The sequence below is a fragment of the Microtus pennsylvanicus genome, chromosome 3, assembly GCF_037038515.1.
Source record: "Microtus pennsylvanicus isolate mMicPen1 chromosome 3, mMicPen1.hap1, whole genome shotgun sequence".
NCBI lineage: Eukaryota > Metazoa > Chordata > Mammalia > Rodentia > Cricetidae > Microtus > Microtus pennsylvanicus.
The window spans coordinates 124,606,652-124,678,740 of record NC_134581.1 but is presented as its reverse complement, the minus strand read 5'-3'; the positions used below and the strand labels follow the sequence as shown (position 1 = coordinate 124,678,740).

Genomic DNA, 72,089 nt, shown 5'->3' with positions numbered 1-72,089 from the left:
TTTGTTAATGGGCCGTCTTAAATATCACTGCCAGAAGAGAGCATTAGTGCAGATGTGGTCTCCTGAGGGTTGAGGGGGCTGGAGCAGCAGAGTCTGAATCCTAATCCAGATTCTGCTGTTTAATAGCTGAGTTCCTTGATATCCGACCCTCCCTTCCTTTATCTGTTCAAAAAAAAAAACTAACTGGGAACTATTACTTTAAAGATAAAATAATTTATGGATGCAACAAATGCATGCCCAGATTTTTAAAAATATAATGCCACATTATGTCGCATCTATGTTATTTTTGACAATGCTAATGATTGAACCCTGGATCTTGGCCATGCTAAGCAAGAGATCTGCCCCAGAACTAAATCTCTAGCCATCACATCCCCATCTATATTTTTATATTTAGGTTAATAACATCTACTTCATAGGGCACAGCCAAGTGCAATGCTACTTGACACATTTGTTCAGATTAACACTGAATATGCACTCAGTATTTGAATATAGCTTTTAAACTAGCGATAGTTCAAGATGCTTTGCTCCACTGAGACATGATGCGTAAGTAAATAGAATTAAACCTCCAAGACAGAGACATCGGGTTCAGATCTCAACTCTATCACTCACCAGCTATTGGGATATTGGACAAGGGGCTAACATAGCTATATCTAAAGGTTTGACAAGAACAATACAGATGAGTTCACAGTCCTGCTCTAAGACCTAATGTTCAATGTATATCAGATACAATACCTTTCAATCTTAAAATGTCATTCACTTACACTCTGCTGTAGATCTACATCTAATCTGTCATAAATGACTTCCTAGTGTTCATGTTCTTCTCATTGTAACAATGAGCTCAATGCCTGTGTGGGCCTCTTTGTCTCTGCTTGTGTTCACATAGCTAACATTACCTAATGTAACTACAAAATATTTGGATCGCCTTTCCTCAGCATCTTTCTATTCTACCCCTAATGCAACTAGCTTGTAGTATTTTGTGACCCTTCATTAGCCAATTTTGTCAGCACATTTCCTGTATCTGCAGGGCTTCAGTGCCTGACACGACACCCGCACATTCTCCATCACGTACCTTGGCATGTGTTGTGCTTATCTTTATAATTGGCTGCTCACACTCTAACTCAGAGTAACTAACTCAGTACGACAAGCGCTTCAAACTAGAAACTGTCATTTGATGGATACCTTTGTCCTGTTTGCCCACCATGTGGTGCTGTACATCTTTATTCAACAGCTGAGAAAGTTGATGTCTGGTCTAGAACTTAATGGGGTTATCTAAAGTAAACTTATGTAGTTCTGATAGCATTCTCAGCATCTCTTAATGTCTCAACACATTCTGGAGTTCCCCCCTCGGGTCCATTTGTTTGCTCTGTAACTTATCTTGTGACTTTCTTTTAAGATGCACCCTACTGTGTTTCCCAGGCTAGTTTCAAACTCATCATCTTCCTAGAGACTGTGACTATTAGCATGCCCTTAACCATGTTTTGCTCCTGAGTCTGTTTTTAATTTTATTTTTATTTTATGTGTATGAATGTTTGCCTGCATATATGAATGTTCACCATAGGTGCCCAGTGCAGCACAGAGGATGGAAGAGGGCATCAGATCCTCTAGACTTGGAGGTTCAGGGCATTGGGAGCTACCACATGAGTGCTAGGATCTGAACCTGGGTCCTCAGCAAGTACAGCAAGTGATCCTAAGTGCTGAGCCCTCTCTCCTCCCGTGAATCTGTATTTAAAGATGATTTTGTTTTTAATTATGTGTATCTATGTGTATGTGTGTGCATACATGAGTGCTGCTACTCGTGGTGTTCAGAAGACGGCATAATAGTCCCCCAAACAAGACTGATTGACAGCTGGGAGCTGTCAAACTCGGGTGGTAGGAACCAAACTTAGGTCCTCTGTAAGAGCAGTGTGTGCTCTGAACTACTGAGCCATCTCTGCATCACTACTGCCCCACAAAGAGTCTGTTTAAAGTTTTTATGTTATATTTTATTCATTTTCTCTTCACTTTTCTGCATAAACACACATGTGCATGCACACATTTGTGTGTGTGTGTGTGCAATCGAAAGTCATCCATGAGCTTCATACTCTGCAAAACATGACTTGATTTTCTGCCCAGGTCTTTTCCTCCTGGTGGTGGTCATTTGTGGTGGTCAGAGTTTCATCATTAGCTCCTCTACTCCTTCATGGAATACTGTCAACGTTCTGGGAAGACAGTGGCTGTGTTCTCTGTAGACTTCAGCTTTGTGTACTGAGGTCCATGCTACTAGATGAGACTCCCTTAGGCAGAAAAGTTCTGGAGGAAGAAACCCTGGCCCTAACAAGAGCTTGAGAGTCAGAGGCAATCTGGAAGGATGTGTGGAACTTTTGGTGGTTCCTTAGCATTCTGCCTAAGAGAGAAACCGATGCCGTGATTACAGTACCCTCCTTCCCAAACATTACAATTGGCCTAAACTCATGAGCACCTTCACTGGTAACGCTCACCTTCCTCAGAGTGATTGACATCCCCATTGTTACTGTCCTCTCTGCATACACATGAGGCCTCATGACTGTTTCTCTCCCCCATGTCCATCCTAGACTGTCCCCTCTCCGTCTCTAGCTTTAACCTTTTCTCCTAACTCTTAAATACCCATATGTTTATTTCTATATTCTATTACTATAGCTTTTCTCCTTGTATTTCCACTGTAAGTCTCTATTGTGATACCATGGCAGGTTTTTAGTATATTTTAAAGTAATTTGTTTTCCTAAAGTGTAGCACAGTAACGCGTACAAGGTGACTTAATCTCTCCCATTTCTGGTAACAATTCATCTTTAGTGAACAATTCTAATTGTTTAGTATTAAATTCATTGAGCAATTTCCTTGCCATGTTTTTCATCCTGTAGGAGATGAAGTCAAGACCTTTCTTCTTACGTGATGACCAGTCAGTCCTTCCGTGGTGTCTTGATGTGGCCCCTTACCTGCTCCTCTTTCAGTGATCCACACTATGGCAGTACACACAGCAGCCCTCTGAAACGCTTCGGAAACAGAAGTGCTTGTGAGAATGTTGTGCAGCTTTTCTGTAATTGCACAGCATCCTTCAGAAAACGGTGAGTTTCCCAGAGACACAAAAAGACACCCCCTTCTCCAGAGCTTGTCAGGTTCCTGTGGCAGCAAGGGGGAGGGACAAAACCTCCTTCAGATTCAAATATCGAAATATGCCAGCCTGAGAGTTTGAAGAGATCAGTCCTTGGAGGCTGTATTTAGGGATCTGTCGTGTCTGTGTCTGGGCAGTTGTCTGTGTCTGTGTCTGGGCAGAGTTGTCTGTGCTGTGTCTGTGTCTGTGCCTATTCCTGTTTCTGTGCCTGTGTCTCTGTCTCTGTCTGTACTTGAGTCTGTATTTGTGTATACCGGTTTCACCTGTTTTTGTGCCTTGTTCTGTGCTATTCCCAAACCTTTTCAAACAAGAAATAATTTTCTAGTCTGTGGGTTGCTGAAGTTACGGGATTGTGTAGAGATAGTGGAGATTTATTCTTATACACAGTCTCTAACCCCTAATTTTTCTCTTTTACATATAGTATATGCATTGTCAAAACTCAGAACACACAGATGTAGCCTTTGTTTCTCCTCACTGTTGTCAGTTTTAGCTCACACAGTGATGAGGCAAGAAATGTCTCACTGCAGATTTAGGGAAAAAAAAAACAAGGGGGAAACGAAAAACCTTGGGATGAGGATGAGGAAAATGAATTCATATTAGCTCAGGTTTCCCAAATTTTCTCTCTCTTCTCATGCCACTGGGCCTACTCTGGGAAGGATGGGTTGTGGTACCAGCAGTCACTGCTGTAGAACTAACTAGCCATTTCTGGAATTTCCCAAAAGGAAGAAATGATGGGAGCCATGTTTGCTTGATAGGCCTCTATCATGAGCTGTCATGACCAAATGGCTCTGAATTCGGCCATAAGAGAGAAGGGCAGCTCTGTGTGGCACACACACCTGGAGTCCCAGGGTCTTGGGAGTCCAGAGGTTCAGAGCCTATATGGGTGAATAGCAAGACTCGACTTCTGTGCTTCCCTTTTCCAACAATAAAAGAGAGAAAAAGTAAGAACGGGAGAGCTTTATTCCACACCTGGCTCACACTGGGCCTGGGACAGCAGCTTCTTCTCTGAGGCTGTCATCTTTGATTGTCATGGAGTAGGTGTTGAGAGATTCACTTTGTCTTTCTTCCTGTCTCCAAAGTGCTGAAGATCTGAAGTCCTAGTTTAAAAACTACTTATTTCTAAATGTCAAATACATCATTTCAATCGCTTTTATTCAACTGATGCTCATTGCGTGCCTATCACATATTAGATGTCATGTGTACTCAGCTCTTGGATGGAAATGAGACAAAGAAGGCAAAGGCTGATTTCACGCCCTCACAGGTGGGTGGGAGGCCAGGAACCAGACCAGGGTAGTCATAGGCACAGAGAGAAGAGGTTCGGGGAAGTCGTGACTCAAGTGATGGCATCTCAGACATACAGACAGACAGAAAGCCCTTTACAGGATGACAAAAGCCAGCCTCTGAGAGCTTTTACACCGGGAGCAGTACATAACACCTCAGATTTCTAAAGCCTTACTGTGGCTTTATGCAAACAAGAGACTAGAACAAAGAGGAAGGTCATTCAGGGAGTCTGGCAGCCACTTCAGCAAGACCACAAGAGAAGGTGGCACTAGAACTGTATTACTATTGTAAAATCACCTCTATGCTGCTGTGGAGAAACACCATGACCAAGCGACTCGTTGAAGGAAGTTTATACTGGCTTAAGATTCCAGGGGGTTAGAGTCCACAATGGCCACAGGCAGGCAAGGTAGCTGGTTCAGGAAGCTGAGACATCACGTCGTCTTGAAACACAGTCATAAAGCAGAGAGAAAGCAAACAAAGTGGCCAGAGCAGAGGTTCTCAACCTTCCCAATGCTGCAATCTTTTAATTCAGTTCCTCATGATGTAGTGACCTCCAACCAGCAAATTATTTTCATTGCTACTTCATAAATGAAATTTAGCCTCTGTAAATATCTGGTATTTAGAATATCTGGTAGGGGACCCCTGAGGGGTCACAACCTACAGACTGAAACCCACTGCTGCTAGAGGATTTAAACACCCCAAGTCCCCCAGTGATGTAGTTCCTCCAGTAATGCCACACCACCCAAGTCCCCCAGTGATGTAGTTCCCCCAGTAATGCCACACCACCCAAGTCCCCCAGTGATGTAGTTCCTCCAGTAATGCCACACCACCCAAGTCCCTCAGTGATGTAGTTCCTCCAGTAATGCCACACCACCCAAGTCCCCCAGTGATGTAGTTCCCCCAGTAATTCCACACCACCCAAGTCCCCCAGTGATGTAGTTCCTCCAGTAATGCCACACCACCCAAGTCCCTCAGTGATGTAGTTCCCCCAGTAATGCCACACCACCCAAGTCCCCCAGTGATGTAGTTCCCCCAGTAATGCCACACCACCCAAGTCCCCCAGTGATGTAGTTCCTCCAGTAATGCCACACACCCCAAACCTCCACAATGCCACCAAGTAGGAGTCTAGTATTTAAATGCCTCAGATGATGGGGAACAATTTTGATCAAATCACCACGGGTATTTAAGATACAACATATGCAGGATTCGATACATCTGATGAGACGAGTGAGGAACAGATAATGTTTTCTTTGAGAAGCCTTCTTCTATTGTGTATTTTTTCTATAAAGCATGCTCCGGGGCTGTAATAATAACACAAACACAGAGAACTGAGAACTGACAGTCTGGAAAGGAAAAATCGTGTGTATTTCTAAAATCACCAATATTGATTGAATATTCAGTAAGAATTGAGAACTTGGTACATATTAATCCATTTTGTTCTTAATATGGTCTCAAAACATAGCTTATATATGAGGAAACTGAGGCAGAAAATAATGTAGGGTTCCTTCCAGGATCCAAACTAACCATAGTGACTGAAATGATAAGAAACCATTTGTTTTGGCTAGAACGAGGAGAAACTGTCCTCTGGGACTGTTTCTGGGAAAACAGACCCTTAGATCCACTTTTGAAAGATGAGCCCATAGATCATACAGGCATCCACAATAAAGAGATCACGTTTTTACTACACAAATCTATTGATCTAAGCAGCAGTTTTGGAGCTATACAACTGGAACAAATGAAAGAGAAGGTGAGGCGAGACAGAAATCCCCTGTTCACTTTGCCTGTGACGGCTGGATAAGTATGGAGGCGTCATGGCTCTGAGACAATGGGAGTTTAAATGGTGGAAACTGGAATCACCTAAGCCAGGAGCTGGATGTCTAAAACTCCCTTTTCTCCATCGAACCCCTACTAAATAATACCCAAGGAAAGACGAGAAGAGGGTATTCATTTAGGTAAAAATGAAATATCAGAAACGTCACCTACAAGCTGTCACTTTAGGTCCCATTCTCAGGACTGAAATAGTACAAAACAGTAATGAACAGCTTCCATATCCATTTATGAGAAGATATTACTTTGTGAGCGATCTCCTGAGCATTAGTAGACATTATCTTTGGCTCTGGTGCCATTTGGACAGGAGTCAACTATTTATTACAATCCATAAATCTGTCCCTAGATGACAATATTACAGCAGGGGAGTGGAATCAAGGTACACAGAAGACAGATTTGGAAGAAAACTGGCATGAAAGGCGATTAAACTGGCTGCTCTGTCCAGTCACCATGTCTTCCCTTTGCTGTAGCTTTCATGGAATTCTGCCTCTTTCATTTCACTTGGCCTTGCTCTTAACTATGTACAGTTCTCTTGTTGAAGAATACCAAGATTCTGCAAACAGCCCATTGTGTAACATCCCCACAGTGCTCATTTCCTGAGTCCCTTCTGGGTGACACTCAGCCAGCTTCAGCTTCTGCAAATCCACCCATCTCAATAGCTATCCACTGAGTGAGCTTCAGGGATCCTAGCACTTTAGCTTTTGCTGGATCCTTCCTTCACAAAAAAAATTTAAATTATATCCTACGAAAGCATTGGTATGTGATAAATATTGCTTATCAAAACATGTCCTTCAACTTAAAAATAAATCAAACCATCTTCATGAGTTCCAGTGTAGCAAGCCTTAGGCAGTACGTCCTTGAGGCTAGAGGGCAGGCCCTGAGGCATGCTGAAAGTGCTACTGTCTCTAGCCTATGACGTCAGGAAAGCCACTGTCCTCTTTACTCTGCTTTCTCTGCCACCTTGCATGATCTTAATAAATGCTTGTGGATCACTTAATAGGGAATGCTATACTTTCCTTTTTTTTTTTTTAGCGTCTTTCCTTAACCTTCCTAATCATTTCTTTCCACTTTCAGTTCCCCCTTTGCTGCTCCTTCTTCCATTTCCCCTACTTCAAGGTACAGCTTGGGTCCTGTTGCAGGATGTTTGCACACACTGTGTGAAGATGTGTTTCCCTTTTACCTCATCTGCCTAAGGCATCTTCCGATTGGTTTAACAAAGAGTTGGATGGCCAATAGCTAGGCAGGAGATGATGAGCAGGACTTTAAGGCAGAAATGGGAACTCTGGGAAATATTGTGAGTCAAGTGATTCACCAGCTGAAGGCGGCCAGAAGTCTGATGTACATACTGAGGAGAGGTAATGAGCCATGTGGCAGAATGTGGATTAATATAAACGGGTTAATTTATGTTTTAAGAGCCAGTTGGGAACAAGGCAAGATAGTTGGGGAAAAAGGCCAAGTTTTCAAAATTAATAAGAAGTCTCTTTGTCATTATTTGGGAGCTGGTGATCCAAAGAAAATCTGGCTATGGGATCCAGATTTCCAAGTTCACACACACTCACTATTTCTTAGGGTTTTCTGAGTGTTCTCACCATCTCCACACACTCAAAGCATCCCCACCGGCCTGTTCTTGTGTTAATTCCCTTGGTTAAAACATGCGGGTGGTTCCGTGCTCCCCTATCCAACCTTCCTTTATCCCGATCCTCCTGTTTCCCCAAGTCCACCCTCCTTCCCTTCTACCTTTTCTCTCCCCATCTCCCCTAACCCCCATCCCACCCCACCCCCAAGATCCCACTTTTCCCCCCGGCAATTTTGTCTACTTCCCTTATCCAAGAGGATAACTATATGTTTTTCCTTGGATTCACCGTCTTACTTAGCTTCTTTAGATTCGCCTATTGTAGACTCCGTGAACCCTATTTATGGCTAGAAACCAATTATGAGTGAGTACATCCCATGTTCGTCTTTTTGGGCCTGGGATACCTCACTCAGGATAGTGTTTTCTATTTCCATCCATTTGCATGCAAAATTCAAGAAGTCATTGTTTTTTACCGCAGCGTAGTACTCTAGTGTGTATATATTCCATACTTTCTTCATCCATTCTTCCATTGAAGGGCATCTAGGTTGTTTCCAGGTTCTGGCTATTACAAATAATACTGCTATGAACATAGTTGAACAAATGCTTTTGACATGTGATAGAGCATCTCTTGGGTAAATTCCCAAGAGTGGTATTGCTAGGTCCAGGGGTAGGTTGATCCCGAATTTCCTGAGAAACCGAAACACTGACTTCCACAGTGGTTGCACAAGATTGCATTCCCACCAGCAATGGATGAGGGTACCCCTTCCTCCACAGCCTCTCCAGCAAAGGCTATCCTTGGTGTTTTTGACTTTAGCCAATCTTACAGGTGTAAGATGATATCTCAAAGTTGTTTTGATTTGCATTTCCCTGATCGCTAAGGAGGTTGAGCATGACCTTAAGTGTCTTTTGGCCATTTGAACTTCTTCTGTTGAGAATTCTCTGTTCAGTTCAGCGCCCCATTTTTTAATTGGGTTAATTAGCATTTTAAAGTCTAGTTTCTTGAGTTCTCTATATATTTTGGAGATCAGACTTTTGTCTGTTGCGGGGTTGGTGAAGATCTTCTCCCAGTCAGTAGGTTGCCTTTGTGTCTTAGTGACAGTGTCCTTTGCTTTACAGAAGCTTCTCAGTTTTAGTAGGTCCCATTTATTCAATGTTGCCCTTAATGTCTGTGCTTCTGGGGTTATACCTAAGAAGCGATCGCCTGTGCCCATCTGTTGTAGGGTATCGCCCACTTTCTCTTCTATCAGATTCAGTGTTTTCGGGCTGATATTGAGGTCTTTAATCCATTTGGACTTGAGTTTTGTGCACGGTGATAGATATGGGTCTATTTTCATTCTTCTGCAGGTTGACATCCAGTTGTGCCAGCACCATTTGTTGAAGATGCTTTCTTTCTTCCAATGTAAACTTTTAGCTCCTTTATCGAAAATGAGGTGTTCATAGGTTTGTGGGATAAAGTCCGGGTCTTCTATACGATTCCATTGGTCGACTTCTCTGTTTTTATGCCAGTACCACCCTGTTTTCATTACTGTAGCTCGGTAATAGAGTTTGAAGTCAGGGATGGTAATGCCTCCAGAAGATCCTTTATTGTATAGGATTGTTTTGGCTATCCTGGGTTTTTTGTTTTTCCATATAAAGTTGATTATTGTCCTCTCCAGATCTGTGAAGAATTTTGATGGGATCTTGATGGGGATTGCATTGAATCTATAAATTGCCTTTGGTAGAATTGCCATTTTTACTATGTTGATCCTCCCAATCCAAGAGCAAGGGATGTCCATCCATTTTTTGGTATCCTCTTCAATTTCTTTCTTCAATGCCTTAAAGTTCTTGTCAAATAGATCTTTCACTTCCTTGGTTAGATTTACCCCAAGATATTTTATGCTGTTTGTGGCTATCGTGAATGGAGAAGCTTCTCTGATTTCCCTTTCTGCTTCCATATCCTTTGAGTATAGGAGGGCGACTGATTTTTTGGAGTTGATCTTGTATCCTGCCACATTACTAAAGCTGTTTATCAGCTGTAAAAGTTCTTTGGTGGAATTTTGGGGGTCGCTTATGTACACTATAGGGTGGGCAGGAGACTTGACCCTAGAGGGGCTCCCAGGTGCCCAAGCTGAGGTCCCCAGTTAGTTCCCTGGGCAGCTGAGGATAGGGAACCTGAAATGACCCTACCCTAGAGCAATACTGACGAATATATTGCATATCATCCTAGAACTTGCATCTGGCGATGGATGGAGATAGAGACAGAGACCCACACTGGAGCACTGGACTGAGCTCCCAAGGTCCCAATGAGGAGCAGAAGGAGTGAGAACATGAGCAAAGATGTCGGGACCACGAGGAGTGCACCCACCCACTGAGACAGTGGAGATGATCTACTGGGAGCTCACCAAGGCCAGCTGGACTGTTACCAGAAAAAGCATGGGATAAAACTGGACTCTCGGAACATGGCGAACAATGAGGGCTGATGAGACGCCAAGGACAATGGCACGCGGTTTTGATCCTATGCAATGTGCTGGCTTGGTGGGAGCCTAGCCAGTCTGGATGTTCACCTTCCTAGATATGGATGGAGGGGGGAGGACCTAGGTCGTACCACAGGGCAGGGAACCCTGACAGCTCTTTGGACTGGAAAGGGAGGGGGAGAGGAGTGGGGAGAAGGGGAGAGGGGTGGGAGGAGGGGGAGAAGAGTGGGAGGAGGGGGAGGGAAATGGGAGGCTGGTGGGAGGAGGTGGAAATTTGTTTTTTTTTTCTTTTCTTTATCCTCCTTTTATCAAAAAAAAAAGAGTAAAATAACTGAGTGGAGAATATTAAAAAAAAAAAAAAAAAAAAAAACATGCGGGTGCACTTTGAGTGAAAGGCAAATTCCAAACTTGTTAAGTTGTTCCTTAGCATCTCAACTTCAGCTCTCGATTCTAGGTCTGTTCTCATTCTTCCAGTAGATTTTCAGTTGCATAGTTCTTTCTGAACACATACTGTCTTTCTCCTGTCTGTGTTCAAACTGCTCCTTCTGCCCGGAGGTCCCTACCTGTGTCCTCATACATGTGCTTCTCGGTGTCTGGGTGGGACCCCAAACCCTAACAAGGTGACAGAGACACCATAACTGTCCCCTCTTAAGCATGAGCATGGTGTGCTAATTGGAGGGAAAAAGTATTAAAGTCACACTTGAAGATAACAACAACAAAAACCAGAGTGACACAGAGATCATTCGGCTTCTATCATGGTGGACTCTTTCAGGACAAAACATAGCAACATCAACAACTTATCTCTCTCTCTTTTCATTTTTTTAAGAATAAAAGCAAACACCAAACAGGAAAAGTCAATTCAGAGAAATCTACTTCACCACTAGAGTTTGGGGCTTTGCTAGTTATTAGCATGACAAACACAGACCACACTGATTTCAACTCAGATAAATATTTTCATTTCAGAGTTTTGATCTAATCAAATAAAATAAATTAATCAGAAACATCTGCCTTGGATCAAGAAATGCCTTGATCACTAAAGTAGCCTTAATGAGACAAGTGACTAATTGTATTAACCTCCTGATAGGAAAAGATTAGCTACAAAAGGGATAATGTGAGGAAGCACAGGTCACGTGACCCAACTCAACTGTCTAAGAGCTAAGAAGTGACCGCCATAGGTAGGAACAAGTAGGGCATACTCCTCCTGATGCTCAGAATGAAATGTCCTTAGATTGTAAAAAGAACCCACTTTTGTGATAACTCGAGGACAACATGGATATAAATAACTAGCTCAATACCCAGAGATATTAACTATGTTACATTTTATTATAGAAATTTTTGTGAATTTTGTCTTCTGGATATATTGCTCTCTGATATGTATGCCTAAGGTGATAGGTTATGAATATGATAGACATTAAAAGATTCTGTCTGTGATGTGCTGTTTGTATATTGTATAACATATCACATGCATCATCACATATTACGAATATTCCTCAATAATATCATAGAAGTTTATTTCATTATGCTGTGTCAAGAATGTTTCAGTATTTTACAGTTATATATGGTACATGGAAAAGAAGCCTCAGACTTATTTTTAAAGATGCAATATTTTATTTTTTAAGATAAATTTGTAAATAAAATTATATATATGTACAGTATATATGATATATGCTATGAATAAATATAAATAAATGTACTAAAATTTTAGATGTAGTAGGACTACAGGGTCAGATGATATATTAAATATAAAGTCTTTCATTAAATATGCCCAAATTCCTCAAAAATCGCTTTGAATTGCACAGACTTTGACTCTCCCCTGAAATGGCCAGTACTAGACAGTGGGGTCCTGCACAGGTAAACGGAGTGATCTCATGTGTGCTCATCCCGTGCATGTCTTCACTGGGAGCTTATCTTGCATATCCCTTGACATGTTCCTAATGGGGTTAGGTTTCTTTTGCTTTGTGATTAAAAATTTATTTTATTCTTTTTTATTGTAAAACGTGTGAAGTAGAGAATAAAACTTATTAAAGGAAAATATAGAATACATTCAACTCTACCACCCAGGTTTATTAAATTTTAATAAGGTTTGTGCTCCTCCTTTTGGTCTCACCCATAAAGTGTGAGCCTTGTTTGCTATCACGTTTGCCCCCACCCTGACAAATCCACCTTCCTCCAAACCAAGCATCCTGTCTTACCTTTTCCTCATCTGCTTCTCATATTTCATGCTATGCTGTATATGTTTATACATTCTCAAGGTATACATTTTAGATATTTCATACCTATTCTGTATTTATGTATGCTTAGACTGTGAGATAAGAGTCCACTTCTATCTTATCAAACATTTACACATACTATATGCAATATTATAAGAACTGAATTTCTTACAATTTATAAGATATAAAATCAATGGTAGATTTGAATTATTAGTATATGATTTAAATTTTGTTTCTATGTGATAAAAGAAATTGGAATATATATGCATTTATATAGGCACATATACACATGTGCACATACACACACATACACAGATACATATTACTTTAGTTTACATAGTGATTCTTGGAAATGTTAGCAAAAAGTCACCTATAAAATCCTTTGTTATATCTAGAGATGTGTACTTTCGTAATTCAAAGTATTATCTGTCTATTTTATCTTCCTCTTCTAAAGTCCCCTATTATAACTTCTTCCAGTTTCTTTGAGATAGCACTTAAAATCTGTCCTGTGGTTGATACCTTCCTAATCTGTCAGTCAACATAAGTTTTTATGGAATTATTTTGTAGAGAAAAACTTTCAGAGTTATTATTTTTTCCATTTATTATTTTTGTAAATTCTCTAGTACTATTTGTTTTTATTTCTAAGTTGAATATTCTGTGTATTTTGAATTATTTTTATTTTAGCTTATATAGGAGACGAGAAACCTTGATTTATTTTTTCACAGATATCCTCATAGATTTTTTTCACCTAAATTTTGAGCTTTTATTTCATTAATTTGAAAACCCAATGATCTACTACTTCAAAAATTATATTTATGTTTTATCATATATATATATATAAATATAATATATATATATTTTCAAGTCCTTTTTTGGATTCCTCAGAATATTTAATATAATAAGCTACTGACAAGCTTAAAAATGAGATAGCACAGAGTGTTCACTACTTACTTGAGCCAAACTGCTTTTTTCCAGAGTCAGCTGAGGTATCAAGTATGAGAAGTAGGTCTTTAGTCAGTTTCATGAACTTTTTTTCATGCAAAATAATTTTTAGTTTTCATTGAGCTATGTATTTTTCTCAGTTCCCCTTTCGTCCTCCCCGCTCCACTTCTTCCCTCTCCCATGATTCCCATGCTTGCAATTTACTCAGGAGACTTTGTCTTTTTCTACTTTCCCTGTAGATTAGATTCATGTATGTCTCTCTTAAGGCCCTCTTTGTTGTCTAGGTTCTCTGAGGTTGTGAATTGTAGGCTGGTTTTTCTTTGCTTTATGTCAAAAATCGACTTATGAGTGAGTACATGTTAAATGTGTCTTTCTGGGTCTGGTTACCTCACTCAATATGTTTTCTAGATCCATCCATTTGCTCACAAATTTCAAGATGGCAATTTTTTTCTGCTGTGTAGTACTTCATTGTATAAATGTATCACATTTTCCTTATCCATCCCTCGGTCGAGGGGCATTTAGGTTGTTTCCAGATTCTGGCTATTACAAATAATGCTGCTATGAACATAGTGGAACACATGTCCTTGTGGTATGATTGAGCGTCCTTTGGGAATATACCCAAGAGTGGTATTGCTGGGTCTTGAGGTAGGTTGTTTCTTAATTTTCTGAGAAATCACAATACTGATTTCCAAAGCAGCTGTACCAGTTTGCACTCCCACCAGCAATGGAGGAGTGATCCTTTTACCCCACATCCTCTCCAGCATACGCTGTCATCAGTGTTATTGGTCTGCAGAAAACCACACTTGTCAAAAGGCAGAGAACAATTGACAATGAGGTGTCTAGCCCCAATGGGAACACACATCTGTAACACAATTTCTGCAATTAAGTCTCAGGTAACATTGGGCAACATGGGGCATAAAGACTGTAAGAGCCAGACCAGGGAGTCTTCTGTGAAACTGTGTCACCTGGAAATAACAGGGAAGCTACACCCCAACAACATGGCTGCCTAAATAAGACCAGAACAAGGACAGCACCACTAGACAAGCTAACGTGGAAGGGGGCAATCTCATAGGGCCCTGTCCTTAGACACTGTCACCAGCAGTTTAGGAATGAGGAGCATTGGATAATTAACCCTATTCCAGATGAGTTCCCTAACTGGTTATCCAATAACTTGTGGCCATCCCTGAAATCATCTGCATGTGTATTTTAAATTTTATCTATTTTTAAAAGGCCACGAATTGGGAAGAGAGTGGGATGGGGAACAGGAAGAATTTGAAGGAAGAAAGAAAAGGAGAAACGATGTAATTATATTTTAATTAAAATAATAATAAAAAGAATACTGCTTTTGTGTGTCATATTTTAATGAGAATCACTGGGACCTTGAATCTCGGGGCTTAAAGACCTAATTCTTATTTTAGAAACAGAAAAGATGCAGTGATGTGAATCGATGACCATTTGACAAAAAAACTGAGTCAACCAAGGATGTTTTCAAAGAATCTTTTAATGAAACTTTGAAATTCTCTAAAGAACTGAATAGCATCTATTTAATATATTTTAGTGGGTTGAAGACAGCCTGCCTTTAACATTTTTTTATCTATAGAACTATTATCATGCACCACTTGTCACTAAGAAGAAACAAATCAGTACGCTTAAGTACCTCTGTTATAGATTATGGAGAGTCCTCAGTTTTCAGGACTAAATCTTATCCAATATCACTGTTTGTTTCAGTAACAGCTTACAGACTGGAACAATTTACCCTGAAATGATCATTTAGTTTGAGACACAATTCATCTCTCATTAATAAAGAGCAGGAGAGTCCATGACTGACACAGCCTGGATGGTCAGGAACCAGAGGCTGGGCAGCCCAGAGACCTAGGATCAAACCAAATATGACTGGAAATGATGATGATAGATAGATAGATAGATAGATAGATAGATAGATAGATAGATAGATGATGATAGATAGATGATAGATGATGATAGATAGATGATGATAGATAGATGATAGATAGACAGAAAAATAGATCAATGAAATGACTCCTAATGATACTATATTATGTTTTATAGATCAGAGTCCAATCATCATCAAAGAGGCTTCCTCCAGCAACTTATGGGAACAGCAAACATTATCTGGTGCTCAGGGAAACTGCAGAAGAGGAAGGCAGATCTCTGTGAGTTCAAGACCAGCCTGGTCTTGTGGGACTTTTAAGAGCAGGAGTGAAATTGTCTGATCTTTGCCTGCTCTTGGGACCCTTTGCCTCCTACTGGATTGCCTCATTCAGCCTTGCTTGAGGGTATGTGCCTAGTCTTTTTGTTATTCATTATCCTGTGTTCAGTTGATATCCCTGAGAAGACTGCTCTCTTCTGAAGGGAAATGGAAGTGGAGATAGGAAAGGAGCAGGGATCAGGAAGAGGGGTACTGGGGAGATTGCAGGGTAGAGGAACTAGAATAAGGAATGTAATGTATGAAAGAATAAATTTTTGAGGAAAAGGAAAAAGAAAAGAGCAGGCATTTCATCTCCAATACTAGAATATATAACAGTCATAGCACAGCAAAAAAATTTAAATGAGTAACTCTACTCTTGAAAAAGAGAAGGGGAAATGAATAAGCCATTTTACTGTCCTGGACATCAATCTAAATGGAAACTGGGCACTTACAGGAAACCAAGGAATGCCGAGAATCACGCTCCCTTCCAGGCCCTTGTGGAGCAGTTATAGCTCTTTGTTCAAACCTAGACGAACTGGAAACCGATGCAGAGAAACTATGCGTAGAGGTAAACCTGAGCTCAAGCCAGTGTGCAGGCTCACCCAGGGAGCCCGAGAACTTGCCTAACAGGCACTAGTGTACACACGACATGTAAGGCCAGAAACTCCGGGATCTAGTAAGGTCGGCCATCTGCAGTTTCTCCCTGAGGAGAAGGGGAGCTGAGGTAAAGGGGAAGGATGATGAAAGCGAAGCCAAAATTCTTCACACCACCTGGGGGCTGCTGTCTTTTCTGGGATGCAGAAAGATTCTACTGCTGGAGAATTAACCTGAGATATTACCCTGACATCCCAAAGCCATGGCCTCAGAGCGAGCAGAGCTGAGTAAACCAGCATGCCCTGCAAGGAGAGAGGAAGCCTAACCTGAAGACATCCACAAGACTGCGCCTGCGCAGATAGAAACACCACGTTCCACTCTGCAGAGCCCAGGCTTCCTTACAGAATGTGGTTCATATAGCACAGGTAGGCAGAAGAGGCAGAGAAGAAACTGCTAATCTAATTCAGCGTTACCTCGAAAAGACTGGTTTGAATCAACGTGACACTATAATTGTAGAGGGGTAAAAATCAAAGAGTCTCTGAGCTTAGTTTAGGTCTGCTACAAATAAAAGAAATCGCGGTGTTTTCCATGATGAGTATTTTGATCGTGAAAGCACTGGGGTTGTGATAAGAACTGTTTGCTACAAGGAACACAGCTGTGTTTGTCAAACCCACGTCGCCACCTACCCTTAGAAGTCTCCTCCACTCTCTTACAGCAATGTTTGTGGAGAAACCACTGGATTTAAGTTTACAATCTAGAGAATTGGTAAAAAACAAAAAAGATTATCAAAATGAATAGTAGGTGGTGCTAAGTCCTACAGAAGCAGGTACGGCAGAGCACAGGCAAGAGAGTATTGTTAGGTGAGGGTGCCATTCAGAGAAGGTCCCTCCTGACATCTGAGCAAGGCTTGAATTTATCTTGTGCCGGGCTTACCTCGGTTTGGGCTACCAAATATCTTTAGGTTACTAGGGGGAACAGACTCAGCAGGGCCTTTGGAACACCCAGTCTCTGGCTTTCCTGTTCGGTAATGTGAATTCTCCATATCTTACAAGTTTCTGGTGTCCTCCCTGAGACTTTCACGAGACAGAGCTGCTACTGGCTGATGCTCGGATCTCCAGAGTGATGAGTTACATACAACTCTTTTTGCGTGTGTGTTGCTTTGTTTTTAAGAAAGCTAGCCTGACTCAGTTATTTTGTTACAACAAACAAAATGTAATGATAGAGCATCCAACAAGATGTGTTGTTGAGGGACAAGAAAGAAAGTAATATTAATTGAGTAAGCAGGAAGTGCGAATCAAGCAACTTCCAAAATGTGCAATAAATGACAGTGACAGCCAGCTACCTAGGCAATCACCCAAAGTCTTATTTGCAACACTGAAGCAACTAACTTTGGCTAAGTCTTAGAGTAACTGACACTTAGTAGGTGAACTCAAACCAATCAAGTGAGGCGGGTGGAGGTGGGAGACCTTCTGGACCGCAGACCTTCTGGGTCTATCCTGGTAGGCATTGAGTTGGATTCACGTGAGTGCCAGATGAAGATGAATGCTATAAAGTAATCCCACACTAGCTCAGAATTAAATATAATAAAGGTTTTTTTAAAGGGTAAGAAATTGTAAAAGAGATAAATATGGAATAGAAAATATTAAAATACTATACACTGTTCTCGCACAGTAAAAAATAAATAAATAAATAAATAAATAAATATAATAAAGGGTTCTTTATTCAGGGGTAGGCTCACAGTTAACAGGGGTAGGCTCAGAGTCCTCTGCATGAATGGGGAACAGGAACCAAATCCATCAGCAGAGAGAGAGAGAGAGAGAGAGAGAGAGCGCACAAGCTTTATGGCTACATTTATGAGACCACGCCCAAGTGGGCTGGTATCTTTTTGTTTGGTTGGTTGGTTGGTGTTTTTTTTTTTTTCGAGACAGGGTTTCTCTGTAGCTTTAGAGACTATCTGTCCTGGAACTAGCTCTTGTAGCCCAGGCTGGCCTCAAACTCACAGAGATCCGCCTGCCTCTGCCTCCCAAGTGCTGCGATTAAAGGCGTGTGCCACCACCACCCGGTGTGGGCTGGTATCTTAAAGGCTATTGGCTGAAGAAGTTTCCACAGCAGATATACGCCACTAAAGTGGCAGCTCAGTGGAAACTGAGAGAGCAGGAATCTTGTTGAAGGAATTCCAGGGGAAAAGATACCACCTGGAAGATGGTCTCAGTAAGGAATTGGATCAGGTATGATGAGTCATCAGATACTAAGGTAGAAGATTCTGGTTAAGCTGACTGAGCATGTTTATTGCTAGAACAGAACCCTGTGAAGACAGATACAGGAACCCAAGGTCAGGTTTAAGTGATGTCAGCTCCCCAAAGCTTACAGGGAGTTTGGTAGAGGAAACTGTTGTTCTGCGAACTTATGCTCAATGGTGTCTTCTTGCTGTGGAGAAAGAAAGAACCTTAGAGACCAGCGCTGAGACCTCATCATGCTTCCTCAGTTTGCTTATTTGTAGATAGACCTGGTTGTTTTCCTCTAAAAGTGGTGACTTTAAAGAATGCTTAGTCATTTTCCATTTATATTGACAACATTTTTCAAGGTTCGTGCTTTATTTTGTTTTGAGTTTTAGTGCCCAATTTTATTAGGAGATACAGCCTAGTTCTTAGCCTTGGGAGACTTTTCTAGTTCTTAACTTTGGACTTCCTGTTTCCCACAGGGAAGAGATCCCAAATGTTGGGAACACAGTGATCAAAAACGTCTAGTTTCTATAGAAGAGAGCAGGAGGGAGATTGCCGGCAACACTGGTGGAGAGTCTGTGCTGTTCCCACATGTCATAAACAAACCCTGATTAACTATGGTGAGCCTCAAGGTGCCTTCAGATGCTGCAGCTGGCTCTTTTGTCTTCTGTATCTCTTGTCTTTGACAAACATCTGTTATCTCAGTCAAGAGGAAAGCAGCTGAGGGCAGAAAAGGAAAGTGCTTTCCCCACACACCCAAAGGAGAGATGTGGTAGATGGAGGAGGAAGAGGTATTTTCCTGGCTTGCTGGACACAAATTCAAATGCGACTTCTTTATTTCTCTTCATTATGACAGAGCCCTCATTAGTTTTTAAGGCTTTTCTACATCAGAATTTGAAATAACAGAGCAGCAGGGTCAAAGTGGACCTTTGCACTTTCTGTCAAAGGAACAGCTCAGAAAACAATCTCAAAACAGCACAAGCAAGGGGAAAAGCCTAAGGCTCCATCCATTATAGAGCAATTTAGAAAACCACTTTATATGCAAATTTTGTTCCTAAACACCAAATATGCTCATAAATTAGCCATTTATTAAAGCATTTACTTGACATAGGAGTTCCCTTTCCTCTCTGTCAACAGCTGTCGGAGTGTACTTAATGTGCCTTAAAATAATTAAATCAAATATCTCAGTATCTGCAACCAAAGCTTTTTTCTCTTATCATGGTGATGTCCAAATTTTGCTTCCTAGAGGAACTGCCATAATCGCAAAACGGACTATAGGAAAATCATAAAAGCCCTCTGAGTAAATGAGAGCATGGGCTTTGCTACCCGAGCCCACTGTGATACACAGCCTGTGCCGGATGGAGTATGTGGGCTGCGGTGCAGTATAGATCAGCAGAGAAACTAAACGGAACACAAATACAAGCTTCTGTTGTGACTGAAACAAATACTCATCTGTGATGTTCATGATCATAAAAATGTGCTGGATAATTGAGGATCTCATCTTATTGATCTTTTGGTGCATCACAAACTGCCAGGCTGAACTGGACTATGGATGAAGATCATCTGCTCTGAGTCCCCACCAACCATTGGAAGCAGGAAGAGAGGAAGATTGCAAGAAAAAATTTCAACAGTCTTTGTTCTAAAAATCTGTGAATATTTGCGACCTATGATGAATTTATGATGTCATATAGGGACAAAATATTATTGAATTAAAGATTTTGGGAAGATTTTTAAACTGGATTATCAGAGTGGGTCATAAATCCAAGCATGGGGATCCCCATGGGAAAGAGACATGGGAAGATTGCCAGAGGAGAGGGCAGCAGGCATGGTGACCAGACAGGCTGAACAGAGAGGCTCTTAAAGAATATACCAGCTGCAGGGCTAGAAGCAACAGCAGACACTGGAGCACCACAGAGAGCCTTCAGGGGCGCACTCCTGCAAACACCTTCACCCCGTTCTAGACTTCAGAACTGTCCAAAAGTAAGTTTGTGTTGATTTAAACTACCCAGTTTCTGATGATCTGTTATAGCAGCTGTGGAAAACATATGCCTTCAGGGAAAGGCCAGTCTATCAAGCCACACATAGCTGCCGATTATGGAAAAGGGCAGGAGAGAGTTCTTCTTCCCTAGAGTCCCAGCTCAACTCCATGAGCTGCCCTAGAGCCTTCTACTAACACTGTGACAAGGGCTTGTGCTGAAAGAGAACACTGTGACGTGGGCTGTAGTGAGAGAGAACACTGTGGCATGGGCTGTAGTGAGAGAGAACACCATGACACGGGCCTGTGCTGAGAGAAAACACCATGACAGGGGCTATGGTGAGAGAAAACACCAGGTGATGGGCTCCTGCTGTTCTACGTGGTTGTTTACCTTATGAGGCCACGAGCAGAGAGACAGGAAGGGACAAAGATGGCCCTGGTGACTTCATTCTCCCACAGGGTTTCATTCCCTGAAATTTCAGTTACCTCCTGAATTGATACCATCCGCTGAGGCCTGATCTTTCAATGCAGGAGTCTGGAGTGTGGAGGGTGTTTCACATTCAGACAATTGACTGGCCTCATCTTATCTTGCCTTTCTGGCACATTCTATACTATTAGTCTTTCTGCCTCTCCTAGATCCTATGACAGGGAGCTCCTCAGATTTTCCTTCATCTCTGACCTCTTTTTGACTCTCTTTATTTCTGTTTGGTTCTCTTTTTGTTTCCATGGCGATCTAATATTGTTTGCCCCCAAGCCTGCACTCAGCTTCATTTTCCTGTTCTTAGCATTTCCCTGAGGAGCCTCATTCCTCATCTGATATCAAAAGTCTCAAAGACTGTAACTCTCAGTTGTGTTGCTACAGAAACCGATCTGCCTTTCTTCCATCTTTCCCTCCCTGTTTCAGTGACCTGCACCCAGTCCAGGGACTCCAAAGTCCTTGCAGTTTGCATCTTCCCATAAGTCACTACTCCGACATAAAATCTCATTAATTCTGACTCAGAAAAACTACAATAGCTCATACCTGCTCATTCTCTCTCTTTCTCACTGCACGTTAATTTTTGTTACTGCTATAACACACCACCACAGGTTTGTGCACTTCAAACATGCACGTTTGAGAATGAAGAGCTGAATTGGTGGTTTAAAGTCCTTGCAGAGGACTGGAGTTTTGTCCCCATACCCTGCATTGAACAGCTCACTTCCTGTAACTTCAGTTCCAGGGATCTGACACCATCATCTGATCTCTATGGGCACTTAATATTCATAGCACTCACACACACACACACACACATACACACACTTTCAAAATGGATCTTTTCAAATACCCACTGCATGTTTCTTATATTTCTATGGGTTATATTATATTTCTATATTATATTTCTATGGGTTAGACATGTGAAAGCCACTCGGTTCTGGCAAGTCCCACTGGGCTAGACTCGATAGCCCATAGAAGCTTTGTCCATTTCCAAAGTTCAAGGGCATAGTTCATTTCCTGGACGTTCCTGGCTTCCAGAGGTGGCTGGCAGTCCTTCACTCATGGTCCCTTCTCCATCTCAAAGCCAGCAAGAACCAGCCATATCCTCATACTGCCCTCCCGCAGGATTCCTCTTTTGTTTCCCCCCCCCTTTCCTTCTCTCGTGTCTTTATGCTTTGTTGGACCTGTGTTTCATGTACTCTCATAGAAACTTTTCATTACACGTGTCATCTTAAACCCCTCCTCGTGTGACAGCCTTCAGATGAAGGCTTCACAAAGTGACATTTTGGGAGTATGTCTGCCACATCCTCCTCCATTCTCACTGTCTGGATTGGCACGCGTGGTCTTGCCAGGGGTCTCTTGTAGGAAACTTGGTTCTTAGTGCTACAGTGTTGAGGTGGTGACCTCTCAAGAAAGTAGGGCTTAGTAGGAGATCATTGAAAGAGCCCCTTTTTAGGGACTGGCACTCACTCGCTAAATGAGTTTGGAGTAGTAAACGTGAGTTTTTATAACATAAGGCTACACAGTGTATTTTGCCCTGTTTGTTTCTCTTCTCCCTTCTTTTTCTACCATGTCTTGATGCATATGAGATCACACCAGGCAAAGCCAGTGTGCTTGCTAGATTTGAACATTCAGCCTATCAAACTTAAGCTAAATAAGTCTTTTTTTTTCTTATAAAAAATTCAGATTTATTTATTTGGGTTTTTGTGTATTAGTGTTTTGACTGCAAGTATGCCTGTGCACTGTGGAAGAACATCAGATCAGCTGGAATTGAAGGTATGGATAGTTATGATAGTTATGAGCTTCACTGTGAATGCTGGGAATTGCACCCGAGTCCTCTGTAATAACAAGTGCTCTTAGCCACTGAGCCAGCTCTCCAGTCCTTAGCAAACACTTGTCCATTTCTCACACATGGTATTTCACTCTGACTGCTGTGCTAATTTCCTCCCTGTGTCTCTCCTTATTTGCTTCACAGAAATACTTCCCTCTTAAAATTCACAAAAATATTGTCTTTTCCCTTTGTTGCTGTTTCTGAATACCATTTATTTATTCTTTGACAATGTAATGCTTGTTTGTAACGTATCATGATCATATCCATCCCCAACTCCTTCCTTCTTCTCCCCCCAGACATCGTCCAACAACCTCTTCTCCTCCCTTCCTGTCTTTCGTCTTTCTGTGTTAGTACTCCACTGGGTCTAGTTAGTGCTGTCTGCTGAAATGCTGACAGACACTTTGGTGTGAGGTGTTTGGGTCTTGTTACGCTAACCGCAGTTGCAGTGAGTTTGAGGCTATGCCGGCGGTGCCATCTTCAGAGACAGCTTCTCACAGCACTCCTCCCACCCTGTGGCTCTTACATTCCTTCTCTCTCCTTTCCTCAATAGCCCCTATGCCTTGGAGAAGAGAGGAAAGTTGATTCAGATGTTCTATTTAGGAATGAGCCTCAACAGTCTCTTTGACCAATCATGTGTCTTTGGATGGCTACCCACTGAAGAAGAGGCTTATCTGCCTAAATATAATAAGCAACATTAATCTGTAGGCATAAATATGAATATTTTAAGGTAGTTTGCCAACATGTTCATTTATAAAAGCAATGATAGCAGTTTGCCCGCTAAAGCCTGGGGCCAGCTTTACAGCATCCGGCCCAGTCTTCTGTTGAGTGGGCCTCAAATGCTTTCAGAAAGCTGTCAATGGCTGTCTGTCAAGTTTGATTCCTATTGCCATGATAAAACATTTTGACCAAAAGCAATTTAAGAGAGAAAAAGATTTACTTGGCTTATACTTCCATGTTATAGCCCATCACTGGAGGAGTTAGGGCAGGAAGTCAAGCGAGACCTGGAAGCAGAAACCATGAAGGAATGCTGCTTAGGGGCTTATTGGTGGGCATATGCTCATCCAGCTTTCTTATACAGCCTCTCAGATATGGAAAAACTGACAATTGGCTAGAGCTCCTACAGAAATTCAAAATGACAACAATCCCCTAATAACATGTTCAGGGACTGACGTGATCTGAGTTATTCGTCAATCAAGACTTTCCTCTCAGATGACTCTAAGCTGTGTCAAATTGGCACTGAAACTAACCAGGACACCCCCATAATCTTCATGCTGACTTTGTACCAGTGGGTACATTTTGTCTCCCAGGTCAGTGCCATGGTATTAAACAACAACCTCCAGTCCCTGCCGTGGTGTAAGTCCTGTGAGTTTTTAAATAAGTCAGTGAGTTTCCAGAGGCCTTAAAATGCACGTGTTTCCCCTTGTTCTTGGTTGCCCGCAATAAGTAGATGGTAAGATCTCATTGCTGAAGACACAAGACACTTTGCTTGCAGGATATAAAGAAATCAAGCTGGAAATGATGTGAAGACTTCCTCTCTGTACAGGCCCCTGGAGGAGAAGAAGCATCAGTGGTCATACTCAGCTCTGGATTTTGAGTTCTGTCTCATCCTGTTGAGTTTTCCCAAATGCACCCTCATGCTACACGATTAGTTATTTGTTTATGCATTGTGCATTCCATCGTAAAGGGCTCTTCATCTATCCGTTCTCTGTTGATGCCAGATGGCGAATACATTGATCATTCCTGCAATCACCCACCCAGCCATCCACTCTGACTGCTTGCTGTATACATGCTCCTAGCTATATTTACACACAATGAAAATATAAAAGATTAGATCCTTTGTCCTCAAAACAATAATTTCTTGGGTGAAGTAAGCCAATCATGATATAGAGTTTCCATTCCTCTTTAAAACAGAAAAAAAGACAGTAAGGGCCGAGAGGCTGGCTGTGCATACCTGTAATCTTAATACTCTAAAGGATCAAGAGTTAGAGACCAGCCAGGATACCATGTGGGAGTGTGGGGAGAGAGAATAAATAAGAGAGAATCTGAAAATTCATATTCTTTCTGCTTGTAAATCCCACTGAAAATGGAATTAATGAAACATAGCAAGGAGGGGGAAATGAAAGGGAAGAAGGAAGGGACTAAAGAGGGAGGACAAATAAGCTGCAGTTGGCAGTGCAGAGCCAGGCAAAATCATTCTGTGAAGGTATTTGAAGAAGGTTTCATAAAATTGTGGCATTTAAGCTAGTTCTGAGAAAATAAGCAGAAAATGTGAGGTGTAATTGAGGTTAAAAAAAATGTCTTTGCATTTCCCATACCTAGGAGGAGTTTGCAGAAGGCTGAACGAGAGGTTGGAGAATCAGATGATGTGCAAGACTGACTAATTATTCAGCGGCATTGAGCCCCATAAGGGATAGGCGGTACAAAGGGTGGGGGCTCTACAAGTCAGGACTCGGGCCATCTCAGATGGATTCTACAAACCACCTCTGTGGTATGTTTGGGCAGGGCGATGGGACAAACTGGTCTCCTGTCCTCGGAAGTTCACCCAGCAAACAGAACCTGCAAGTAATGACAGTGTCAGAGTCACAAACTGAGGCTGAGTGTGCAATCTCATAGGAAAGTTCAGTGGTTTAGCTGGAACTAACGGGACGACACCTTAGCTCCCTGTGTTAGTCAAATCCATTTCTTATATACATGGTATCACACACATTGTTCTGGGTGCAGTTTAAACCAGTGGTACTCAGCCTTTCTAATGTTGTGACCCTTTAAACATCTGATATGTGGTATATCTGATATGTGATCCCTAAAGGGTGACGAACCACTGGTTTAAATAAAAACAGTGGGGTCTGCTCTCATAAATTTTGTATAATTTCTGAAGGTGAAAGGTGTAAATGCAGCAATTACGTAGATAGCAAGGTCAGGGTGGGAGCTGAGGCTTGTTGCCTCTTGCTCAGCTTGTACTAGGCCCTGGGTTCCATCTCCAGCTCAGGAAGAAGAGAGCATAAATGACAGCTTCAGTTTGTTTGGTAGGAAGAACCAGGGTTCCATAACGAAGTGCACCAAAATATGACCCAACAAGTTTCACATGTGACAAAGGACACCGCTATCTGAACTTTTGGGGAGCAAAAGTCATGGTAAGGAAAAGTTAGGGACAAAGATCTGAGTGTGAGCCCAGTCTATCACAAGGCTCTGCCGAGTTCTAGGAAGTGAAGCCCTAGTTGAAACAGGATGAAGTTGGGGAAAATAAGTCTGGCCAGGGGTTGGGTGAGCTACTGTCCTAGACTGCTGTAGTGCAGGGATTTCTGGGACCAAAGGAGACTTCAGTACTAAAGCCAGAAAAGACTCAGGCCAATGGTCTAAATTGGCCACATTAGGCTACAATGAAAGCAAAGGAAAATGATACTTAAAGTATATTAAGAATGCCCCAAATATGATATAATTTTAGTTCTTCAGGGTTGCCTATATTTTGGAGGGAAAGATTGATTTGGTTGGAGACAGACAGACAGGCAGAGAGAGAATACTCACAGGAATGTACTGCATCTTCTAGGCAAAGATGTTTTGTTGACCCAGGTGTTGACAAGGAGGTAGAAGGAGATAATGAGATGGAAGACCTTCCTTTAAAATAGAATCAAAAAGACTTTGACAGTTATCAGCAGTGACTGGGAATGCAGGAAGGACAGGCAGAATCCTGACGGGCTGTGATGCTGCCCTTCTTTGGGTGGGTGACCATCAGGGGCCCATGGTAATGAAGGAGAAAAAAACCACCTGTGTGAGGGTCGCAGGCAGCTGTACAGACAGATGTGGAGCTCAGAAGCAAGGCAAGGGAGACTGGCGGCACTAGTATAGAACTGAGACGTTCCCTGAATTGACTGCAGAACCCCCAGGTCCTCTGCTGAGTTCACGCTGCAGCACACCGCCTCAGTGCTCTGTCCTATACTTGTGCTAGTGGAGGGAACAGAATCATCTCTGTACTGGACTGAGTCTGAGGAAGGACCTTACCCAGCACCATGATGTCTCTGTGCCAGGGCAGCCACTAGACTACAAGCTCCTGGGCTATATGTAAATCTACAGAGGAAGAAGAGCAGTCCAGGGCTTTGGGGACCAGTATCTGCTCTGCTGAGTCCATTCTTCTCCATGTAACCCCTTCCAGGTGTCAAGAGAAGATGGATGAATTGCAGCAGGGACTTACTTCTCCTTTCAGACTTCAGCCTTAGTAACGACCTAATGCTACAAACCTGTTGAAGCTGTGGTAAGGCTATATATTTGATGGAACCTCAAGTCATTCTTATTGTACCTAGTTTTCAACTGGAAGACACAAATAAATGAGGTGGTTGTTTTTCTTGTTGGCATAGAGACAAAAAAAAAGTACATGCAAAATTGTATACCTGCTTAGGATAACCTCATAGCATGAAGTCAAATATAAATCCATCACCATCTACTGCAGCTGAGCTCAAATACCTAGAACAGGTATGAAGGTATGAGCTTAAATGATCTTTTAGGGTGGCTTCTTCTTCCTCTTCCTCTTTCTCCTCCTCCTCCTCCTATTTCTTTTTCATCATAATCATTCAAGGCATTTCATCTGTGGACCCAGCATCCTTCCAGCCTGCTCTTTACTCCAGGCCTCTCCAGATTATTCTCCTTGTTGCTTTTTCCTGCCTCTGGTAAGGTAACCAGAATCTGGAACCCTTATGGTGCCTTGAGTAGGAATCTGTCCCCTCCCAAACATATTGTATGCTGTTAATCTCGATCTGCTCAGATGTGCAGAGTCTCACAGAGCCGAGGAAAACTACCTCCCCCGAGGCTTCACTGGTGACACAACTCTCCAAACACATTTTTAAACTGAAGTTTGCACTGGTGGAATTTCCACCAACAGACCTTTCTTACTAGTGAGATCATTTCTGTGGGGCTCGGTGCTAACTCTGAGGTTCTGAAATTCTACCTAAAACCTCAGAGCATGGCTTTTCTAACTAAATCTAGACAGAGCGATGCTTCCCCTGTGTGGTGGAGTTTGATATTTCACTCAGTAGAAACAGATTTATGAATAGGATCAAGGGGAAAAAGGATGATGCTCAAAAATTTGTATTTCTTATGCCTAATTTTTTTTATGCCTGATAACACAGATGATAGTCTCCATTGCTGGATAAAGAGGGAAACTGAAAGCAAAAATGAGGAGATAATATCTTTGGCCAAAAAAAGTTGCATTGCTTTGAAATGTCAAAAGTTAGTATGCATCTTTTACTGACTCTAAAAAAGACTGCAGTGTTCAAAATTTTTATTTTTAAGTCACACAACAACATACTGTTCAAGAGAAAAGTAATAATAAGCTAATGTCTCTCAAGATTATGCACAAACAATAATTAAAATAACACCTATGTAAATAAAGTGGTTTCCACTCAACAGGAAATACTGCACAGATGCTCCTCAGCTTCCAATGTGTTGCATCTCAATAAACTTATCACGAATAAAAGGAGGAGAAAGTACTGCGTAACCCCCATCTATCAAGCACACTGGTTAATAGTGCACTGCAGGCCTGTGACTGTTTCATGCTCGCATGGCTGACTAAAAGCCGCAGCTTGTTGCCACTGCCCTGTGAACGAGAGAATCAGATTGCATAGTGCCTGTCTGGGAGCAGTCTCGATTCCGCACCAGAAGTGCTGTCTTTATGAAGTGAGTATCACATTCAAACCACCATGAACTTGAGGTAGCAAAAGTAGAGCCATCTCATGTGGAGGCCTTCTGCATGTGACAGGCAGAACCATGAAACTGAGCAGTCCTGGCTGAAGACAGCATTGCCCATCTAGCAAGTTTTTCTTAGAGGCAATCAAAAACTACAGCAACCTGGAGAATCTCTCCTAGGTCTAACCTAAGACGGGGGGCCATGGAGCAGGAATGAAACATTGTGGGAATTCTGGGAATCCACAAAGGCACATGATTTCCTCAAGTCTTGCTTCTCAGAGCCTGCATTCTGGATAAGCAACATTCAAGAGGCCTCTGTATGCTGCTTATCCAGAAATGCAATATCTCGGTCTAATATCTGATCCAACAAACCCAGAATCTGCCTGCAACACGACACCTAGTGCAGCTCACATGCTTCAGCATTGAGGAAACACTGGGTAGGAAATGGAAACAACCAGGAAAGGATATGGTCAGAACAGCACCAGAGTTGAAATGTAAGTCCTGGACTAGAAGGGGACAAAGACAGTGAGGGAACGAACGAACACACAGTAAGACCCAGGCCTGTAAAAACAGGGACTTGGGAAGACAGATTCAAGTGAATTCCCCGATAAGTAAGCATGGTAGAATTTGTCAGAAGAATAGTAACAACAACCACAGTGCAGACAGAAATGTGGGCAAACATCTAGTGTTCGCTTAGGTTGTGGCACTCAGAACTCAGTTCCATGTGCATGATTTAACAGAACTCTGGGAACAGCCTTCCCATTTTACTACCTGGAGGAGGAGCTCCCAGGAGGAGGAACAATTCTTTGCTGGTTTATTTGTGTATTTGTTTTTGTTTTGTCTGTTTTTGTGGCTCTGGCGAGTAAACCAAAGGCCTCATGTCTGCCTGGTAGATACTCTACCACAAAACTACATCCCCAGACCTTTGCTTTTGATACTGATACTGAGTCTTGCCAAGTTGTCTACAGTGGCTTCTCAAGCACCATGTTGTTGACAAAGACTGCTTGTTCGTGCCCAGATGCCCAGACCCAAAGTAGTCACATAGAAACTGTATTAATTACAACACTGCTTGGCCAAACACTTAAGCATATTGCTAGTTAACTCTTAAATTAATACATTTCCATTATTTTATATTTTACCATGAGGCTTGTGGTTTGTTGGTAAGGGTTTTGGACGTCTCTCTCAGGAAGCTACATGGTATCTTTCTGACTCTGCTTACTTTTCTCCTTTATGTCTGCTTGAAATTTTCACCTTCCTCTATTCTGCCCTGCCAGAGGCCCAAACAGTTTCTTTATTAACTAATGCATACAGAGGGGAATCCCACATCACCATGTAGTTCCTGAGTTGCTGTAGTTATGGTTCCCTCACCTCTATGTTTGACTGGGAAAACACAACATTTGAAACCAGAGATTGGTCTAATTGGCTAAGGCAAACTTGTACCAGACATTTATTGAACTGGCAAATCAATCTCAGATGTCAGAGGACACACAACACATACCGAGGACTTCATTAAAACACAGAATCCCGCACCTATGTTACCAGCACTAAACTTCCAAAGTAGAGCCTTATATGATGGCCCACATATTTCTTAAACTATTCTATCCAGGCTGTTTTTAGACAAGGGGCTCAAAAGAAATACTGCCTCAGTTTCAATGACCAGAAACTTCTCCCTCAAGTCCTCATAAAGGGCAAACTCTGCCCTCACCTTGGCTTTGGACCTGTGGCCTCCAGAACCATGATTCAACACTTTCCCCATTGTTTGAGCCTCCTGGACTGTGGGACTTATGTGAGAAAGCTAATGCAAGCAACTTTAATCCAGAAAAGCCTGGGTTAAGTCAAACCAACCTGGCCATTAGGTACTGATAGATAATTGCTAATTGAGTCCACGGAACTGAATGAAACATTCACTTCTAGGAAAGAAAGCACTCATAGCACTTGCCTAGGACGTTTGAATTATGGTTGTGAAACTTAATTTGGCTCTAAATTACAGAAAGTAAGACTTAAGACTTATGGATGCAGAAGTCAAACAAACTTGCGACCATATATAAGTGGTCTTTAGTCACTTAGAGAATTTTTAGCACATGGGCAGTGTTTTTAAGTGACAGATTTACCATCCTGAAAGCACCAAAAACCTCTTTCTGTGTCTTTACTCCTTAATAACTGTTCCCTTTGTCCCTTTCAGTTTGTGGGTGGCTTCTGTCATGAGCATTATTTTCACTTTCCCAAAAAAGTCGTACGTGGATTTTCACTCCCTGAAGAGGAGTTGTCTGAACTCCTGGCCTTTCTTACACATCCTCACAAAGTTTGTTTGTGGTTTTATATTTCTTTTAATTAAAAATCCCAAAATTTATCAGGTGTGACAAATTAACAAAATTTTTATTATAACCCCAATTTTCTAAAATAGTTTCACTCATTTTGAATGTCATATCCTCCTTCCACAGCCAAACGTAGCCCATAGATTTACTCCTTGAAAGACCAAATCATGGCCAGCTCAACCCAAATCTTTGGTTTATTGGATTTATTGAAATAAGAATATTTCCTCTCATCATGGATTAAGACCACAATACTTACCAGTATGGAAGGGGACTTGTGGTCTCATATTCTGTTCTTCTCAAGGTGGCGCTATCACAAGGGATAAATGACAAAACCTTGAACCTGGGCCCCTGGGTACTAGTCACCAGGCCACACAGACCCATGTACTCTTATTAAAATCAGGCAACCAGTCAGTTAGACACTGGGCGGCACTCAGAACCATAAGCTTTTGCTGTCGCTAACAGATCTCCACAGAAGGATATGGAACCTGTTTGGTAGAGATAAAAGTTCTATAGCCTGTGGTCCACTCCTGGAGGAAAGATTTCTATACCTACCCCAGCCTAAAGAGCCACAGAAGAGCAAGCCGCGCATAAGGGAAACTGTCACAGCTTGGGAGTGTGGTCAAGCCCCAGGGTAAAGGCCTGGAGCTGGTAGTAGTGATCAGAAGATCCTCATAGGTTGTCTCTGACCAGAGGTGAATTAGGTCCCTTACTTCATCATCATGGTTGGGCCATGGAATATTCAGCTTTCTACTGCTTTAAGGAAAGCCCGAGGTAATCAACTTTAAAAGAGGAAATTTTTATTTTGTCCCAAAGTTTCTGTCCCCAGGAAATCAGCTAGGCTGTTTGGGGCCTGCAGTGGGGCATTGCGTCATGGCAGTGGGCTTGTGCTGCAGTAGAGCACAGGCCAGACCGGAAGTAAAGAGATGGAACATTTTCTGGTGTCCTCTTCAATTTCTTTCTTCAAAGACTTAAAGGAGCACAGGACTGAAATCTCAAGGTCCAAATCAGGAGCAGAAGGAGAGAGAGCACGAGCATGGAACTCAGGACCGCGAGGGGTGCACCCACACACTGAAACAATGGGGATGTTCTATTGGGAACTCACCAAGGCCAGCTGGCCTGGGTCTGGAAAAGCCTGGGATAAAACCGGACTCTCTGAACATAGCGGACAATGAGGACTACTGACAACTCAAGAACAATGGCAATGGGTTTCTGATCCTACTGCACGCACTGGCTTCGTGGGAGCCTAGGCAGGTTGGATGATCAACTTACTAGACCTGGATGGAGGTGGGGGTTCCTTGGACTTCCCACAGGACAGGGAACCCTGATTGCTTTTCGGGCTGGGGGGAGACTTAATTGGGGGAGGGGGAGGGAAATGGGAGGCGGGGGCGGGGAAGAGACAGAAATCTTTAATAAATAAATAAATTAAAAAAAAAAGAGATGGAACAGACCACAGTGCCTTCTGAAGCATGCCCTCAGAGATCAAGCTTGATTCCACTCTGTGCTACACCCTGAGGGTTCTACCACAGCCTGGAGACCAAGCCTGCACCATGAGGTTTGGGTGACGCCTCAGTTGTGAACTGCAGCAGGCCATGACTAGTGATGGTTGGGGTCTGTCCCATCCAGACAGCTTTTAGTTCCTCTAACCAGAGTTCTGTTTTTCACCAACAGACCTTGCCTGCCCCCCTCTGGCAGTTTTGTGCAACTGGCCTAAACAGACTAGATTACTTTCTAGGACTTTCCTGAGAAGTCCTGCAGAAGACGGTTTCATGCTTGTGAAGCCGCTGAAAGAACGTGGGTCTGGATTCACTAAAGGTTGTGTCTGCCATTGAGTGAGGAAAAAATTTCTACAGAAAGCGTGAAGGTGACAAGGGAAATGGGTCAGTTGATAAAGTGGTTATCAACCAAGCAAGAAAACCTGAGCTTGGACTCCCAGTACCCATGGTTTTTAAAAGTCAGCTGTGGTACCATAAGCCTAGCATGGGGGAGGCAGAAGCAGATGGATTTCTGCAGCTTGCTGGACCACAAGCCTAGCCAATGGATGGGGGGAGGGGGGAGAGAGAGAGAGAGAGAGAGAGAGAGAGAGAGAGAGAGAGAGAGAGAGAGAGATCAAAAAAAGTTGTGGAGAGCACTTGAGGAAGACAGCCATCATCAACCCTTTCACGTGTGCACACATACGCACTTACCCCCATCCCCCCCACACATAGCCACACTATATACATTAGTAAATCTAAAGAACAGGACAGCATTGGACTGGGAGAGCCAAAAAAAGGGAGAGAAACACAGGAGGAAAGAGCAGCAATCACTTTCCGCTTAAGCCTTCACTTAAGTTCACTGCTGCCCTTAAACAAGGGTCCGGCAGGAAGCAAGCACAGATTGTTATATCTATAGGTCTGTTTGAAGGTGGCTGGGCATTTAATCTCAGGTTACCCTCACCATAACCCAAGGACCAGCCCTGCTTCCGCGTGTTCACAGCTGAGGAGCTTGCCTACTGAGAGCCTCCGATAAGAGGCAGCCAGTGTGCGGTTTGCGTGTGCGTGCTCTGCCCCACGCTGGGGACCTCACCTCTGCTGTAGACTGCATGGCAGCTGGAGACCGGCCTGTCACTTTCACACCCAGAGACCCCCCTCTCTCATTTCTAGGGGCTTCTAATTCCAGACTGACAAAACCCAGTGAGGAGACTTTCTTTGAAGGGTTGAACTAAGCGCTTCAGAGGCTGCAGCTTTTCCAGCCCCTCCCATCGCTTGCGGGGTCCCGGGCTGACCTTGCCCATCGCCACTTTCTCTCAGTGGCAGTCCCCGTTCTGTTGTCGCACAGGACTGACTGCTTTAAATATTTCCTCGTTTTGAGATACGTAATCCGCTGAGGTTTCCAGAAAGTGTTTGGCTCGAGGTCCCAAACAACTGTTTGACACACTGCAGGACGTTGTATAGCCCCTCCGGAGAATAAAAAGCGCATTCAGGAGAAACGGTTTCCCTCCCGCTGCTCCGTGCCACCCCAGCAGCTGCTTTAGGTAAAACTGCAGCCCCCTTTAAAAATATTTTTCCATGACAATGTTCTCTTTGAAAAATTACATCTGGTCCTCTGCCAGATGGAGATTTGATGTAACCAAAGATCTTAATCCAGCCAGAGAAGTAAATTCACCGAACACAGAGGGCGAAGCAGGGCCAAGGGTGCTGTTTGTTTTCCTCCTGTGAACTAAAGCGCACGGATGTGGACCCACTCCCACCGGAGCGGTGGAACTCTTGTTGCATGATAGGAAGTCTGGTTTGCGAAAGAAACAGCTCTGCCTTTTGGCCTGACAAGATGGAATCCTTCATTTCCGGGTGTTCTCATGTTTAGCCCCAGAGCAGATTGGCTGGCGAAGAGCGCAGCAGGAGGAAGGGGTTGCGAGCTCTGGGAGGAAATGGAGACCATGTGAGGTGCTGGCCTCCATCAGTGAGTTCACTGTGAGTCATGCCTTGTCTCCTCTTGCTCCAGACTCCAAACTGCTCCAACAAAACAAATTAAAGTTGGGGGAAATTACAAAAGATAGAGAGTCAAATACCATCTTTAAAATACCAGGTTCTGTTAGGAATTCCTTTAGGAGCGCTTGAATCTGTGTTGAAAACATGGAAGAGTCAATCCACAAGCATTGTGCTTTCAAAGAACTAAACTTTTAGAAGTAATAGCAAAAATAATGGCCTGTATCCTAATACATTATTAAAATGTCAAATTCCCTATTATTTATTTGAAAAATATAGAACAATTTAAAAATACAGTAATAATGTTTTAAATATTATTGACTTCTGCATCCGTGGTTCCTACTCATGTGTCAGTCACATGAACACCCAGAGTTGAGTCAACAGGACCCTAATGGCCACAATAAAGAATTCCTAAAACAAGCAACAGATTAGATACTATACGTTCCCTTTATCTGTCTGGTGGCAGTACTAGTAGCATTCAAAACGGCCTAAAATTCCTAAGTCTCATAGGGAGGGGACAAGAATAATATGATCAGAAGCTTATCATATTCTTATTGGCCCTAAAAAACAACCGTCTAAGACACTGGGTGCTTCACACAAAGACAAAAAGCGTGCTAACGCTATAGACTTTAATTAAACCCGACTGTGTAAATAAGAGTGTATCAATCGATGAATGTTCTGAAGCCACAAAATGGCTGTCAGTCTGGAGTCAGTGAGCTCTCATTAGCCTCAGGTCAGCTGTTCCTGTGGGTTTCCCCATCATGGTCTTGGCCTCTTGCTTGTAATATTGCTCTTCCCTCTCTACGGACTCCAGGAGTTTGACCCAGTCCTTAGCTGTGGATCTCTACATCTCCGTCTATCAGTTACAGAATGAAGGTTCTGTGATGACACGTAAGGTAATCATCAATCTGATACAGGGGAAGGGCATTTTAGGTACCCTTTCAAATATTACTTAGATTCTTAGCTAGGGTCTCTTTGTCGTTTCCTGGGAATTTCCCTAGTGCCAGGTTTCTCCCTAATCCCATAATGGTTCCCTCTTTCAAGGCATCTCTTTCCTTGGTCTCCCTTTCTATCCTTCACCCAACTCAATCTTCCCAATTCCTCATGTTCTCCTCCCTGCTCCTCTTTTCCCTTCTATTACCCTACCACCCTCTCTTGTTCCTTCCTGGGAAAATCCATGTATATCTCTCTTAGGGTTCTCCTTGTATCCTGTCTTCTCTGGGGTTCTAGACTACAGGTTGGTTTATGGATAATATCCATTTAAGAGTGACTACATACTGTATTTATCTTTTTGGGTCTGGGTTACGCCAATCAGGATGGTGTTCCTTCCATTTGCCTGCAAATTTCAAGATGTCATTGTTTTTTACTGCTGAGTAGTACTCCATTGTGTAAATGTACTACATTTATTTATCCATTCCTCTGTTGAAAATTCCCTATTTAGATCTATACTTTACTTTTTAACTTGGATTATTTGATGTTTAGTTTCTTGAATTCTTTAAATATTTTAGGGATCAACCCTCTGTCTGATGTGGGGTTGATGAAGTTTTCCCATTCTGCAGGCTGTCGTTTTGTCTTGTTGACTATGTCCTTTGTCTTACAGAAGCTTCTCAGTTTCAGGTCCCATTTATTAATCCTCAATCTCAGGGTCTGTGCTACTGGTGTTATAGTCAGGAAGTGGTCTCCTGTGCCAATGCACTCAGTGTTACTTCCCTGTTTCCCTTCTATGAGGTTAAGTGTGACTGGATTTATGCTGAGGTCTTTGACCACTTAGACTTGAGTTTTGTAGATGGGACTAGACATGGATCTATTTGTACACTTCTGCATGTCAGCATCCAGTTATGCCAGCACCATTTGTTGAAGATGCTTTCTTTTTACCATTGTATAATTTTAGCTTCTTTATCAAAAATTAGGTGTGTGGATTAATATAAGGGTGTTTGGTTTGATTCCATTGGTCCACCCATTTGTTTTTGTGCCATTACCAAACTGTTTTTATTATTATAGCTCTACAGTAGAGTTTGAAGTCAGGGATTGTGATGCCTCTGGAAGTTCCTTTATTGTACAGGATTGTTTTGGCTGTTCTGGAAATGGATGCTGAAAACTTCAGGATACTCTTAATGTATCTTAAACTGTAGATGCTCTTAATGTCACCGAATTTTACATTAAAAAAAAAAGATAATTTTCCTGGCACCGGGTTTCTCCCTAACTACATAAGAGCCCCCTCTGTCAAGATATCGTTCATTACTCTCTCCCCCGCCTTCCAGACCCCAACTCGACCATCCTGATTGCTCATAATCTCCCCTGCCTCCAGTTTACCCAAGACATCTAATCTATTTCCTCTTCCCAGTGGGATCCATGCATTCCTCTTAGGCTTCTCCTTGTTACTTAGCTCCTCCGCGGCCCAGGAATCTACAAGAATGACCCCTAGCAATCATAGAGAGGGTGCCTGAACTGGTCTTCTCCTGTAATCAGATTGGTGACTGCCCTAATTGTCATCCTTGAGTCATCATCCTGTACCTCATGGAAGTAGATGCAAAGATCCACAGCTCTGTGATTTCAGTCTAAGAGATGGTTGAGCAATTATATGAGCAAAGGGGTCGAGACCACGGGGAAAACCACAGAGACAGCTGATCTGAGCTTGTGGGAGCTCATAGATTCTGGACAGACAGCTAGGGAGCCGGCATGAGACTGACGTAACCCTCTGCAGCTGGGCGAGTTGTGGAGCTTGGTCATTTGTAGGGCCCCTGGCAGTGGAACCAGGACCTGTCCCTGAGGCATGAGCTGGCTCTTTGGGACCTATTCTCTATTGTGGGACGCCTTGTTCAGCCTTGATGCTGAGGGGAGGAAACTGGTCCTGCCTCAACTGGATATGCATTATACTTTGTTGATTCATACAGGAGGACTTACTACATCTGAAGGAGACTGAGGAGGAGTGGATGGGGCAGGGATTAGAAGGGAAATGGGCGAACGGGATGGGAGGAGAGGAGGGAGGGCAAACTGGTTAGTGTGTAAGATGATTTTTTTTAAAAAAAAATGAATTAAGAGGTAAAATAGAAAAACACTGACACAGCATACCACCTTTTCAGACATGACCAATTTATTCAAGAAATTCAAATTTCATTTTTCAAAGTATATCCAGGGGCAGGGTTTATAATAATTATGTCACCAGAAGCAATCACATTTTATACAGTTAATTGACCATGGGGGTGGTATCCAGAGGAAAGGCAAAACTTAAAAAAAAAAGTTGTGTGTGTGGGGTGGTAATTACAAATATCAGCAAAGAAAACAACTAGCTTATACTACTGAGGCATGAAGCATGCTAACACTAGCAGTGATCCTTTAGTCCAATGCACCACACAATCTGGACCTAATTTGTGCAATATACTAGGTATTGGGAATATGGTGGAAACACACACAAATCAAAGACACACTCCATCTCTTTAGCAAGTGAACCAACAGCCTTTATAATAGAAGTGGTGTGGTGAGGCACAAAGCACTCTGTGAAGGCCATGGGAAGAAGTTCAGTTGACAATGGCTCCACTTTAGTCTGGTGGAGTAGACTGGCAGATCAGAGCCTGCTAAGAAAACGTAGCATCTCTGCAACAAGAAACAATTTATTTCCTCCACGGCTTTAATGTATGGTAAGAAAGTTTTCAAAGGTAAAATATCTTAATTTCTCTCACTGTTGACCCATTTTAGAAAATCAATTAACAGGACGTGAGGATGAGAAGTTTAGCAGAAAGGTGAGCTCTGGCGATGCAGGCCCAGCTGTTCGGGCAGCACTGCAAATGCTCACATGCCCGAGTGGAGCTGCATCCATCACTACAGACGCCCTCTAGACCACAGGCTGCTCTGCCAGTGTGAGCTCAGGGCTGAAGGCCACATCTGGGGACATGAGATTGTTTTCAGGTTAAGTATCTCATGTTAACTTACTGTGTTTATAGTTTAAAACAGAAAAATGAAGGAACATCTCTCCAGAATGACAAAGGTACCACTTGTTTTACACCTTAAAATAATTTAATTAAATATATTGACAAAACATCACAACCTCGGCTTTTGCATTTTACACGGATACATTCGTTACATAATACTTTGGGAAATGATCACAACCATGGTATATAAGCAGCTGTTTTAGCATTATTCATCATCCTTAACTTCAGTTTGACTTGTATTATTATCTCAGAGAAAGATGCCATTTCTTCCATTAAATTACCATCCAGCTCAAAAAAGAATAATTAAAAAAAAATCCTTTGTCAATGCTAAGTCAAATACATATACCTGCCAGGCTTTGATAAAAGACAACAATGCACACATGTCAGCACTTCACAGAATGTCACTGCAGAACTCCACTATTGTGAAGCAGCCCTCACAACTGTGGCTGGTCAAATCTATTAGTCACAATACACAATATTATTTAACTAATAGACCACCAAAATGCTACCACTAACAGCTATTTCTTTTAACCAAAATTACCCCAGAGGACTAGAAAAGGTAAAGTAGTCCAAAATGATTTAAAAGTAAAATGTGTAAAATGCAATCTTTCTTGGTCTTACATTTAATTAAGAACCAAATGTTGAAACATCATTTCAGACTTATATACATCATGATCCAGTTCTTAGAAAAATGGACTTCAACTGGAAATGCTACATTATGCAAAAATAACTTATCAGTTTAATTTTAATGACTTTCCCCAACTCTGATATAAAAAACATTACAAGAACTTAAAGTTTAATGAGAAAAAAAGCTATTTTTCCCATTTATTAAAAAAATTGTTTTGCATCAGTAACATACAATGCCCTATTTAAGGCACAACTTTTTTCTTAAGGAAAAAACCCCACAGATTAGATATTTTTTCTACATAGGTATAGGACAGAGCCACTTTGCAGGCATATCATTAAAGACATCTTAATCCACACCTAATATGAAAAACTACTGCTGTTTCTACACAGCAACACTCTTATCTACACGGCCAAGACAGGTAGTTGTGGCTAGAATAGCCCCAAAGAGTTCTTTCTTTAACCTCCTGGGTTGTCCCAGGAAGGCCAATTTCAGCCATCACCAGGTTAAAATGAGTGACTTCTGTTTTGCATTAGCCCTCCACCTTACTTGTCGGGCAGAGTGCTGCCACCTCCACAGCCAGAGTATTATCAGGTACTTGAACTCAGCACCTAAGAGCATGGGGTCAGGGAAGGCAAATGCTAGCCTCCCTCCATCACTGCTGTCTCTTGTGAGCGCCCACATCTTTCTTCTCTTGTAAGCCCGGCCCTACCTGTATCTTCCGGGACAATCTTCAGAACAGTGCAAAGCAGCCCTAGGAAACAGAGAATCCACACAACTGCCATATGAACACGAATCTAGATGCTCTCATCAGTTCATTAGATACTGTTAATACCTCATTTGAGTATTTCAGTTAAAAAAAACATAAAACTGGGGAAAGGAGAAAACCCACAAAGTTGAATATGACTGTCTTGTAGGGCCTCGTAAAGGCAACTGAAATGGAGGGGGCTATAAGAATGAAAACCATCCGAGAAAGCAGGTTTCTTCAAGTGAGCTTACCTATCCGATTCACTGGTATATTCCAGGCTTATTATAGAGATTATATATAAAGATGAGTCGGGAGAAGTGCTTTGTGAAAACATTAGTTTTGAGACACAAGACAACATGAACTTTAAGGTTTTGAAGGTGATTTTCTTTACTTCTCAAAAATAATGGCTAAGCAGATCTCTTCCAGGATCGATCACTTTCACTGTAAACTTTACCAGGCTCAATTCAGTGTTCAGTGGCCAATATAAAGAGGAACGAGTTTATAGAAGAAATCTGGGTTAAGCGTGGGGCAAGGTAGCACAGAAGCTAAGAAAGGGGGCCCAAAGGAAAGATAGGGCAGGGCACGAAGGGACTGATGGGCGGCCTAGGAGACAGGTGAGGCTCTGGTGTCTCTGCTTCTACTAAAGGGAAAAGAGGTGCACTTCCAAATGTAAACTTGCTTAGTTATGTTTAGAAATAAAACAATTTAATGTTAATTCTGAGAGATATTACATACTCCATGGCTAGTACACTCTGGCACAATAATACCTCATAAATAAATATAAATACCATTTTCCTTGTAATGTATATTGGCTCTTAAATTTTTTAAAAATGAACTATAAATGTCTATAGAAGTATTTAAAATCGTTAGTAACTAGACAACACCAACAAATTATAAAATAATACTTTCAACTCTCAGCCAACATCTTAACTTTTGAGCTTAACACACATTGTTTATATCCTTAGTTATATATATTAATGAAATTAAAAACTAAAACAGTCTTTTTTGCTAATATGAACTAGTTTTGTTTCTACTGAATGATAAGTTTCCGCACATTAGAACATTTTCATTATATTCCATTTCCTGTTCTGACATATTACAATGAAAACAATGTCTGTATCACAGGACTCTGGTGAGTATTGCTTCTGTCAACTCTGGAGAAAGCAGTGTTTCCTTTCTCTTGCCATATTGCTTAGTAATTAGTGTCAGAAACTGTTGTCAAAACTCACAACTCCTGCTAAATAAACAGTAAGTTTCCAACTTCCAGAACTTTGACTTTTCACTGCATGAAGGCCAATGCTAGCAGCGGCTAGGCCTGGGGAAAGCACTGTACAGCACCAAGATTCCGTCCACTACTGAGGAACCACCTGGGCCTTGCACCTCATGACGTGAAAACCTACATGAGGCGTGTCTATCAGGCTAGCATGGCCACTCAGCTCAATTTTACCTCTAAGATAGGAAAATAAATAGAAAACTGCTTTAGGGTTATATTTTTAAGAAAAGAAAATATGAGAAATTACTCATTCAAGTTTAGAAGGGTATCAAAGCCACATAAAAAAACACGATACATCAATTTTCTAGATCACGCTAAGAAAAAAACACACCAACAAAAACAAGTTCTTAGAGCAACACAAAAAACACAGCTTGGAAAGCAAGCTTAGTCACAGCAACGTGACAAATGCCATCATCTCTTTTTCTAACCACATTCTGCCAACTGAGTGGGCGGAAATTTTCATCAATGTTTCATTAACAGTAATCTGAGAGAAAACAATGGGATTATGATCAAAAGTAATTTCTTTGAGAATGCTGTTATAAGTCCATTAAAGTTAAAAAGGAACTGTGCCCATTTTTGATAATAAGGGAATCTCTACTGATAAACCTGGTAAGGACGCAAAAATTTGCTGAAACCAAATTCCTGAAAAATAACTAAAACCAGTCAGTCCATTTAATGTGAAATAACTTTCAATTATTAGAAAATCATTTATATTCTTATAGTGTCTTACAGCATATTTTATCTCTAATAAAAATATAGAACTCATAATGCTAATATTGAAGCTTAAAGCCAACTTCTAGCTCAACAAAGAAAGAATGGATGAATGCATCTTCCAAGGGGAAATGAAAGTCAACGTAACATGGCAGAAATGTTGGAACCATAGATAGACTTTGATCAAACAAAGCCCACATCACGAAAACTCTAACTCTAATGCAGCTCATCATTTGTCTGGACTTTCTATCAGCTGGTGAATCTGTTAGTCAAGTTTCAGAGAAAAAAATCTGTTAAAGCCTTTTCTACTAAATCCATAGAAATGGCAGATGACCAGAGCACTTGTTGCAATTAATGAATATGAGACTTCTTGTGCTTTCCATCTGAGGAGTAAAAATCACCAATGACTTTATTTTCAGTAAGATACAACCTCAAAATTACACTACACAACTATACAAAACGAAGCCTTCCTCAAACCCAATTCTATACGAAATTCTCAACAGTGTAGACTCATCATTTGTTGAGTGAAAATGGTGACTCATAACAGTGTAGACCTAGCTATAGATTTTAATACACAAATATATATATATATACGTACATATATATATATATACGTGCCTTGTGTATGACAACTGTATGAAAATAGTCTCAAAAATAAAGACAATACTTGAGAAATGAAGCAACCTAATTTCCCTGATTTTACATTCTATTTCAGGGAAAGTAAGTCTCTGATGCTTCATAAGTACTTCCTAAGTTCAGGATGGCCTTAACCATGCATAGTCTCCACCAGTCCTTTGAAGCTTCCGAAAGTTCAGGCCGAACAATTCACGGAGTTGCACCCTGTGCTTAAAAATGCTTATTGATGTCCTGACTTTTCTAAATCCGGGAGTTTTCTGACCAGGGCTTGATGATTCATTTTAATGCTAGCAAGGAGTCCCCCTTCAATGCCATCGGACCCAGTGTAACTGATCTCTTCACCACTCAGAGTGGTCATATGCCCCCCAAGGGCTTTTAAAATGGCATTGCCAGCACATATATCCCACTTTTTGATGTATGTCACATGAATATACAGATCTGCTCTTTCTTGGCTCACATCAGGCACATCCAAGAGTGCTAAAACTTTATAACCTAGAAGACAAAGAAAAAATTAGGTCATTACTGAAATGCCTTAGTAAAACATTTGCAAGCTTTTTAGGTATACAGTTGAAAAGACAGGATGAGATGTTCATGAGCATTCCACACTGCCTTTGTCTAATCTAAAATCAATCATCTCCCAACATAATCATGCTTACAAGTAACAACCCCAATATCAGGCAGTCAAAATAAGCTTACTAATTAAGTTAGTCTCAATTATAGCAGTCGGTCTAAGATACCAATTTTAAAAGAGCACTAGTTTAGTGCTTTTTAGTAATGAGGTATAGTTCCATTAGAATAAAAAACCCATAATAAAAAAAATTTCAAAAAGGGAGGAGGACATTACATCTAGAAACTAGTTCATCTCAACCCTCCTAGCTATCTGGACATTGAGTTTTCCTAACCAACATAACAGGCATCCTGTAAGGAAAAATCTAGGAAAGAAGATATATACAACTCGCAAATTAAATATAAGGCTGAATCATTTCTCCCATTCAAATACCTTAAATACCTTAGCACTGCTGAAAAGGAATTAGAACATGAATGTTTTCTGATTTTAATTTATTTACCTTAATTAAAAAATTTCTGATGTGATAAATGTTCATCAAAAGGCTCTTTCAAGCCAAACCCAGGCTATGGTTTGCTCTTGTACACACCTCACAGTAACAATATCTGAATATTTATTACTGTCCGCTTTCAACTGTGGACTCTGACTTCTAATCAAGTAGTATAAGAGCAAGGGATATATATTACAATGGGTGAGCACAGTACTTCTCGCTCATCCCATATGAGAGAGCTGCAGAGGTCAACATTCCAGGGATTGCCATTCTAGCAGTCCCTAGGATGACGACAGCTTCCCACTGCAGGACATCTCAATTCTTCCACTTTTCCTCCTGACAGGCCCACCATTAAACACATAGGAAATTGATTCTAGAGTCAGGTCATATTAAGAGCAGCCCTGCTGGTGTACAATTGTGGCAGTATGCTTTTGTGGTCATTTATGAAGGTTTCTGACACAGGCAATGATAATGCAGGAGTCTGAGCTTGTCTTTAAAGTACATTGCCTCCTTATTTTGTGTCCAAGTATGAGATAAATACTTTGGTCTCCCGAGAGATCTTTGCTCCTGCTGGAACATACTATGGAATCACAAGATGGGGAGAAACAGAGGGAACATACCAGCACCGCCAGCTGGGATGATTGACGACTGATTTCCGAAGGTCTGTAAAGCAACCTGTTTGACCATCCCTGCGTGAGAGCGAGACACAATGATCTTTGGGGTCTTCTCATTGTAGGAGGAGCGGACTTTCACATTTGAACCACCATCCACCATTGCCCAAGCTGAAAAGCAAGTAGGATGCCCATTAACAGCATTGAAGGTTTACAATTCCAAAGCATTACACAAATTACAATCTTCAGAATCAAGTGACTTGGAAAAAAAAAGAATCATTTTCTACAGATTTAATCATTTCCCTTGAACAGGTTTTTTATTTTTAGCTAGAAAAATTACTTAAGTATTTAAATAAGAAAACAGGCATGTATTGAAAAAAAAGCTTCCAAGTGCACCGTGTTCTTCACAGTTACAATGACTATCAAATATTTGGCATAAGAATTCTAGTACTCTCTCCATTATCAAATGAGCATCTTCTGAGACCACCTCGTAACTTGACTCCTAACTCTACTCAGCCCATTTTCTTCCCTTCCTGCAAATGTCTCACTCAGTACACTTCTTGCCAAGCATCTTGCACACTGAGCTCATCAGCAAAGTCAGATTCATGATCTGTGACAAGGACACAACTGTTTGGATAATTCAAGTTTCAAAATTGATTTTCTTCTATCTCTACTTCTGATATACTCAGGTTCATTTATTTGCATATTTCTCATTCTCCCAAATGCTTTAAGAACACAAACTATTTAAAGAAGTGAGTTAGTATTACTGACTGTCTTATCAAGAGCATGTCCTGGTAAGATGTTGTCTTGACATACCTGTGAGGAGGGAACCTCAACTGAAGAATTGCTTCTATGAAATGGGCCATGGGCATGTCTGTGCAGCATTTTCTTGACTACTACTTAATGTAGGAGGGCCCAGCCTATGGGCAGTACTATCCCTAGGTCAATGAGCTTGGACTGTATAAGGTAGCTGATCAGTTAAAGAGATGGTTCAGCATTTAAGAGGACTTGCTGCTCTTTCCAGAGGATCTGAGTTCTGTTCCCAGCCTCCATGTCAGGTATTTCACAACTGCCTTTGACTCCATCCCAGAGGATCTGGATCTCCACTACCAGCCGCTGTGGGCACTTTTACATATGTGGCATAGACTCACAAGACACATTCAGATACAGAAATAACATTTTAAGGAAGGTAGCTGAATGTAGAAGCCTGGGAGCCAAGCCGGGAAACAGTGTTCCTCTGGAGATTTTGATTCATGCTTCTGCCTTGGCTTCCCTTGATAACGGATTATACTTTCCAAGATGAAATCAACCCTTTTCTCCCTATGTTACTTCTGGTCATGGTGTTTATCATAGCAACAGAAAGCACAGCAGAACAGAGCATAAAAATGCAAAATCAATTGAGTATGGTGGCTCTTACCTATAATCCCAGCATTTTAGAGGTGGAAGCAACAGGGGCTGCTTTGAGTCCAAGGCCACTGCAGGATGCATAGTGAATTCCAAGCCATCCTGGCACAGAGTGTAAAACCCCCATCTTAAGAAGAATAAGTCAAAGAAAAAGAAACCAAGAAACAGGTGGTGGTGGGAGAAGTTTTGAAAGAAGGAAGGGGCTTTCCAGGGATAGCTTGAAATACATGTCTAGGTTTAAGTTTTCCTCACTCTGGTGCAAATAAGGCAAGAAAGCAAATTTATTCAAAAGTAAACCAGTTAGATTGCTATTCTAATACCATTCACTATGCCATACCATGGTTAGCAATGAAGGTAGTTTATTCCTGGCTACAGGAAAAAGAAAAAAGAGAAAAAGTGGAGTCTGGGTTTCTAAGTCACCATGGATGATGGCAGCCAACTAAAAACTATACACAATAACAAGGAAGTGAATATATATATATGTCTCCCCAGAGTAAGTAGGAAACAGAGACAAATCCAAACCCATGAGATAACAAGGAGACAAACAGTGTAGATCAGCAGAACAACTGCCAAATACAGTTCCAATGTCTCCAATAGCAGGAGCTTCAGAGAAGCACCAAGAGAGCCAAGGTTCCTTCTTGACCCAGTATAAGTCAATAAGAAACACTTAGAAGGAAAGGCTTAGAAAGGACATGGAAATAGGGGCAGTAGGAGGAAGAAAATATCTTCGGCATTTGGAAAAGCAGCCAGAGCTGTGAGAAGGCAACAGGACAAAAGTAAAGTAGGCGCCTGGTAAGAAGGCTTCCATCCCACAGGAGAAAGGTCCTGGAGAAGGAGTAGCTAGTGGCATCCCATCAACACACCCAGAAGACTAGGTGTCCTAATGGGAGAAGAGGCCTGCTCTCTGGAGCAAGGAAAGACATGGGGCGAAGTGATGCAGGAAGCTGCTCCTCATTAAAAGAACAGAAGGCAACAGCTTAGTGGCTGAAAGAAATCCACCTTACTTGACAGGACCTTGTTTTAAGTAAGCACCTTAAATCCATTTAGGAGCATGCAGAAAAGCGAAAATGCTGCATGTCCCGGGGAATACTGGTTAGCTGAGGCAAATGTAGTACTTGTAACTTTAAAGTACACTGGAGGAAAAAGCTCATGAGTATTTATCATAATTTTGTCTGTAATTATTTACAAAAAGTTTCAAAAACTGGGGGAAAAAAATTCCCAAATTCTCTAAATTCTTTTCTAACTGGTCTTTGCCAACTATTCTGTTTTACTGAGAAGTGAACTTACAATGTTCTAGCTCTAGGGGTCAGTATTGTGTAGGATACTAGCAATTATGAATTCAGTATTTTAAAAGGTACTTCATGTTACATATGTAATACATTAATTTATAGCACTTTAATGGACAAATATTTTTTAAAGTTTTATTTTTAAACCATGGTTAAGTCTGTGTGTGAGTCTATAACATGGGCACAGATGTTACAAAGCCAGGGTAGCGTGCAGACCTCCTGGAGCAGGGGTGTCAATGTAGATGCTGGGAACTGGAACTTGAACCCTTTGCAAGAGTAAACAGGTACTTTTACCCAGAGCCATCTCTCAAGCTCCAATGGATATATTTAAATTAGATTTGGGTGATAAGGTATAAGAGCAGCTACATATGTTTATTTTACGAAAAATAAAGAAAAGGCCTGTAGGGGCCAAGCAGAGAGCCCTGACACCTAGCATATAAAGCTTAAGGCAAAGCAGTGCCTCTTGCTCCTCCTACTGTATTAGTTACACTTAGCTACAAAGAATGTAAATCTGATTACTGTGGCTCAGAAAGTAAGGCTAAAAAGTAGGTGTGGTTCAGTAATCAAAAACCTAATGCCTGTTTTTTTTTTCATTTTATATGGTATATTGATATATATATGAGTCCCACAATATTATCTTGAAGTTCTTTACATTTAATATATTTTATTATTTAAGTATTTCATACATATGTAGAATATTTATATCTTTTAAATATAGCAGCTGTAAGAAACTAATACACAAATTTAAGGATGACACTAATATTATCCACAATACATGGTCATAGTTTTCAATACTGGCAATGTGGACACTGTCATAACTAAGAGCCTTGTCATCTTAGAGAATGATGGTGCCAAGGGCCATAGTATTTGTCCTATGAGTTGATGGGAATTAACCAATTAAAAGCACAACAAATCACTGCAGGCAGTCAGCAATAATATTTATACTAACTACTCTTCCCCCACAACAGTAATAACTTGTGCTGTCATAGTGAACATGAGATCACTGGCCATACTGTAAAGACCAGAAGGCCACAGGCCACAGGCAGCCACACTGAGTAACTGTAGTATCATTTCTTCTCTAATGAAGAGACTCTACCCAGCTCAAGCAAGGTAAACATGGCTCTAGCAAGCCTTGCCCTTCTCTCCCATTCCCTATGCCTTCCTAAAAACTGTTGGGTAGCACTCCTAAAGCTGGTCATCAGGTCTGTTCCCTTATTTGACCCTTTCCTCCTACCAAAGACCAGCTATCAAAGTACTGAGGTCCAGCAATCAAAAGCCCCCCTTGGCTCACCTAATTAACATACCCAATTAAAATTACACACCTCATCCTAACACAGTGCTTCCCCTTTCACCTCTATAAATGGCCATTTACTTATGAGCACCACCTGTCTCCTCTTTAATCACAGGCAACAAATACTCCTTTCCCCTGTTCACTTGTTCCCTTCCCTTTCTCCCTTATCCCCTATTGCCTGTATTTGTCTCTTATTCCCTGCCCTATGTTCCAGTGCAGTGCAAAAAGAAAAAGGAAAAGAAAAAGAAAATCTTTAGGCTAAGAATTTGGCCTTAGGGTGTCTTGAACCAACTTCAAGGTTCCCTATTCCTGCATCCACTGACTTTGGTAGGGCTACACACAAAGGTACACCCTAACTAAATAAGAACTTCCTTGTCATGGCCATCCATGTCTTCTTACAACACAGGCACCACTGAGCTGACCTCCGCTGTGTAAGAAACTAGCAAACGTGACTGTGACTGTATGACAGAGGACCCGAGGATCTCTGACAGATGTGCCGTGGCTGCAGACAGCTCCTCTCCCACTTCTTAAGTCTCAGTGTCACTTTTTGTCACAATAGTGCGCTCTGAATACTAAACTGTACAGTTTCACAGCAGAAGCCATCACAGTAACCCAGGCCTCACCTCCAACGGCAGCATGAAAGAAACACAAGATACCTTACTGGGGAATATTTCTACCTTATTAGTATTTCCAACAGATTTTTTTTTCCCATAAAGCTCTGTTTTACCACATACTCTTAGTGTCAACCATAAAATCTGTATCCTCCCCAGACAAATAGTGTACAAGGGTAGGAGACAGACTTCAATTACTAAAATCCTAGTATAGTTAAGTACTACAGACAAAGGGTTCAGTACCACAAGCAGCACTGTGACTCAAAAGAGCTCAGGTATACATCATACCTGTATATTCAGAAAACGGCTTATGAATAACTCCTAGCACAGGTTTGCCATTCACAGCTACACACACCATGGTAGTGACATACTTCCGAAGATCCTCTAGGAGAAAACACAAAGGCATGGCTGTTAAAGTACTGTGTTTAACGCAGCACACAATATGATACTTACTTCGTCAGAACTGAGATGTGTACAAGCCCTTTCAAAAACAAAACTGCTCTAAGCAGGAAGAGAGCTGCTAAGTACATGTGAGATCTGGTTCTTGGGTTCAGTCACTCAGTCCATCATTTTAGTAACTCCATTTCTTAGTATGAATTAACTAAGTCAAACTTAGTTTCCTTATCTGTAAAATACAGATAACAATTGTCCATCTTCAAATATAAATTAACCTTTAATCTTATAATCAAATTTAAAAATCAAGTTAGAAGTTTAAAATAGTTTTGTACAAAGGGATATGCACACTAATTATTATTATGGACTCAAGCCAGTTCATTTTAGAAAACAAACTCAATAGTGTACATTTCTGCTATTTACTTATATAAATCAGTTTTGCAATGTTAGTTTTATGTATGTACATATGAATGTATGTATGTATGTTCACACACACACACATACACACACCTGTGCCTTCCCTTCATAGTAATAATCTATTGAGTACACATTACAGCTCAAGTTCAGTATACAGAATGCCAAGGTGAAAAGTACAAACTCACATATTCTGGGGGTCTTGCCTTATAGGGGGACAAATAAATTTTAACATATACCACACAGGGGTAAAGCAAGAATTAAATATTGCGTGTAAGTAAGACCCTGAGAAAGGACCAGAGAAATGAAACTTGAGCTGGGCAAGAATAATGTAAATGTGTGTGTGTGTTTGGGGGTTGGTGGTGATAATTTTGTTTTGCTACTTTTCACTTGATGGCTCCATTAAATGTACTACTTTAAATTCATATATCAGATGTATATATAACAAAACCTGAATTCTTAATAACCTACGTAAATATTATAATCTGGCACACACTTTCCTTAGTGTTAGGCAGACATGGGTAGTGTGCTGGTGCCACTGAAGGAGGCGGTGTTATTAGAGGAGTATGCTATGGTAGGGAAACAGATGAGAATTGTCCGTCCGTCTGAATGGTTCATGCAATATCCTGATAACCTAGCCTGCTCGTCTGGAAATCTAATCAGATTCTTAAAATCCAACTGGAAGGTTCTTAGATTTGTAAAGGATTTGCCACCATGTGTACACTATCTGCCTTGGTCCAGGCTCTCTAACAGAAAATGATAATGGAATGCTTGAGACTCACCCGTGTACTCCTGGGTAGCATCAAGCGGGTCAATCCAGACAGTCACGCTTTCCGCAGGGACTTCTTTAGGAGCAACTATTTCCTTCAGGATGTCCTCAGGAATCTTACGATTCCATACAATGACCTCCTTGTCAGATGCATCCACATGTTCCTCAGTATTTATCTATAGTGGAAATAGTTGATATTACAAAAGAGAAAACCATTATTATTTAATAGATCTCAAAAAATGCATCTCAGATAATTCATAAAAAATCTTATTAATGATAGCCCTAAAGTATTTCACGGAATTTAATGCAATTTTTTTAAAGCATCATATAAAAGCATTGTAGTGACATTTTATCTTCAAATACTTTCTAATCTAATATTCAAGTTTAGTGTTTTGGTTAATGATGACTAGACTCCAAGTACAGGCAGAGCTCTAATACAAATTGAGAAACCATGTATCGTAGAAGTAAGTTAGTCCTGGCTGGATCAGGAGTAAAGGTTCTGAGGGACTGAAACTGGGGCAGTCTACAGCCCAGTGCTAGGGAGGCTCATGGGGGAGGCGTGGGCCTTATGCCACCATTAGGCTATTATTATAGGACTCATTGTTAAAAAAGAGTAAAAAAAGAAATTCTAAAGCCGGAAAATAGATATTTTCTCGAGCATTGGACATAAGCAACTTCAGCTAGAATCAAACAGAACAACAATGCAAGTTACACAAAGAATGTGCCTTAAAAACAAAATTTGGGTGCTAAGGGGTAAAATTACTGAGTGGACTGTTTGTCTAAAATGTACCTTTAAGCAGTAAGGAAAAAGAAACCTGGAGATCACTAAATAGATAAGCTAGCATATTACAAAACCCAAATAAATTGAAACAAGAAATCAAAAAGGGCATAAAGATAAATGCCTATTTTTTAACTATCAAAGATGTATCTGAGGGAAAGAAAGTAAAATAAAAAATTCTTCTTATTCATAAAAGAAAAAATTAAAACATAAATCTGATTTATGATAATTATGTAAAATTGTGGAGTGAGGAGAGAATATATAGAAATATATTTTTACTTCACGTTTGCGAGTGTTTTGCCTGCAAGAATGTTTGTGTTATCACATATGCCCAGTACACTGGTGACCAGAAGATGGTGTAGAACCCTCATGAACTAGATTTACAGAAGGTTTGTGAGCTGCCATGTGGATGCTGGAAACTGAACCTGGATTCTCTCTAAGGACAGCAAGTCCTCTTAACTGCTGAGCCATCTCTCCACCCCAACAGTTTTCAGAGCCAGTACTTTCTATAGGCCACCATCTCTATGGGCACATGCAGTAATGTGCACAGTAAGAGCTCTGTTGAGCAAAGGACACTGCAGACCTCTTTCACTGGCATTTTCCACTGCTACACCCTGACTACTGAGCGAATACACTAGCTATGAAGCAACCCATGTCGTGTACTGTAGACTGTCTTGAGGCAGTCCTGAGTTCAATTCCCAGCAAACACATGCTTACATGAATTACTTTATTCCAAAATAGAGCACTCATACATGAAATAATGTAAATAAATCCTCATACCTACAATCTACATAATCATAACATACATGCAGAGGACCTAGGTCAGAACCACACAGACTCCCTATTGTTACTTCAATCTCTGTAAATCCCTATGAGCCCTGTCTAGTTAATTCTGTGGCATGTTCTCCTAGTGTCCTCAACCCCTCAATCCTTCCCTTCTGCAGAGTTCCCCAAGCTCTACCTAATGTTTGGCTGTGGATCTCTGCATGCGTTCCCATGAGCTGCTGGATGAAGCCTCTCTGATGATAACTAGTCAGGGGTGGGGCACGGTAGTGTCAGGAGACACACTTAGCCACCAGGGAAATACAAGTCAAAACTACTATGAGATTCCACCTTATACGTGTCAGAATGGCTAAGATCAAAACCACAAGTGACAGCTCATGCTGGCAAGGATGTGGAGCAAAGAAAGCACTCCTCCATTGCTGGTAGGAGTGGAAACTTGTGTAGTCACCACAGCAACCAACTGAATCTACCTTAAGACCCAGCCATACCACTTCTGGGTACATACCCAAAGGATGCTTTATCCTACCACAAGGGCACTTGATCAACTATGTTCATAGCAGCCTTATTCTTAATAGTCCAAAACTAGAAACAGCTTCCCTTCTTAACAACCTGCTATCTTGTTAAATCAGATTATGTTGATCCTAATTTAAAAGAAATAAACAAACAAAAACCCTCCCAATAACTTTCAGAATGTAAAGACTGAATACAGAGTTTTCACATCTACCAGGTAAATTCTAGATGATCCAATGCTAGCAAACACTAGGCAGAATGTCTCTCCATTTGCGTATTTATGTTTGCACTCAAAAACTTACCATCTTCTTACGGGGTTTTTTATACTTGCTGTACTTCTCCGCTAATTCAAACTCTCTCCAGCTTACTTAAGATGGTCTACAGATCTCAATTCAAATGAAAATATCTCAGTCTGACCTTCCCATACTAGCATAAAGATCCCTAACATACTCTTCGCACATAACTTTCCTTTTCAAAGACCTCATAAATTCCCAAAATGTTCTTGTTTGTTTGCATATTAACTTACTTATCTTGAATAGCCAAGTCATAGATTCTCTTGCAAAACACCCATAAAATTTGGCACCATCTAAACCAAATGTAAATGTTCAACTAACACTCCCTAATTGAAGATACTATTCTTAACCTATAGTGGTTTGGGTTTTTTCCCTCCCTCATTTATTCTCCTCCACTCCTCTTCTGTGTTAGCAATTCAGCCTCCTGCATGCTCAATGTCTCTATTCTTGGATTTCAACAGGGAACCAAGTATAACAAAATCACAGAACCTTAGGACTTCCCACAAACAAGAGTTCTCACCATTCACTACCATCCCTTCTTATCCCAGACTGGCTACTCTCAAAGAAGTCATTAATGATTGGAATGGAAAATGAAGCTTTCAAAGAACCTATAATTTTAGTGAGTGATATAAAGCATTTCTAGAAACCAGAAAATTGCAAACTGACTATAGGCTATTCCTGTAAGTGATGCCTAGTCTTGTAATTTCCACCCATTCCTGGCAACTACTGATCTGACATAGTTGTTTATTAGCCTTAAGTATTATTAAGCATATATTTCTTTTGGTCAGCTGTTCTTCTTTGGTAAGTCTGCCTAGTGCTCACAAAATCTAATTCTTATTTCCTTCCTAGGCATATCAAAGTTCACAGAACTCATCTCCCTTGCAATAAGAAAACATATATTGAACGTTCTAGCCAATGAATTATGAACAAAAATGTGACATATCTAATTTTGTCGCTCATGAAAAGAAGAACAATTTTCCATGTTTTCCTGTCATGTTGCCATGGCAGAACTACACATTAACAACAACAACAGGGTCAGAAAGACAGTATGAAGAACAGCTATGCTAACAGTGCTTCTAGAGCATTGCCTGCTCAGTCTTTGGTGATGAATGCATTTCCTCTTTCATATCTAATACTGTAAGCAGTTTAAAAGGCAGAATAAATTCTTACATGTATGATTGAATTTAATTTGATTCTCTTTCTCTAAACCTCTACACTGAAGAGCAACAGAAGGAAAACATTTAAGTGGTTTGAGAGAGAGAAATAAAAAAATAATATAGCAAAATAAAAAATGTAGATCTGAAGAGATAAAAGTCTTAAGGGAAGCATAAACTATTATAAACTATGGCTTGATACAACATCTCAAATCCACTCTAAGGGATAATAGGGTGCCCAGATTTCTGTGATCTTTGTGAGACAGCTATAAAACAGAAGATGGAATCTGTAACTTTTATAATGGAAAATGTTAATCGGTGGAACCACTTTAGGGTTAGCAATCATATTTATTTAGCATAAAGGTTATTAAGCTAGTACACTATATGTCCTTATATGTATATGTAACACATACAGACATATATACAGGTATTTAGGCTAGTTTTGTAACTTGGACTCCAGAAAGGTGAGACAAACTATTTTCTATCAGTTCTAAGAAAAGTTTAATGCCCCAAACACAATTAATGCTGTTATGATAGTTCAATTAATTTGGGATTGAAGGGGCTTTTGGCCTTTAGAAGAATTACCCATCTAGTGCATTCATCCATAAATAATTATATAATTAATATAGTTTTAAATATAACATCTCACACATAATTCTCTATATGCTATACACTATAAAGGACAATAGGGTACCAAGATTTTTGACTAAACATTATTTCTGAGTGTGGCTTGAGTGTTTCATGGTAAAATATAGTGTTTAAAAGAGCAGAGGCACCAGGTGGTGGTGTTGCATGCCTTTAAACCTAGTACTTGGGAGGCAGAGGCAGGCGGATCTCTGTGAGTTCAAGGCTAGCCTGGTCTACCAAATCTAGTTCCAGGACAGGCTCCAAAGCTCCAGAGAAACCCTGTCTCGAAAAACCAAAAAAAGTAAATAAACAAAAAGAGCAGATGCAGTACAGTTCTTCAGTCTCCCATAGTCCCGTGGGAAGCCCAAGAAACAGAAAGGAAAGATAAAGGGAATGTGTCCCTTCATGAACCATGACAGCTGAACTGAGCCAGGAGTCTTCTCTGTCCTCTGACAAAGACATACACTATTGGATCCATGGTTCTTATGCCTTTGGGTTTTAGCTGAACCACATCACCAACTTTCCTGGGTCTCTTTGTGCAGGCTGAAGACTGTGACTGTTCAGCCTCCTAAAGAGTTAACCCTCCTACTAAATAAACATCAGCTATTTTTCTGGAGAATGGCTACTTTCTTTTTCTTTTTTTTTGCTTTTTTTTTATTAATTTATTTATTTATTAAAGATTTCTGTCTCTTCCCCGCCACCGCCTCCCCTTTCCCTCCCCCTCCCCCAATTAAGTCTCCCCCCAGCCCGAAAAGCAATCAGGGTTCCCTGTCCTGTGGGAAGTCCAAGGAACCCCCACCTCCATCCAGGTCTAGTAAGTTGAGCATCCAAACTGCCTAGGCTCCCACAAGGCCAGTGCGTGCAGTAGGATCAGAAACCCATTGCCGAATGGCTACTTTCAAAATGTATAAAAGAATGTCCCTCTCCCCCCGTACCTATCCTATTTTATTTTCACTTTAAAAGACCTTTTCTTTTTTTCCAGACAGGGTTTCTCTGTGTAACCTTGACTGTCCCGGGACTCTTTCTGTAAACCAGCCTGGCCTCGAACTCACAGATCCACCGCCTCTGCCTCCTGAGTGCTGAGATTAAAGGCATGAACCACCACTGCCTGGCTAAAAGACCTTTTCTTAACACCTTCCTCTTGACAAACCTTGTAACAGATACCTTCTATTATTTTAGATCTTAAAAACAAACACTACAAAACCCAAAGTAAACAAAGCTTGTTCTTCTCTTACTTCCATGAGTCAACTACTCACAGGCCCAGCTTCTTAAGTCTCAGCATTATTCCCTGCCTCTGTTCCTCACCTGCTCATCAGCTTTCCTTCTTCTACATCATGCATGATACAAGACACCTTCACACAAAGGGAACTAATCAGCTCCAAGCGAGCTGGGTCTCCACTTATACAGTTTCATTTGGTTTCTAGTCTAATAAATTGGGACTAAAAGGAGATAGCTCAGTATTACACATGCTAAGTGCACTGATGTACAAAAATGAACACAACATCAGATCTGATATATCAATCAATACCTAACCTGAACACTCAAGGCAGACAAAGGATTCAGCCACAAGAAAACAGTTATCTTCTATTAAGGCACTGTGTTAATACCTGAAATCCAAAAGCTACCCTTGGTAGTTAATCATTTTGTTTTCTACTTATATGTACACACACACATACACAGATATTTAAAAACTTACGATGTAGCTGACTTTACCTTACGTTAATAAAGCAGCTGTGCTTGCTACAGTCCTGTTGGGGAACATTAGCTGAAGATGTGCTGCTTGTTTATGCTGTGGAACATTTGCGCGAGGATTCGAGATGCCTTGCATTCTTTTATGTTGCATGTGTCTGACTCTGTGAAGCTGAGTTACTTTGCCTGTCTAAAACATCTGACTGGTCTAATCAAGAGCTGAATGGCCAATAACTAGGCAGGAGAAAGGATAGGTGGGGCTGACAAGCAGAGAGAATAAGCAGAAGGAGAAATCTGGGAAGGAAGATCAAGGAGGAGAGAGGACGAGGCCGCCAGGACCAGCCACCCAGTCACACAGCTGGCCACAGAGTAAGTAAAGAAAGGTATATAAACTAGTGAAAGATAAAAGCCCAGAGGTAAAAGGCAGATGTGATAATCTAAGTTAAGAAAAGCTAGCTAGAGACAGGCCAAGTTAAAGCTGGACATCCATAAGTAAGAAAAAGTCTCCATGTATTTATTTGGGAGCTGAATGGTGGGACCTCAAAGAGTAAAAGAGTTTAAAACAAAACAACCTCCCCAAAAACACATTTCACTATCACTACCTTAATAATTACATGTTTTTTCCACCAAGAGGAGCTCACACAAGCTCAAATGTTATGAACCTGACTACCATTTAGAAAACAGGCATGAATGAAATATACTTGTAAAAACTGCTATGAAGTTCTATTAAAGTCCTATGTGACCACTATCTGAGCCACTACCTAGATTATATTAAATGTATTCATTGCACTATTATGTAACTATTGTATATCTATAGCCCCTAAACTCCCATTTCTTTCACTACCTCTGAATGAAATTCAAGTGATTTGAGAAGACAAAGATATTTCACAAGTATATCTCACATCTAGATGTAAACAACGGTGTGATTTGTCACAGTAACACAAAAAGCAGTAAGGTACAAGAAAAAGTGGAAATATTCAGTGTTTTGTTTGGAAGGCATTTGGAAAAAAAAATCTAGTAAAGTCAATGACATTTGCCATCCAGCAGCTTAACAGTTGAAATTCAATGTTTCACGGAGGAAAAAGGGGGAGACAATGACACAGAGCCAGGAAGGAAAGAAAACCAAAACCATAATGGAAGAGGGGAGAGCGTTCTGTAAGTTAGGAGATTTTTCAATGACAATTCTTTTGAAGATCAGCAGGTCAGGAACCTTCCAAAGAAACCCGAGTTTATTTTTACTGTTTATCTAATCAACAAAACTATTGGAAGCAACTTTTATTTTCAGAAGCCAAAACCTATCTATTGTTAGGTGATACATTTAAAAGATTCTGTTACACTATGTTGATCCCTTCCCTCTGAAAAGTGGTGGTGCGCCTTTAATCCCAGCACTCGGGAGGCAGAGGCAGGCGGATCTCTGTGAGTTCGAGGCCAGCCTGGTCTACAAGAGCTAGTTCCAGGACAGGAACCAAAAAGCTACGGAGAAACCCTGTCTCGAAAATCAAAATAAATAAATAAATAAATAAATAATTAAATAAATAAATATAAACTGGAAAAGACCCAGTGAAAAGTCAGAGGAAGAAGCAGAGGCAAGTGGATCCTGAATTCAAATCTAAGCTTAATTCCAGCTCCACCTGGACTAAAGAACCCCTGCAAGAAAGCAGGCATGTGCAGGCACGCGCACTCACACACGTGTACACACACACACACACATGCACACACCCCAAAAAGCAGCCGCACTGAAATGATTAATTCTAAGAGAAAAGGAATGCCTATTTTAAGAAAATGTCAATTCTTATCTAAGAAACCTACCAAAGGGAAGGTCGATGTTACTTAATTCTCTTTGATATAAAGACTCTTGAGAGCTAGGATACACTTAAGTGAAATTTCGAGAAAGCCTATCTTCAAATATTTCTTGAAAGGCAGTCCAAACTACGGAGTGTGAACGGGGTCTTGCTAGCACAGCTTCGGCAACTCGTGAGCACAACCCCTTCCTCCCGCTGCTCTGCACACTCAAGATTTCTACAGGCCTTGGCCTAGTTGGCGGGGTTGTCTGCCAGAAAACACAGACTCAACAGCCAGGTCCTCCTCTAGTCATCCAATCCTAGGAGCACACAAAGGCCCGAGAGGTCCAACCCCTTCACTCGAATAAGAGCCTGTTACAGACGCCCCTGGTTCACTCGGCCAGCACCCTGGCATCCAAGCCCACCCAGGTCTCCCCAGTGCGGACACGTCCGCCCACCCACAACCAGGGAGGGGAGGAGGAGCGTGACCCTGAGTGGGAAAAGTCCAGGCTCGCCCAGCTCCAGGGTGCGTGACCTTGCACGCGTTACCTCCTCGGTATCTCCAAGTCCCCCACCCCTGCAGACCCGGGGCGCTCCCAATCAGCGAGGGCACCGGGGCCAGCACCCACCTGCACGTTGGGGAAAGCCGTCTTGAGCAGGTAGAACATCTTGCGGTTGGACAGCACGTCGCCGCTGGTCATCTTGTCCTCGGCGCCCTCGCGCGTCTTCCCCTTGGACTTCTCGTGGAGGACATTGCTCTCGCGGACCCGCCTCACCTCCTGGCCGCCGCGCTCGGCCGCCAGCACCGCCACGGCCAGCATCTCGCGCAGGTCCACCGCGCCCCCGTCCCCGCCGGCCAACTCGGCCGCCCCGCCCGCCACCGGCTCGCCGCCCAGGCCAAACAGGCTGAAGCGGCCGGCCAGGAAGCCAGAGTAGAGGTGGTAGAGCACCCCGAGCCCCAGCAGGAAGAACACGGCCACCCCCAGCGGGGACAGGCGGATGCCCATGGGGGCCATGGCGCGCGACCGGGCGCTAGGGCCGCCTCCGGCCCGCCGCTCAGTCCGCTACAACGGCCCCTGTCTCCCGGCGCCCGTGCGCGCCATCACCGCCCGGGGAAAGCCGCCCCGAGCCCCGAACCCCGAACCCCGCCGCCCCTGCCTAGCAGCAGCCGGCCACTCGGCCTTCCGCGTAGGCCAACGGCCGAGGTGAAAGGGGAGCGAGAGTGTATATCCGGGTTACGTGAGGAAAGAGGGCGGGGAATAGTCAAATAGACCCCGCCCTTGGGGCGGGTCCGTATTTGGGGGCGGGGCCCGAGCGAGGCCGCGTGGCATTTTAAGTCTGTCACGCTTGTGCCTCTACAATTGTTTGAAATAGAGCCGCGGTGACGATGGCTTCCCATCAGTCTGATGACTGAAAGCACGACGGAAAGGTGTTTTAGTCCGAACCGACCTGAGCCTCTCCCATGACACGTGTGCAGCGGACCAAGCTGGGCGGGGCTGACGCCGAGGGAGGATGGTCATTTGCTTTTTCATTTTTGCTGGGCTTGTGATGGCTGAACAGACGCTATCAACCTGTGGGTCACAGACCCCTTAGGGTTGCCATGGCCCTTTCACAGGGGTTGCACATCAGACATTTACATTACCATTCATAACAGTAGAAAAATAGTTATAAAGTAACAACAAAAATAATTTTACTGTTGAGGGGTCACCACAATGGAGGAACTGTATTAAAGGGTTTCAGCATCGGGAAGGTTGAGAACCACTGGTCTAAATGGTTATGTGTTGATGTATAGATTATTCCGTCTCTACTTGTGATCCTCTAAGAAGCTGTGAATCCGAGCTACATGAGCCTAAGTTTTACTAGGGGGAACACTGAAGGATTCTTTTCCAAGGAGATTTTAGCACATACCTCTGTACAGAGATTAAAGGGGAAGAATTATTAGACTGGGACCACTTGGTTTAAAGTATGTCGATTGCATCATTATGAGCCAATAGAAGTTCACCAAATGTAGTATAATGCAGATGTATTTAAAAGAAATAACTGCCTTCTACAATATCACCAATCACTGATAATAGCAAATTCTCAATTTTAGTATTTAGTATTCAAAAGTTTCTATTCATTTTTAAAAGCACATTTGATGTTACACTAAATAGCCAGGCATAGTAGTTCACACTTGCAAACCCAACGCTCAGGAAGGCAAGGCAGAAGGAGTGCTGTGAGTTCGAGGTTAGCCTGGGATACATAAAAGTTCCAGGTCAACCCCGGTTAACATATAAGATTTGGCTTCAAAAACAAACAAAACAATGAATAAATAAAAAAAATACAATTCCTAAATGTTGTAATGTTTATATAAAAATCAAAATCTAACCCATTTTGCTCCTCAGTTAAAAAGCATTGGTATAAAGTGGATTTTTAATATTAGTCACCATAAAAGCTACAAGTATCCACACTAATGGCTATCAGTTATTTGTTGACCTTTTAGTTTCTACACTGATCAGGCACTTTGATGATAACTAGCTGAAAATTAAGGGCATCTAACACTAACCGCCCAGGAGACTCAGTAAAAGGACAGTCCCTCAAGCATTTACAGAGAGCCTACATAACCGTATGATGCCGTGGTGAGTAACATCACAACAGACCTGAAAGTGAGGTCATAGAGTAGCTGTGGATTCCACCGTAGCACAGAGATAAAGCCCGTGCTCAGCTCTGTAGGATAGGCTACCTCGAGCTGACACCAACCAACCAACCAGCCAACCAACTAACCAACCAAATAAGACTGAGCTCAGCTCTGTAGGGTAGGTTACCTCAAGTTGACATCAACCAACCAACCAACCAATCAAACTAACAAACAAACAAAAAACTAATTGCAGGGAAAGCTGAAAAGCGGGATGTCTGGTGACATCAGAATAAATTGAACAGTGCTCTGTGGTGATTTTAGGAAGAATTTAGGGGTGCATTCACTGTACATGGTCTCAGTGGGGTCACTGGGGGAGACAATAATAGGCCCTTGGACATTTCTACCACAGGAAAGGTATCTATTCCCCAAGGAAGAAAAGACCAAAGCTTAGAGAAGAAGGTTAAGGCCAGCCAGTGGTGGTGCACACCTTTAATCCCAGTACTTGGGTGGCAGAGATAGGTGGTTCTCTGTCAGTTTGAGGCCAGCCTGGTCTACAAGAACTACTTTCAGGACAGGCTCCAAAGCTACACAGAGAAACCCTGTCTCAAAAAACAAAACAAAACAAAAAGCAAAAAAAAAAAAAAAGTTTAAAGACCATTGCTCTAAGAAAGACTTCAGTATGTGGTAATAAGTAATATTAAATAATGATAGAATAATAAGAGAAAGTATGAGCTAATAGAAACATTTAAATACTTATGGATTATTGGGGAGGCGGGGAAAGGTGTCCTAAGGATTGAACTCATGGTGTCTTAAGCAAGTAATCCATCACGGAGCATCCTTTCTTGCCCACGTATTTTAAAAACCTTTATAAAAATAGTAACAAAGTGTCAGAAGTTTCCAACATTATATGAAGTGGCTGTTGATTAATTGGCACGTGATCCCAGGCAAATGGTCTTTCTCCTCAGTGTTGAGGATGGTGAGCATCACCTGACAGTGTGTATGAACTGAGAGCCATGAGAACCCACTTGGAGGAGGAACTTCCCTTAACTACTTCCACCTATTCAGAGCTGGCGGCGAATCTGCTTGTTGAAATTGATATGCCTCACAGTGGTCAGTTCTGCCTGTTTCCAGACCCCTTTTAATTATTATGTAGAACAAAAACTGTCAGCGCCAATTCAAAGCTAAAGGATTTCAGCAACTTCATGAAGATATTAGAGTAGAGTCTGGCTGACTTGGACCGGGGAGGCAGTTGTGGAGCTTCGGTCCTGCTCAAGTCACATCTTCAAGCTTTCAACTGACTTTAAGGAAACTGAAGCCAGGGAGAGATACATTACATCTCCGGAAGATGCACCTAAGGGGGTCACTCAGAGAAAGCCCTTGCCATAAATGAGAAGACAGATCTCCTGCCTGAGAACCACGTGTTCAAATCCATGAGCCTAGGAGAGACACTTCTCATTCAAACTACCACAGATTCTCCACGTTTGAAAATCTCAATGGTTCTAATTCTTTCTATTTAATCTGTGACTAGCCAATTTAACTCATACCACATCCTTCGTATTTAAATAATAAAACCCACAAATGTGGGGGGATCATTTTAAATTCTTTATTTCAACCTATACTTCCCAAACATTTATATTTTAACTAAATAATTAACTGCCAAACCAATGACAGCAGTAGCAATAAAAACTGTCTCTAAAAAGCTAGAAGAAGATAACAATGTGTAGTTATGGATCACCTTAATTCTTAAGTTTCTAAGCTTAAAATCATACATTCAAGGTCCTAGTTTGTTGATTTTGAGCATTTGAGATTTAAAACATTGTATAGAACAATAAGGACAAAGAACATGACAAAGATGAGCTGGACAGAGAGTTAAAGTGAGACAGGATGTATTGTTGGGGACCGGAGCGTAGGAAAAGTATGTAAAAACATGAGCAAATATAACTATTCTTATAAATGACAACACACACACACACACACACACACACACACACACACACACAAAATAGTAGCCTATAAAATGCAAGGGTATTTTAAAATGATGTCCATGGAAAACAATCCTGAAGGAAACCATTCACAAAAATTGTGCTTACATTGTTTATTGTTAGGTGGCAGGCATACGGGTAACATTTCTTGTTTTTTATTTTTGTAAATGCAAAAAAAATTTCTTTTGGCGACAGAGTTTATTATTTATTTATTGTATGTGTGCCTTTGTGTGCCCATGTTTGTATATGTCACATGCATGGGTGCCCACAGAGGTCAGAAGAGAATGTAAGATTCCCTGAAGTGGACATTACAAGCCGTTGTGAGTTCCTTGCCATTTCTCACTTCGAGCCCTGAAGTTTCTCTGTGGTTTTCAACTGTATTTCTGAAAACTCTGCTATGATAGCATCATATTTTTCAGACTTCCAAGCCCCTTTCCTGTGCCCAGTGTCTACTCTGAGGGCGTTTCCTATTTTAGTAGCTCTCTGTGGCTTCAGTCAGGGCTCTTCAGCCCACATTGGCAGAAGAGCATCGTGGCGATGTCCAAGGACAAATTGCCTGAGCTTGTCTGCCAGCGTTTGTTTTCTCTTTGCTGAAAGGGCCTCCAGTTCTTAGGAAAGCTGACTTCTTTCGGGGCTTGTCTAAACATTCATCTCGAGCCTGCCACTTTTCAAGGAGCTTCTTAGATTTATTAACCTTAGATGCTACTGCTACTCTACACCATTTTTTCTTCTATACCCAATAGTTGAAACTGGACAGTTTATGAAGAAAGGAGATTTTTGGGGGGCTGGGGGTCTGGAGTCTAAGAGCAAGGTGCTGGTGGCTTCAGCTCTACTTTTGGTAGGGGCCTTGTGCTGCTGTATGCATTGTGGGAAAGCAGATATCAAACAGCCTGTGCAAAGAAACAAAACAGGATAGTGAATCTTTATATCCTTTATAACAAGCCACTGTGGTTACTGTTCAATCCCATGAGAGTAAGCTCACTTGAGGGAGATGGCATGCATGCATTCATGAGCTCTCCACCCTTATGGTTCAAATTCCTCCCACTAGGTTTCACCTCTCAACACAGCCACACAGAGGAAACAGCTCTCAGCATGAATTTGAGTATGGACAAATACACTCAAATCACAGTAGTGACCAGGCTAACTCAGAAATGCCAACACCTGTCCTGTGTCCTCCTCCCAAAGCCAGCATGCGTTTCTGTTACTCCAACCTCTTTCAGATGTGGAGATGGAAGTTTGAGGGTTCCTCACAGCTCCTGCCACTGTAGATCCACCTCCCTGTAGTAACTGCCATGCTGACAGGCACAGGAAACCTTGGTGCATTACTTGGATGAAGACCCGATAGGCTAGACTTCCAGACAGAACTCCCATAGCATAATTGGAGGTCAGTTCTCCCTGCCAACCAACTATGCCTTCTGTGTTGTTTTGTCTATTGTGTGTGCACAGATGCACATATGTGTGCATGTGTGTGTGCTTGTGTGTGTGCATGTGTGTGTGTCCTTGTGTATGTGCATGTGTGTGCGTGTGCATGTGAAGCTTAGAGGACAACTCAGATGTTACTTCTGAGGTACTGTTCACTTTTGCTTTTTATTTATTTACTTTTCAACATGGTCTTTCATTGTCCTGGAACTCACTAATTAGACTAAGCTTGACTCTGTGGCAAATCCAGGAATTCACTGGCTTCTGTCTCCATAGCTCTGGTATTCCAAGTATGTTCCACCATGACTGGCTTTTTAAAATTTTTAATTGAATAGAATTAATCGGTATATTTTGACCACAGTTTCCCTTCTTCCAACTCCTTCAATATCCTTCCCACCCTCCCACCGACCCAACTCCACACCCCTTTCTCTCTCTGTTTAGAAAGAAAATGAACACAGTTAAACAACTACAGAAAGACCCCCAGCTAACCAAACAGAAAACAGAATAAAATCCGCAAAAACCACACACATCATAAGAACATAAAGTCAGAAAACAAAACATACATGAAAAAGACCAGTAAGACAAAACTATGTTCAAACAAAGTATGAAACAAGAACGTTAATATTTCAATACATCTAAGTAAAAAGATCATGAGAGTACAGATTGATCTTTTTCTCCTTCAAATTATTATTAGAGTGTAGTTGCCTACACTCGAGAGTAGGCAACAGGCTCTGGGAGCCATGTGGACAGTGACCCCCCCTGGAAGCAAGAAATCCTCCTAGAGTCCAGGCTGAGCCATTTCTGGATATTTGGATTGGGGAATTGGAGTCTCCTCTGAACCTATCACCAGGCTCTGGAATGGCCATTTGAGATGCCCTGTAGAGTTTGTAGAGAGTTGAACAGACCTGTTCCCAAGGGCCCGATTGTGTGTATGATTCCCACGTCAATCATCTGCACAGTGTAGCTATTCTGCAAGGATATCAACAAGCTATTGTAAGACTGAGTATGGAAATCTGTGCTCGATGGAATGGTAGCTTTAGTCTGGTAAGAAAGCAGAAACAGGTGAGCAGTCTATCCAGTGTTGGTCAGCTGCTGAAATCAAGAGTCGTTTCCAACATTTCCCTTTCTTTTACGGCCTGTTAAATCTACCAAATACTCTAATTTCAGAAATGTTTTTAATTTTTTATTTAAGAGTCCTAGTCTATTTTGTCTAGTTTATTAACCCATCTTCCTACTTTTCTTTGCTATAAAATATGCTCAGACTTAGACATTATTTATTATTGTTATTATTTTGAAGACAAAGTCTCACTGTGTTGCTCAGGCTGGTCTCATACTCATAATCCTGAGCTCTGTTCTTTTTGAATTTTCAGATGTATATATTCTACTTGGAAAACACACACCAGTCAGAAATTCAGTTAGGGGTTTTTAAGAATCAGGTTCTTCAAGTGATGGGACATGGAGCACAATAATCTAAAGGGCTAAAGGGGAACAATGGAATAAGAAGTGTTAAATTGGGGTGCAGGATGTGAGGGCAAAGAAAAGGAGAGACTATCAGGAGGGATAACTAAACTAAGGGTCTTTTCAAAAAGCCTTATGAAAACTGTTTTTTTAATTCAGCCCTATATAGTGTGTCTCACACAGTGACTATTTGGCCACTGACTGACCATATATGGCAGTGGTCATATAAAATACATTGCTTCACATTGTGTTTGGATTCTTTGCTTGTGTAATGCACTCTATGATGTTCAAATAATGAAAGCCACACAACAAAGTCTCTCAGTGTACATTCAAACTGTACTAAACAAACTGTGACTGTCTACTGGGTCCAGATGATGAAAGGCCTGTCTTTTGCCATTTTTTTCTTTGCATTTGCTCAAGAATGCCAAAACAATAGTTTCCTTTTTTTTTTTTAGGCTAACATTATTTTAAGAAGGAAAAAAAAACTTACATAGAATTTCCAATATTCACTGTAGCAAGTAAAGATAATTTAAACAATGCTTTTTCATATGAAAAAGATACTTTAACACCCAGATGTATTAGAAGGACTCAATTTTAGAATAAGATTCCTTAAACAAAGTATATTTAAGCTATAAAAGGACAGCTAAGTGTTAGAACACACACTTCACATGCAGAAGACATCAAGCTCAATCATCTGCAAAAACTAACTAACCAACTAAATGAATAAATAAATAAGATTTTATGAAAATCTTGCTCAGAAATTCTCCTTTTTAATTGTGCAGCAGAGCAGTCCCAGCATTGTCTTAGGTCAACATTAGCCTGAAAAGGCAGTGTGAGAAGCACTAGCTCAGGACTGTGGCGCCATCTCCACAATTCGGTAGCCTCATGTCTGTTTCTGTTTGCTCCTGGAACCTCTGTAATCCAGCAAACCCTCTTTGTATGATTCCTTGACACACCGTTTTAGGCTCTGGACATACTCTGGGAGCTGGTAAAACAAGGAACGTATCACCCGGTTCCCACTCAAAGCTCTAATTCTGTATTGGATTCTCGAACATTCAAACCCAGTTCATCTCTTTCCCAGCTCTGATTTCTACTCACTGGTCTTCTGACTGAGTATCTGGAACCCTTTCCATACAGATCTGCAGTTTTTCTCAGGCTTGAATGTTGCTGATTGAGTTGAGCAAATTTTCTAAGTTTTATAAGTTCAACAAAACAAGGAACCTTTATCTCAGGTCTGTTCTCAATAGGCAGCTGTCCCTCCCTTCACCTGCTTCACGGGAAGGAACTGGAAAATAGGAGACTTATCTGTGTACTGTGCCATGAAATTTACAGCTTATAGTAAAGTTATGTGCGAACTACATCTGCCATTCCCACTGCACTCTTCCAGAGTCTTGTCAGGAGAGCAGAACCGCAGTTCTCCCTTGAGGGAGAATACGTTCTTCCTGTCAGTCAAGTTGGGTCAGATCTGCACACAACCCTACCACACCAAGTTACTGGTAAAAAAAATCTGTGTGAGGAGAATCAGGCAGTTTTCCAGAAGTGTGAGAACACGTGACGCTGAGAGATTTATGGAAAAGCACAAGGCAGAGAAGTCCCTGCTACTGAGTCACCCAGCTACAGGGCAACTTGAAGGACTGATTGCTTAATTCACAAGAAAGTTCTCAGAGCTGCCTTGCATCCTGCTGTTTTGTTTTGTTATTTTAATTGAGTCTTTCTGTTACTTTTCTGCTTTACTCCCTCCAAAATGTGGCCATTGTGCATGTGTGTTTCTGTGTGTCGAATTCATGTCTTGATGTGTACATACTTGAGAGTGTGCCCATGCTTGGAAGCTAGGGATAGACATTGGGTATCTTTCCTAATCACTGTCTTAGCTAATTTTCTATTTCTGGGAGGAGTTCACAGCCAACAGAGCTTATAAAAGAAAGCATTTAATTTGGGGGCCTTGTTTATGGTTTCAGAGTGTGTTGGGGAACATGGCAGCAGGCCTGAATGCACTGGAACACTAGCAGGGAGCTTTTACATCCTCATCAGCAAGTTGGAAGAAGAGAGACTGGGCTTAGCATGGGCTTTTGAAAGCTGGAAACACACCACCAGTGACGCATGCCCAGTTCCCAAATCAGTTCCACAGTTAGGGGCCAAGCACTCAAATAGACAAGCCTCTGGGGGCCACTCTCACTCAAACCATCATAATCATTTCCCACCTTATCTGTTGAGACTGGGTATCTCATTGATTTGGCCAAGCTGGTTGGCAAACAAGCTTTAGAGATACAGATTCGCTCAAACAGTCCTGAAACCCACCTTTTATATGGGTTATGGAGATCAGATCTCAGGTCCTCATTCTTGTTTAGTAAGTACTTTTACCACCTGAACCATTTCTCCATCCTATAGCCTCCCAGTTTTTGTTCACATTAATACACATCTATTTCTGATGCTTAAATACCTTAAATATACTAGGTGAAGCAATCTTCTTGTTTTTTTCATTATTATAATAAAAGTTGTTAAAATAAATTCAGAGCTTACCTTGCAGCATGTCCTAAGCTTTCCTCATAATTCTTGATGTCTACAATGAGCTCAGGAGATGATCAACAGTTTTTCTGATAATTGACCTTTGCTCAGATATCAACTAATAGAGATGAAGCGGTTTACTTAAAATTACAAAGCATAAAGGCAGATCTTGACCTTTTGAGATGTTTCTAATCATGACCAGAAAATCAAACAGTGTGTTCTTTGGATTCTGTGGAGTTGTTTTCAAATTATACATTAAAGATGCAATTAAAAATGACCCCTTCTGATCTTTCTGTAGATAAATACCATTCTGATTACTTGACCTCTCAAGGTTTGGAACCACACCATGAACAACTAAAGCTTGCAGAAGTGTTTTTACTATCTTATTAAAAAGTCTCCTCCCCTGCATATGCCATGCGCAGGGCACCTCTCAGAATGGTGGGGTACTGGAATGCATCGAAAGAGTAAAGGAGAGGTGAAGCTGCCTGGCAGGCCCCAACTGTTAAGTCACTAAGCACTATGGACAATCTATTCTGTGATGGGTGCTGTCCCTAGGCCTCAGTAATGCAATGGAGATGCGGACAGCACACATAAAGCCTTTCAGAGAAAAATGATACCCAGATACTTGTTAAAGATGCCGTAGATGGCAACAAGCCCCAGAGAAACAGACTCTTGTGGCAAGTGAAAGAATGGCTCCACCTCTGACTCCAACCAAGATAAGTGGGAATTTATAACCAAGGAACAGGGTGGGGACAGTGGATGGAAAATGCTAGGCTGTAACAGTAAAGACTCATTATTTACTTTCCAGGGTTATTGCAGAAGGCAGACCAGCTGATAAAATGCCGAGGGCGTTGGTACCGAGAGTCTTGTGTTTTCACCATCAGTTCAGGACCTTTGAGTCTACAGATTGAACAAGCTGGAATTCTGCAAGCTCAGAGGACTTGACTAAAGCATTGCTTAAAGAAGAGTTTTAGTCAAGAAGCTCAGAGTTGAAAAGGTTAAGGGGCAAGTACGTAAGGTAGAAAAATGATTTAATTTTGTAGTAAAGTATTTTACTTTTGTTGTTCACACAGATATCTCTGTAACCTTTCCTGCAGAAACAAACTATTCAGATAAACATATCACAGATTACCTCACAGAACAGAGAAGAGACCAAAGCAATCTGAGGTGATGCATATGCCCACCAGCGTGTACTTGGCATGTTGAGATGGTTAAAAAAATGTAATTTTACCTAAAGAATAATACTGTTACCAGAAAATCATTTCCCCCAGCTTCAGTTGCACAAATGACATTCTGAGTCCTCAGTCTCACACAGCGCCTGCTTGCCGTGTGATCAGGCCCCAAATACGTGTGACTAGCATTTCCTCACTGACTTTATACTGTATACTAATGAGTTAAATTTGAAGTGCCAAGGAAGAAAACCTATTTATAGATAGCTAAGACAGGCTTGCAGACTTACCTCAAAGCTGAAATGTTCTGTAACACAAACCAAATACAGCTATGTTCACCATGAGTCCATAAGCAGAGGTTCTCAGAGGGGGGATTATGCGGGGCAGTAGGAAGACCTGAAGGATGCTGTTTTGATGTCAGCAGAGGAAGGGTTGTCTTTCAGTTGTGAATTATCTCTTTGGGCATGATTGTAATAATTTGTTAATAAAGAGTCGGCCATAGTTTTAATGATGAGTTGGTAAAGAGTTGGCCAACTTGCTAAACTCAGATGCTTCAATGTCATATCTCTCCTGCAAAGCTGATGGAGCATTCTTGCCATTGCAAGGGTCAATATGAAGGGGTAATGACTTCCTTTTCTCATGCAGCATTTGGAATATTAGTGGTCTGAATATTTCCAGCATGTAAATCTAGCTGTCAATTACAATGTTTACACAATTCAAGAGCAAATAAATAGTCCAATGAATATTTTGTGTCTAAATGGAGATACATTAGAAGAATAAATTAAAAATTTAAAGATAACTGAGCCATGGTGGGTGTAGCCTTTTAATCACAGTACTCGAGAGGCAGAAGCAGGCAAATCTGAGTTCAAGGCCAGCCTGGTCTACAGAGAAAGTTCCAGAACAGCTAGGGTTACACAGAGAAACTCTATTTCAAAAAGCAAAACCAAAAACAACAAAAGAGAAGAAGAAATAGAGAGAGAGAGAGAGAGAGAGAGAGAGAGAGAGAGAGAGAGAGAGGAAAAGAAAAAAAGGAAAAAGAAAAAAATTGAAACATAATAAGTGACTGATTATTTTCAGTTGAAAACATTTAATTAAATCAAGTTTTACTCTTCTATTTTTCACAATGAGGCTAGAAGATGATTTAAAGTTACAGGTGTTATCAGCACTGTGTTCCTTTTGACCAGAAAGGCTCTGGAGCAAAACTCATAGGACAGGTGAGAATAAACTTGTAAAGGAAATTCAGAGTAGTATAAACATTCAAAGTAGAAAAATCAGGAGGACCCAGGAAAGGAGAGGATGGCGCCAATGCCATGTGCCGTGGAGGATTTAAGGAGTAACAGCGGGGAAAACTCATGGAGAGCCCCAAGGCCTCAGAAGTGTCACTCAGTTCTCACAAGCAGGTTTTGCCTGCTTTTGGTTCTGGCTGCCTTGGCCTGCTAAGCTTCATAAGACAGGCCTACTCCTCCATTTACAAGTAAGGTTTGGAAAGTGCTGAATGACTCCACAAAATAGAAAAAGAAGATTTTTATTTTTCTGTACTCCAGCACCTGGAATGTTTCTCGAAGCCAGTGTTGGTATAAGCTTGTTCTGCAGCCCAGCGCTATGAGACAGTCTATAACCTAGGGCCAAGGGCAGTCTGAGGTCACTGGGCTTGTATCTTTTAAGAGAACTGTAAGCTTAGGACCTTTCCTTCCTTCTCGCTTTCAGGCCCGGTCATGAGGCAGATGGACCTTCTCAGCCGCGTGCCCCCACAATGACAGTACGTTCCCATGTCTCCAGTGCAGCCACCCAACTCTGGCTTGAACCGATAACTCCAAAACAGTCTATTTGTGTTTAGATTTACTTTTTTATGCGAGTGTGGCACTCATGTCCTGAATGCACTAGAAAAGAGGACAAACTTGGCATTGGTTCTCTCCTCCAACCACATAGAACTCGGCTACCTAGGCTGTCAGGCTTGCAGGCATTTAGCTGCTGAGCCATCGTACTGGCCCAGCCTTTTTATTTTTAATTAGATTTGCATTGGGTATTTGTTAGAATTATGAAAACCGAGAGAAAACTTAATTACCTGTCAGGCAAGGATGGAAACAAGAGACTCTTAAGAGTGGGATATAAGGAAGCAATCAGAGGGGAAGAAAGAAGAGCAAAGGAGATGCTGCCACCTTAGGTAGAAGCAGATGAAAGGAGGCTAAAGAGTCCCTGCAAGGAAGGATGGCAGACATCACATTTGAAGGTGGTTGCTTTGCCTCTGTGGAATTTGTCTCTTCCATTTTTTTCAAACTCTACCTTTTCTTCCCCAGCCATGTACTGGTATGGATAACTCAGCATAAACTAAGAATTAAAAGTGATACAAGCTCTCACATATAGCAATTATATATGACAGTCTCTCTCTCTCTCTCTCTCTCTCTCTCTCTCTCTCTCTCTCTCTCATGTGTTTGTGTGTGTGTTCTTTAAAAATGTGGTAGGAGAGGAGATTAGTAGATTCAGGTTATTGACACAAGTCTATAATTCTAGCACTTAGGAGGCTGGGGCCAGAGTCTTGCAAGGACCTGGGAGAAGGAAGGTGACTGGGGCCATATAGAAAATGTGGAGCAGTCATCACTGGCTGGTGGTCATAAGACTCTCACACAAGTACTTCCCTCCCTCTCTCTTTTCCAAGATTTATCTATATATGCTAAACATGAGTTATGTGAACTGACTTTTCCAGGGCTAAAAATAACCTGTGTTCAGGATTCTAGAGTTGGCTGATTAGAACCTACACCAGTGTGGAGAGTTAGATTATTGCAGTTCCAGAGCCAAATTGTGTTAGCCTATCTTTACCCCTTTAATAGCCATCCACTGTCTGCCTTTGCATCTGACCCAATAGCCTTATGGCTATCACATAGAACCTTTTGGGATGTCTTAACAGAACACTGGCTTCCATCAGTCTAAAAACATGGTGTTAGCTAGAATCTAACCTACAGCTGAGATTTCTCTGCTTAGCCAATAAATAAATCAGAAGCTTTACTAAGAAATTGAGAAAAAATCATAGTGGGTCTATCATTATTTTGAAATATACCCCACCCAGACCCCTGCACAGGAGTTAGTCTATAACATCTACTTTTTTTTTTTTTTTTTGATTTTCGAGACAGGGTTTCTCTGTAGCTTTTTGGTTCCTGTCCCGGAACTAGCTCTTGTAGACCAGGCTGGCCTCGAACTCACAGAGATCCGCCTGCCTCTGCCTCCCAAGTGCTGGGATTAAAGACGTGCGCCACCACCGCCAGGCCAACATCTATTTTTTTTTTAACCAAATCAGGGCTTTGGGGTTGAGACCCTGAACAGCAAGCCCAGCCCTAGTTTTGAATGACTCTCAATTGTCATTAAGACAATGTGTTAGCCACAGGTACTTCTGATGGATTGTGTCTCAGTA

The 72,089-nt window shown here is 41.5% G+C and overlaps 1 protein-coding gene across 1 annotated transcript; it reads right to left on the bottom strand.

The window, feature by feature from the left end:
• Positions 1 to 37,238: 37,238 nt before the first annotated feature.
• Positions 37,239 to 58,682, bottom strand: Bpnt2 (3'(2'), 5'-bisphosphate nucleotidase 2). The gene is made up of 5 exons (XM_075967031.1): positions 58,163 to 58,682; positions 49,932 to 50,094; positions 48,631 to 48,726; positions 43,760 to 43,921; positions 37,239 to 42,576 (listed from the first exon to the last, which is right to left on the bottom strand). Exons 1-5 carry the CDS (start codon positions 58,547 to 58,549, stop codon positions 42,305 to 42,307), a joined length of 1,080 nt encoding a protein of 359 aa, XP_075823146.1. The 5' UTR covers positions 58,550 to 58,682; the 3' UTR covers positions 37,239 to 42,304.
• Between the last annotated feature and the right edge of the window lie 13,407 nt (positions 58,683 to 72,089).

Excerpts from the sequence above, each read along its gene's own strand:
- Bpnt2 (XM_075967031.1), bottom strand. The coding sequence starts at position 58,549 with ATGGCCCCCATGGGCATCCGCCTGTCCCCGCTGGGGGTGGCCGTGTTC. Across the intron at positions 48,727-49,931 it reads TGCTACCCAGGAGTACACGG|AGGATCTTCGGAAGTATGTC; the intron begins GTGAGTCTCAAG and ends GTTTTCTCCTAG. Across the intron at positions 42,577-43,759 it reads CATCCCAGCTGGCGGTGCTG|GTTATAAAGTTTTAGCACTC; the intron begins GTATGTTCCCTC and ends TTTGTCTTCTAG.